The 72,089-nt window shown below is 28.5% G+C and overlaps 5 protein-coding genes across 10 annotated transcripts in view; 3 read left to right on the forward strand and 2 right to left on the reverse strand.

Annotated features, from left to right (window-relative positions):
* Nucleotides 1-6,347: 6,347 nt before the first annotated feature.
* Nucleotides 6,348-21,290, forward strand: LOC111027376 (G-protein coupled receptor Mth2-like). 2 transcript variants are annotated; one of them, XM_022305744.1, is made up of 6 exons: nucleotides 6,348-7,136; nucleotides 10,543-11,032; nucleotides 13,858-13,936; nucleotides 16,692-16,870; nucleotides 18,491-18,656; nucleotides 19,911-21,290. In XM_022305744.1, exons 1-6 carry the CDS (start codon nucleotides 6,837-6,839, stop codon nucleotides 20,290-20,292), a joined length of 1,596 nt encoding a protein of 531 aa, XP_022161436.1. In that variant the 5' UTR covers nucleotides 6,348-6,836; the 3' UTR covers nucleotides 20,293-21,290. The 2 variants fall into 2 exon arrangements, with proteins under 2 accessions (XP_022161436.1, XP_022161437.1); XM_022305745.1 differs by having other exon boundaries at nucleotides 6,356-7,136; nucleotides 19,929-21,290.
* Nucleotides 21,291-22,894: 1,604 nt separating this feature from the next.
* LOC111027379 (transmembrane protein 47) lies at nucleotides 22,895-30,090 on the reverse strand. 2 transcript variants are annotated; one of them, XM_022305749.1, is made up of 5 exons: nucleotides 29,752-30,090; nucleotides 28,438-28,512; nucleotides 24,645-24,834; nucleotides 24,432-24,581; nucleotides 22,895-24,347 (listed from the first exon to the last, which is right to left on the reverse strand). In XM_022305749.1, the coding sequence occupies exons 2-5, from the start codon at nucleotides 28,486-28,488 to the stop codon at nucleotides 24,136-24,138; spliced, it is 603 nt and encodes a 200-aa protein (XP_022161441.1). In that variant the 5' UTR covers nucleotides 28,489-28,512; nucleotides 29,752-30,090; the 3' UTR covers nucleotides 22,895-24,135. The 2 variants fall into 2 exon arrangements, with proteins under 2 accessions (XP_022161441.1, XP_022161442.1); XM_022305750.1 differs by lacking the exons at nucleotides 28,438-28,512; nucleotides 29,752-30,090 and adding an exon at nucleotides 25,589-26,132.
* On the forward strand, nucleotides 26,368-38,246 carry LOC111027377 (serine-enriched protein). 3 transcript variants are annotated; one of them, XM_022305747.1, is made up of 9 exons: nucleotides 26,368-26,682; nucleotides 26,751-26,942; nucleotides 32,363-32,567; nucleotides 36,046-36,190; nucleotides 36,397-36,514; nucleotides 36,750-36,907; nucleotides 36,990-37,121; nucleotides 37,193-37,378; nucleotides 37,472-38,246. In XM_022305747.1, the coding sequence occupies exons 3-9, from the start codon at nucleotides 32,377-32,379 to the stop codon at nucleotides 37,676-37,678; spliced, it is 1,137 nt and encodes a 378-aa protein (XP_022161439.1). In that variant the 5' UTR covers nucleotides 26,368-26,682; nucleotides 26,751-26,942; nucleotides 32,363-32,376; the 3' UTR covers nucleotides 37,679-38,246. The 3 variants fall into 3 exon arrangements, with proteins under 3 accessions (XP_022161439.1, XP_022161438.1, XP_022161440.1); XM_022305746.1 differs by having other exon boundaries at nucleotides 26,368-26,942; XM_022305748.1 differs by having other exon boundaries at nucleotides 26,368-26,942; nucleotides 37,476-37,623.
* An 11,623-nt stretch (nucleotides 38,247-49,869) lies between these two features.
* On the forward strand, nucleotides 49,870-65,093 carry LOC111027321 (putative inorganic phosphate cotransporter). Of its 2 annotated transcripts, none has more exons than XM_022305675.1 (7): nucleotides 49,870-50,080; nucleotides 60,836-60,972; nucleotides 61,057-61,287; nucleotides 61,860-62,168; nucleotides 62,225-62,374; nucleotides 62,437-62,811; nucleotides 62,872-63,030. In XM_022305675.1, exons 1-7 carry the CDS (start codon nucleotides 50,047-50,049, stop codon nucleotides 63,028-63,030), a joined length of 1,395 nt encoding a protein of 464 aa, XP_022161367.1. In that variant the 5' UTR covers nucleotides 49,870-50,046. The 2 variants fall into 2 exon arrangements, with proteins under 2 accessions (XP_022161367.1, XP_022161366.1); XM_022305674.1 differs by having other exon boundaries at nucleotides 49,871-50,080; nucleotides 60,833-60,972; nucleotides 62,872-65,093.
* A 309-nt stretch (nucleotides 65,094-65,402) lies between these two features.
* The window catches only part of LOC111027320 (BUB3-interacting and GLEBS motif-containing protein ZNF207), a 7,669-nt gene continuing 982 nt past the window's right edge, over nucleotides 65,403-72,089 (reverse strand). Inside the window, exons 3-11 of the mRNA XM_022305673.1 lie at nucleotides 70,488-70,614; nucleotides 70,113-70,248; nucleotides 69,863-70,010; nucleotides 68,121-68,220; nucleotides 67,966-68,057; nucleotides 66,752-66,839; nucleotides 66,355-66,687; nucleotides 65,592-65,820; nucleotides 65,403-65,513 (exon numbers count right to left, since the gene is read on the reverse strand). Of these exons, the coding sequence (XP_022161365.1) occupies nucleotides 65,407-65,513; nucleotides 65,592-65,820; nucleotides 66,355-66,687; nucleotides 66,752-66,839; nucleotides 67,966-68,057; nucleotides 68,121-68,220; nucleotides 69,863-70,010; nucleotides 70,113-70,248; nucleotides 70,488-70,614 (1,360 nt within the window). The 3' untranslated portion in view covers nucleotides 65,403-65,406. The remainder of the gene's footprint in view (nucleotides 65,514-65,591; nucleotides 65,821-66,354; nucleotides 66,688-66,751; nucleotides 66,840-67,965; nucleotides 68,058-68,120; nucleotides 68,221-69,862; nucleotides 70,011-70,112; nucleotides 70,249-70,487; nucleotides 70,615-72,089) is intronic.

Consider the following 72,089-nt stretch of genomic DNA (forward strand, 5'->3'; position numbering starts at 1 on the left):
GGAACTAGAACAAACATTAATATAGGCACAAATTCTGTACATAATTATAAATATGTATAATATAATGTAAGTACTGTTTACTATCTCAAATTTTAAAATTTATTATAATTATAAGATTGTATTGACATAAGAATTAATGTAATATGTACAAAGTGATAAAATTCAATTATATAGGTATTAGATCCTATAATATAGTATATTTAAATTTCAAATAGAGAAATTATATCGTTGACCGTTGTTACGGCTTTAAAATACAGGAATTAATTATCATGATGTGAACTTGGAATAATGAAATAGGCGATTTATTATCCACACATATATAGATACAATAATTTATCCTGATTTAAAAACTCACTAAGTGTTATAAAAAGAATCGGTGCCTTAAAAATATTTTACTTTTCATACAATTGCTTCGAGACATTCCTAAAATGTAGGTATAGTTTATAGTTTTACCTGCAGATCAGAGGTTCCCAGACTTGTTATGGTACGACCCATTTTGGAAATTACTTAAATTTTGGAGGCCCACAATAATATCCATGACCTTTTTTTTTTGCTGTTACGAATAAAAAATAGAAAATAAAAAAAAAACAATCATTTTGAATTGAAGAACAGTATATTTTATTTTGAAATTTGTATCAAGAAATTTATTATAGCAAAAATTGGTATCTTTTATTCTTTTCAATATAATCGAGACCCAATTTTGGGAACCCCTGCTGTAGATTATTTGGTGCGTATATAATATAGCAGATTGACTGTCACGGACCTGCAGTGTCAGGGCCTTTTACTTAAATTATATGGGTCATATTATTACACCTGCCGAATTGCTGTCACTGGATGGTTCCTTCATAAAATGTACATGTTCTATATTATGAATTGAGCACAAATGATCATTATTGTATCACCAATATACAGAATGGATTATAAATATATAAAAAAAAATATTATCAGTTCATTTTTCGGTGTGTAACATCATAATATTATGATGTGTGACGCGAAATAAAAACCTTATTTTAACCGTGACTCATAGTAACTCACTATTGAGTCATTTTTCTTGTAAAATAACAATACATCGATTCTCAACATGGTGTTCGGATAACGGATTACATCTAAATACAGATAATTGTAGCAAATATCCTTCCATCATCACAAACGCACACCAACACTATTCGATTATATTCTACAGTTGACTCTAAAATCAATGTTATATAAAACTTCAATCACAGCTAGAGAAACCAGTTAGCTTCAAACCCCTAATTGCTTGTGTAGTCTTTTAGAAGGTTAGGTTTTGCGAAGAGTAACATGATGCTTGAAAAAAATGAATTATGATTGTTTTAAAAAAAATCAATACTATAGAAATAGGTAGGTAATGATTATAATTTAAAATAATAATAAAAAATAATATTAGTTGGTTAAAAAGAAATGTGTGGTTTACATTGCACGGTATTCCACATTGCCCGTAACATATACATATATAGGAGTTACTGCAGACCACCGTATAATAGGTCTAGTCGTGTTAATTCCCATACATATACCATCTGCAGACCTATACTTTAGTCTTTAACACAACCACACTGTACACAATGTTTATACTTTAAGCTGAGTGAATAGTAAAGGGATTGTGTATTATATATTCGAGTGAAAAAACGAAGATACGTCATTAAACGCTATCGGCCGTGAGCGTAAAAATTAGTATTAATAATACTATATTACTATAATATTATAATAAAACAATGGACAAATGGAAATGTTTAATGGTAAACACTATGTTTATGGAGTAGGAATACCGAGCGACATGAAACGTGATGGACATTCAACGAAAAAAACCCTAAGTATTAATGCGAATTTAAATCCTGAATATTGAATAAGGTATGATAAATAGGGTGGATAAAGGTACTTAGTTTAATATGTACACAGCGTTATGGTAAATAGTATAATGAAGTAGTGAGTCGTAGGACCCGGCGTGGTTAGGACTTAGAAATACCCGAATATATACAAATAAGTAATGTAACAAGGTAACAGTAACAACTAACAGAGAAAAACTAATTGAGAAATTAAAAAAACTAACTCATTAGAAATTATAATACATTAATAGATACTACTGATGTTTTTTTATATAATAATATTATTTTCGTAGAATATATCAAATAAAAACATATTAAAAACTCGTAAGGAGTGTGCGACGCATATCTTCCCCGATGAATTATATCGAGTGATGTAATGATATAAATTATGAATTACATCCGTAATGGATAACAGAATAAAAAAAAAATCTGTTTTTTGTACAAATAATGAACCATGCCCAACAGCTAAGTACGTTTATTTTGCCAATATATCTCGAACACTGCATGTCAAAACGCTTTTAAATTTATATCGTATAAGTATTCCTCGCGTCTCGAAATAAACATAAGTAAAATTAAAATTAAATTAAGAAACAAAAACAATACGTATCCAGTATGCACGTGTTGCGCATTAACCAAGGCGAAATTAATAATAAACAATAATCAATAACTTCAACAACGATGTTCGTAAACGACAAGACGCATAATCTGTTAAAGTGAATGTATAAATACCATAATGAGCGTAACAAATAAAATTGAGATACATAATAGATCGTGAGACGTATAATTAATAATTATAGAAAATTATAGGTATGTCGGCCACTCAAGCTTACCATATAAATCACCAGGAAATTCACTCATCTTTTAATTAGATTTTTTTGAAATTATTGTTGTGTATTTTACCCACGTTCTACACCACTGCAGTCTGGAGTTTAATATAATTATAATATTATTTTACATTTATGATTTACTGGCTGATCCTGCGCGGCGTTGCCTGTGGCGAAAAAATGTCTTTGGACTTACCCCTTCTTAAACTCCGTTAAATGTAAACTGCCCAGATTCTCAACACAGTTATTTGGGTTGTTTTATACTTTCATTGATTATACAAATTATAAAATTAATTAAAATTAATTATAGTTATACATTTATAATTACTATTTTATTTTCTGCAACCGATAGGCAATGGCAACCTTAAATTATGAACAAAGAATTTTTTGTTTTTTTGTGAACCAATAATAATTCAATGCAAAATTTTAAAAATTGACTTTGAGTTGCATATATCATCAGGTATAAAATTACCCGTGTACCAAATTTCAAAACCATGAGGGCTATAAACTTGGTTGTAACTTATGGATCACACACACGACACACAGACACACACACACACACACACACACAAACCTTGCCTTTTATTTATTTTATTTTATTAATAGTACAGCCAGTATACGATGCTAGACCAATAAATAATATAAATTAATTGATATAGATAACTGAGTACATAAGAAGGAATTAAATAAAAAAAATATTAAAAAAAAATACAGAAGTCGTCAACATTGACCATACCGATCGTTTGATCTCTATTTTAAAATTATACTGAGGATTGGGTGTCGTGGTGGGGGAACCTGAGGAACCACGATTCCCACGAATACGTCGTTTAATAGAATGCGATCATTTCACACCATTTTAACCCACACAATATACATTTTAATGCATACAACTTATAGTGGGCCATAGCCCATAGGCCAACCAAGATACTCTTCGAAAAATACGATTTTGCCACAACGTTATGAGTTATGACTATTATGATACTGTGCCAGACGCTCAGCTGAAAATGTAACAGGTAGGTGAGTCTTGGGTATAGATTCTCTAAAAATGTATTACATTATAGTAGCAAGTAACAACTAGCTACCAATATTCGATTTGATAACACGGAAATATATTGCTAGTTTCCACAGAGAATCGATGTTTATTCCGTAGCTATAGACGAATGGGTTGGAAACACATTGATAATTCACTATTAACTAGTAAAGCTTCATTCTTTAAACTTGAGCAAAATGGCAATGATGCGGAGATTGTATCAATGTTACAAAATATAACCTATTGTTTTGTTTTAAAAAATTGTTGATGCAACATTTAAAAATTAATTTAGACTTTGGCAAGAAAATCACATTGTAAAGCATTCATTCTCAATACAAAGGAAAACAGTTATGATGAAGATCATATCAATATAATAATGTTTTGTCTTCAACACTTTTGATGAAATATTAAAAAAATTCATTTAAATTTTGGCAAAGAAAACCGAAGTAGATGATAGTTGATAGAAATAGTTGATAGAGGATTTTGATAAACAAAACAATGAATGCTCTATCTGTACCAATGCAACAAACTTATGTTTCCGTAACGTATTTGATCAGTGGTGCAGTGAATGTGAATGAGTGTAAGCAGTGGTACATACTAACTTGCCCCCTCCCCCTCCTATTAACACACTTATATACACAAGTTAATTTAGTTATGATTTTTACTTTTTTTTTTTTTAAACAAAAATAATAAAAACATTTTTTCATACATCAAATTGTTTCTGTTTTTTTAGTGAAATCGTCAGTCACATCACATCAACATGATACTTAATCCAAACGGTTTAGATACTAGATAGTATTTTTTAATAATAAGTTCATAATAAAAACGTAGATCTGTACAGACGCACGCCACACTTGCGTTCAATGATCTACCTTCTACCTCTTAGTCTGTATAGTGAAATAAACTAAACAGTGTAGTGTATGGATTTTGAAAAATGTTTGAAAATTGTGCAGTTATAAGTGCCCCCTCCTAATGCGCTCTACTATATATCACTTCACTAGGCTCACAGTTTCGATTTGCATTACACGACGTTGAGTATCAATGAGGCAATACGAAAATAAATGATGTGCGACGGTGTTGGGTAATGAGTGGTGACGAGGCGGCCCAAATAGGCCCTAACCGGCATAACTGTTTATGTTCTCCTGGTGAATAAACGATACGGGAACGGGTGGCAATATTGTGATAAACAGTCTCACCCGTTCCTTGTTTTTTAACTGAAAAAAGGCCTTAACTGTAGCATTGTGTAACTGTGTAAGCAACCATAAAAAATGTCAAGCATTCTAAAAATAACTGATATATTTTAATAAGTTGATTATTTGACTTAATTTTAATAAAAAAAAAATGTTTTCTTTTATCTTTTTTCAAATGTTAGCAGTGCTGACGGTGCTTACGCATGTACGCTTCGCCCCTATATTTGATAACTATTGCTAATATAAAATAATTTATACCAGGGGCATAATTTGAGGCGTTGGAGTATATGCTCATGACGTATCTATACCTAAAATTGATCAAGATTGCATTTTGGCTGACTGTAATTTTTCTGTGCTGGGCAAAACTAATATAATATATTCTTTTTAATTTGTCTAAAGTATCGGAAACCATGGCCATGTGATTTTATTTAAATATATAATATAAATATTTAAATTTAAATTTAAACAGTATGTAACTAACTAGTTATAAAAAAGAACTAAGTAAAAAAGTACTAAATTAGTATTATTAGGTAACTAATAGTATACCTAATATAATACAACATTAATAATATATTAGATTATTAGATGGAAAATTCAAAATATAATGATTCTAATTAAAAGATTTTTTGTAAAAACTTTCGTACAATATAATAACTTGGCATCCCTAGTTTTTAGCATACGTTTCAAAAAGTTGAATTGCCGCCCCTGCAGTATACTGGTTCTTTATCTAACTTAACTCAAGAGACTTTAGAGTACCTACTACCTACTACCTATAGAGACTTAACCTTAGATTTTTAACTCTGCGTCTGAAGTATTTATAATACTGTATGAGCAATATAAAATATTTATTAAAAGTATTATGATTTTATATTACTGGAATCACTATAGTATGATGTTGATAAATAACATAATATACAAGTTTAATTAAATTGTAGTGTTTGCAACTGATCTATTGGTTTCACTATAATCATATTATGCTGTTCATAAATCAAATTTACATTAATAAACCAGAAAAACTTCTTATCGAATTATTAAATAAGACAGACATTCGGATATTACTGTAGTCATGTGTGCCAATAATAAATGTAGTTGTTTTTTTTAAATACACGTTTAACTAAAAATATGATCGAGCGAAGGTGGTACTAATTTTGGTGGTTGTGATCTCTCGACTTCCAAAAAAACATGTGTTTAATTCTACGTACCTATATCATTAAAATCCCCTCCCCTCATACGAAACTCTACTGTATCTACATTACTGCATTATGAACAATAATACCTCGTACAATGATTATTGTAGAAAAACATAATCTCACCGGATGATGAGTGGGGGCGGTTAGGAGATAACGCGCGACAATGTCACGACGCGGCGACGGTCGCGGTGTACCCGTCCAACAGCCGCACGGGGAACAAATAAAATATTGGCTACGGATAGACTACGGTAATCAGTGCGGAAGGAGGCCACTGCGGTGGACGAATATAATAATTTGGATAGCATCGCGACATTGTATACAAACATTACGCAATCGTCGCATTATGCGTCGAGCCCGGAGCGGACATTATTATGATTTGGTACTTTGCCGCAATAATATTGAATTATTGTACGATAATCATACGATTTACAACCAATAGACAAGCGCTTCGCTTTGTGCGGCTATCGTAGCGGCGGCACGTATCGCGCAAAAACGCGCGCCCAACGGTTTCCGTCCTCGGCGCGGCCCGCAGTACGCGCGGCGAACGAGCTAACAAGCGAATACTCGACGGACGCACCAAACACTAAACAGTCGCATCGCACGCGTCACGACCGCTCGACACGTGTGCGCGCGGCCAAGCGTCGTTGTTCCGTCGCGTTGTTTGTCTTCAGTTCTCGTTTCCGCGACCGGTTCGTGCAACTATTATTATTATTATTATTATTACTATCAGTCGTCCCGTCAGGCCGTCGAAACGCCACGAGATGGGCCGTCCGCTCGCGTGGCTGGTCGTGGTGCTTCTGCAGGCCGCGGCCTTTGCCGACGAGCGGTGTCCGATGAACGCTTCCACACCGGCGCCCGAAAACGCCTACCTGGTGAACGACGTGCTGTGGGCCGGGGAACCGGAACAAGCGTATCCGCCGGCCGCGTACCGTCCGGTCCCGGGCGGCGGTTTCGTCCTGTGCACGTGCGAAACGGGACCGTGCATGCGCAAGTGCTGCGAGCCGAACTTGGTGTTCGTGGGACTCAAATGCTTGCCACTCAACGAATCGATCAAGTTCGAGGTAGGTGCGCAGTAACCGGTTAAGCCGTGGTCGAGATGTTAATTATTGTTGTGCTAGACGACCTAATGCAATTTCGTATTTTTAAGCATACTTATAAGAATCTATCCGGAATTTTGTTTGTTTGTTGTTGTTGTTGTTGTCGCTTTTGGTATACGAGTTATTTAAATATCTTAAATAGTTTCCGTAAGATGTCTGTTGTTGTCGCAGCGATGTCGTCTCCTTCCGAGTCACGAAACCAATACCGTTTAGGATTCCATATTATGTTTGTCGATCCCGGTGCCAACGTAGATGGCTCTATGCCTCTGTATAATAGCGTACATCATCGGAAAGTGAAAATAAATAATTGAACCCCCAAAAAAAAACATATTTTGTCGATCATCGAATTGGAACCATCCGTATCTGTGCCGAACGAAGACCGAATGGTCCAACTATCCTACACGAGCGTTGGTCGTCCACTGAAGTCTGCAAAATTGCGGACTACTGACCGCTTGCTAGACCGACGGACTGTTATAGTTATAACATAATATTGAGAACTTTCTATTTTTACTCGACTTGGAAATATTACATTTTCCCGACCGAAATTGATTACTTCCGGGTAAGTCCGAATGGTCGAATAGTCCCCGGTGTAGGAAACTTCCAACAGAAAGTCAAAGTGCCGTGTAATATATTAAATTATATTTATAATATTATTATTTATGTACAAGCGTCAAGCAGGCGTACCCGCTACTCAGTCCGGTTTTGTTGTTGGAGAACAACTGCTGCAGTGCAGGGCCGTCGACTAAAAGATATTATTTTTTTGCGGTACAATAATATTAAATATTAATGTATTAGACTGCACTCCGCTGCCGCTCGAATGTCAACGAAACCAGTTTTGCTTGGCGTTCTACGTTTTGCGCATTCAGATTATTGGCGTGTTTTCCCACATTCATTTTTCATTGTGTACCTATATATGTGATGCGCGATATTATGATTATACTATTACTATATTAATATCATCATCAATAATCGGTCTAGACCCGCCAACGAAAATATTGCGAAAATCCATTCGTTTTGTAAATACGGGAATCTCCAACAAAATAGAGATAGATACGAACGTGTAAACACTGTACAGTAAGACTAATATAAAATAATACGTATCATAATCCGGCCATGCGAAATTGTTGCACTTGTACGATAAAAATTGAATTAAACCATTTTATTGGCAACCATTATGTTGTGGAGATATAAGTTATCGCATTTTCGTGCAAACCATTAGCAATAATAGGAATACTAGCAATATTGTCATTATAACTATGCGTAATAATCTGTTTCGACATTTTTGTCGAAGATTTTACGTAGGTGTGATTCCGTATTAAAGCCCAACAATTTATACTAAGAAGACTTAACATTATATAATTTGTGAAATTTAAAAGGTATGTTTACATATCATATTTATGGTGTAGGTGTAAATTCACTTCAAAATATTTTTAACCATTGACCCATAGAGGTATACAGCATACAATTTATACATGTGTACTGTATGGAAGGTTCATAACGACGTTGTCCCACATTAGTTTTCCATACTTATCTTTGTAATATTTTACACGTCAATAGCATCGTCTTAGCTCAGAAATGTACTCAAATACCTACTATAATTGTCATAGATAAAAAATATACTACACTGCAACATTTTTGTATCAAATCTCATTTTAAAAACTGAACAATAAATAAATATTAAAACTAAAAACTAAAAATTCAATAATTGCGTATCATTCTGTCCTTGGTTTGTTTTTATTTTCTAAAAAACATAATATTATACAAATACCGAAATACCTAGTTAGATACAAATATTCTATTACATGCATGTAATACATGTATTCAATTAATTCAAATGAATTATGATAATCACTATAGTCAGAAACAAAGCTCTTTATCAAAACATAAACTCTGGCCATTAGTTTTCAAATAACTTTTTCACCAAGAATATCTTGATTGTATATGCATCATAATAGTGAACACATTTTGGAGATTCATCTCTCCAAGTTAGGTATGCATAATTCTTCAATGCATGAAATTAATTTAAATTTAATTTTGGATCACAGATTCAAATACTGGATAGTTTTGTTTATGATACATTTGTACCTATGACCTACACTTAAACATAATTATATAATTATACACAATAGTCATAACTCGTAATTCATAAGTATATAGTCTGAAGTAACAATATATATGCAAATTTAGTTTTTTTATAGTTACGACTAGCTATGTATGGGCGATAAGCGAAATGTGTTGCATGAGTTTTTTAAATCATTTATGAGAAATAGCAAGATAGTTTAACGTAGTAAAAATAGAGAATGAACGTGCTGAACTGATGAATAATATTTAATAATATAGCAAATTTGAATAAAAATAAAGATCAGCTAATCTATAATATGTAAAATTAGTTTTGCTAAATCATTTGCGTACCTAATTAGTAATTACATATCTTAATGTTCATTCATAATATTAATTTTGTTTCAAGATTAATTGAGTTTAAGTCATAAAGTAATACTATTCAAAACGTAAACACTGATTAACATATTCATCAAACTAAATGTTTAATTTATTTAAAATTATAGGTACCTATAAACTATTGCTCACTAAAAACAGTTTTATAATAATCAAAACAACATAAGAAACAAAATCAATTTTATAATTGCCTTCAAAAGATCCACAAAATTGATTTGAATTTAGTATATAAAAACTAACAAAGTTTTCAGTTGAAATGCAATAAACATATTATTTAAGATTATGTATTTTATTATTTACTATAGGCATATTATACATATTTTTATGTATATGTCAAATATATACAGGGTATTGTTGGTAGGTATTGACTATATGATAAACCTAGGTACTTCAAATATTATAAAATAATGTATGTAATGCATAACAATAGTTTATAAAAATCAAGGTATGCCGAACTATTTTTTTAAAAAATGTTTTGGCTTAATATAGGACAACTACCACGTCTTCCCATTGTTCTCTACTTCTCTGAATATACCATCATTCATCATATCTTCCGAGTTCTCTTCTCGAACTACTCTTATCTAACTCGAGTCCTGATTACACGGCCACGCTTGCTTAGTCGTATCAAGGGTTTCTTTTTACATCGACCATCTGGATTATACAAATAAGTTATTACTATTCATTTTTGCTTCAGACATGTAGTGCACATCCAATCGTTATGCTCATCACTAATGCCACATTTCCGGTTGAATCTATAACCTATTTAGGTCAATAGGTCATCATCGGTTCAGCACATTTACTTGCTCGCTGATGCCTTAATATATTGTTAATAAATGGTTTTTTTTTTTAATTTATACTTACGAGTTAGAAATTATATCATTTCCAGAATTAAGAATTAATTTAGTTTATTTTATAGGTTCCAACATATGTTAATGAAAACGGCACGGTTGATGCACATGAGACGGGCTTGTTTCATTTAGTCTACGGAAAACCGACGTGTGCTAACAAATACCACATGAATCCATTAGTGGAAGAAAAAGATAACTTCCGTATAACTAAAGCGGGCTGGTTACTGAATGAATCGGGATCTGTTATTGCTCCACCGGGTAAATTTTGTTTGGATACATTTACCAGTTTCAACTATCAAATCTTACCAGTTGTTTGTTCTCCGGAACAAATGACAAACGAAGGACTAGGCAGAAATATGTTATATATAATCGGAATGTTTCTATCATTACCATTTTTGTTTTCAACGTTCCTCGTTTATGCGCTCATCAAAGACTTACGAAATTTGCACGGAAAGTCTCTAATGTGTCATGTAGCAACATTATTAGTGGCCTACACCAGTCTAATAACCGTTCAGTTCACTACCGATAATGTTATTCAAGAATGGTGCATTTTTTTAGGTAAGTAAATCTTCTTATTTTTTTATAATTTATGATCTATGACACACTTTGTTTACGTAATAAGCCAACATATTTTTATATTTATGTCAACATTTTGAATTTTACCATATAAATATAACCAGTAAATATGTACCTACATTAATTAATTTATTCATTAAAATTATTTCAAGCAACATATACTGATTATACTGCTATCTGCAAACACAATAAACTATCATTATTATCTAATAACATAACCCTAATAAACCCAGTAAATACATACCTAACTACAATAATATTATACAATATAATAGTAACACGCAAATACGCAATAATAACTGTTACATGGTGATAAAATAATACTCCGACTAACATGTACCTACGCTGAACTGGACGGCAATGTATCATGTATGGCTGAAAAATCCACTTAAAAAAATGTATTAATTAGGTAAAATGCACTATTACTTTGTATTTGTTTTTAATATTTTAATTTAAAAAAAATGCATGTACAAAGTTATGCCATGAGCAATGAGATGCCTATATACCTATATATCATAAATTCATAAGCATCATAAATACTATTTACTTAAATATTTTGTAGGTATCTATTTGATACAAAAAGATAATTAAAAATAAATGTAAAAATAACAACTATTAAAATTTGAATTCTTAAAAAATTAATTAAATTACAATAAGTACCTTAGAAATAATGTACTCAAAACTAACTTAATAACTTCTATACCAAAGTTCTATATTATCAGTTATAGTTATGTACTTATGTATACACACAGTTATATATTTTATGATGTAAAGTATACAGTTTATATAGATACGTATTAAATCTAAAGTCTTAAATATTGGTCATCGATCGATAAAACCTTAATCTAACTCATTATTTTAACATTATCTCGATGAAAAATATATTTTTGAAAACAATTAAGTTCGAAAATGAATTTTTTTAACTCCAATCAGACAGAAAATAGTAGCTTTCCAGGAACTTAAATATTAAGGTGTGAAAATGTTAAGGCTATTATAATTTTTAGTGTGAAAACAATAGTTTACAGCTCCATGTACACCAAGGTCTTATACACGGTACACATCATAACTAACCGTTTAACAACAATTAGATGATTTTCAGTTTATTTTTAAAATTCACATAAATTGTTTATTTTATTTTAACGAATATAATATATTATATAATAAATGGGTCTTTTAACCTGTAAAAAATAACAATAATCAATTTTAGTTTCAATTATGTGATATTTGTACTACGTAAGAGTTATTATAAAATTACTAAAGCATATAGAGCTAAACATTTCTGGTTCTTGAGTTAAAATAGGCCAAATTTACGTTCATTATATCAATAAATACAAACAAAAAAATATTCTCGTAAATGTGTAGTAAAAGTTTCCATAAGCATTTATTTATGAATTTCTTAGTATTTTATTTTAGGACTAAGTAAATTTCATCCAAACAATGAAGTATACATTAAAAAAATCTAATAAAAATCCTAAAGGTTTTTATTAACAATAAATTATCGCCGAAATTGTGTTTTAAAATTACATTTAAGATTTACGAGATGTAGGTAGTAGTCGTATACTTGTGTTGACACCAATGGGCAATGACTGATGATTTTTGCAAATTGTTGCTTTGTACAAAGCTGTATAAAGTTGTTGGTTGTTAGTTGTTATCTTATCGGAGCCGGTATCTGCCTATCACAATCAAATAATCCAGCTCTATAAAACCATAACTCGGTACAGTTTTCCGTCTAAAACCTAATTTAAATGTGAAAAATGCAAAATTCAATATTAAAATTGTATAATCTATAGAATTATATATTGCAATATGTTCAACATAGAAAAAAAAATGTTTTTAATTTAGTTATTAATTTGGTTTAAATGTATACATTATTTTGTCTGTTTCTCTTGTTTTATCCTTGCAGTCTACGCCGATATATGATAAGTGTATAAAATGTACCCACATTTAATGATTAGACAGATAAAGTTAACCTTTGGCACTCGGAAGGTCGCAAATCCATACATATTTTTCCTCTTAAATTTTGGTACACTTCCTACACTCGTGTAGTAGTGACCATTACCGAATCAAATGATAAAATGATACATCGAATAAACAAGTTTAAAATAAAAACATTCAGAATTAGATAATTTCCAGAAATAATGAAATTAACAATAACCATTATTTAAGTTGTACTTACAATGTTTAATTTAATCACATACAATATTGTAATAATGCATATATTTTGATGATTCACCAATCATATACTCAACCTCATTTACTTCAATAATAGTTATTGAAAATCTGAATTTTGGAACTTTTAAATAAACTTATACCACTTTTTTTACAAACCTTGATATTATTTGTAATACAATTATGAGGAGTGTCCTGTGGAGTTTTATTTTTCAAACAAAAACCCCCTTTACTACCTATTGTACGTTATTTGGCAGATAATTTTTCTGAAAATTTCGAAGTATCAAAATCAAAATTAGAACCAATAGTATTGATTTATTTAACTTTGTGCAGTAAGTCCATATAATTTGTCTTTAAAGATATTGAAGCTATGATGATGATTTGAATATTTTAGTAACTTATATAAATCTATCAACATATTATATAATTTATAGAAGTTTGTATTACCACAGGACTCCTTAATAGTAGTCGGTACCTACAACAAATCCCAAGAATGTCAAATTATACCTATATTTAAAAATTCCAGAAATCAGAATTTGACTAAATTCATAACTTTAGGGAAAAATGTGGATGAGCTTCTTGGTGATATCACTATGTACATAATATTAATGACATTTCGTGGTTTTTCTTTGTTTCAGCATATATTGTTCAATTTTCTTTTTTGGGAAGTTTTTTCTGGCTTAATGTTATGTGTTTCGACTTGTGGTGGACTTTCAGGTAAATAAAATATTGTTTAATGAGTGGTAGGTTCTGCCATACTAGTCTAAAATATTTCACACAATAGCTGGGGAAATAATCTTTGCTCGTCTTTGTTTATATATTTATACGTTATTTAGATTTTATGGGTACCTACACAATATGTTAGATACCTACCTAAATAAATCGGGTAAATTATATATTTAAGAGTTAGTCAGCTATACGCTTCTACTATATATATATATACTATTGTTATTGTTTATGTAGCTATTATTTTGTCGTAGGTACTTCTCTTGATTGTGGTAAAATGATCATACTTTATTATTATCCTTTTCTTGATTTAGGCGTAGCCGTGTATGGTTGTCTACGAAGTTGTATAGGACTACTGTAACTGAAACAATTGAAATAATCGACAACCAAACTTCGATAATATTTTAGTTGTCACTGTTAAAAAATGTCTTAGTATTAGGGGACCTATCTTTTTTTTAAATAAAAATGTATCTTAAAACAATATTCAACTATACAAGGCATGATGATTATTAAGATATATAGCGGACATTATAGATATACTATTGTATTTCTATTAAAAAAAGTAATATTTTACACAGATTGTTAAACATTCAATATAATGACTGTAAATTAATTTGTTTTTAATTTATGATAATATATGCGATAATACATTTTATATAGTTGGCAGTTCGCCGTATTCAGTAATAGCGACTTGCACAGACTACATCGATCTATTCTTTAATATATTTTTAAAATATTGAACATACGGTAGGTTGTGTTTTTAACTATCAATGAATACAATCTAGATAACAAATTATTAAAAATAAAACACAAATGGAAGTTTTTGTAGGAAGGAGGGTTCTAGGCCAGTTAAATATCTTTATTTACTTATTAATTCATGTAATTGAGTTTATAATATAAAACCTAGAACTTTCAGTTTTAATTCTAAATTCAATATTTGTATTATTTGTTAAAAATGTTTACTTTCTTGATCGTCGATAATTAATGATATAACTATAGCCTATAGAAGTACACATTATTTATTATTTTATTCATGTAAGGTTGGCAAGTGACCAAAAGTATAGAACCTTGACAGTGGAAACAACGATGCCGTATACTACTTGGATATAGTTTTTAGCTTTACGTATATATTAGTGTTTATATTATAATAATTACCTTTGATAATAATTTTTATTAAAGTATAGATATATAATTCACTATTAATGTATTATTCGTGATGAAAACAATTTTCTCTGGTTTAGTGAAAATGTGACAAAATGCTCTTTTTATTTTCCAAATGGTTCCTATACCTTGTTTTCATAAATATTAGTGTATATTTAGTGAATCGTTTTTAAGTAGTATGTATATAAAAATTGTACAAATTACAATAATACAATAGTATATAGTGTACTGCATTGTACGGTGTACAATATTAAAATATTTTATTTTTAGTTATGAAATAAATTAATGATATAACAGAATTAACTATTAACAGTTAATACATTTTTGATTTGATATGCATTATTAAGTTATTCGCAATCACTTTAGTTTTCTAAAGTTGTATTTATTATATATGATATGAAGTATAAAAAGTTATTTTACATTATCCATTGCTTATAGATTTCATAGAAATATATAATTTTTCATTAAAATGTATTCAATATTATACGTGTTATTGGCTATTTAATTGGATATGCTCTATCTAAACTCAAAACTCAAAAGTTGAAATTGTAAACATGTTCAATAAAAAAGAGTACAGTGTATTATATTATGACATTACAAGGTAATAACGTGTAGGTATATTAGAGCTACCGCCATTATACGAGTATTATATACTATAATAGCAGGGGACATACCCCGTCCCCCAACGTCCTTGAATATTTATACACTACATTACTACATTATTATACACCTAAAAATTGTAAAAAAAATTAATTAACACAACATGTATAGTTGTATTGTAAACAATTCGTATTAGGAAGATGTCAGTGCACTGTTTGTTTTCCCTCTCTGACCCGCATGCCGCATATCAAATTTACGTTCAGCAGAACCAACCCTATGTATCTAAGTTGTTACTTTAAGTATATTTTAGCAAATGCACATATTAATATATTATTAACTTTAAGTTGAGTACATTGTCTGTGTTGCTACGTTGGCTGTTTTATGATATATTAATTTCTACATAATTTATGAGTGTGTAATTTATTATAATTAAAAATTCTTCTAAATCGTATAACAATTTTAATTTCTCGAAAAAGCCAACGTAATGACACAGCTAATATTCTTTGAACTTAAAGTTCAACTATAGGTGAATTTACTGTAATATTAAAGTAAAGTAATAACACAGAGTTGGTTCTACTAAACATAAATTTGCTAAATTGCGTGTGGGTCAAAAAAATGTGCACCGGTGTCCTCTTAAAATATTTATTTTCTCATGGTAACATATACCAATTATAAGTTAAATGTGTTAGTTTGAATATAGAGGTAAAGCGAAAATTTAAAATATTTATGAATAAGAAGTAAAATAAAAACATTTAATATATTATATTTGATATTGAATAAGCACTACATTTCCAGGTAAATAGTGTAATTTTATTACTGTGAAAAACTTTTTTTTCTAAAATCTTATCAATATTATAATATATTATAATACTTTGTATGTACTAAACATAATATTAATGACGTATAGACATTTAAATTGACTACAATTAAAAAAAAAAATTAAAATGTTGAAATAATTTTATTGATTTACGTATTCGATTTTTAGCGGATTTAGACCATTAAGAGGAAACATACAAGAACATGAAGCGAAAAAGTTTATAATCTATTCCATCTATGCGTGGGGATGTACCTCGTTTATTTCATTATGTACATTTGGCATGGAGGAATACTTACCACTGGATGCAATTCGTCCAGAATTCGGAATTAAAAGTTGTTGGTTTGCATGTAAGTACTTGTTACGAGTTATTTATATTTATATCAACCCGAGTTCTGGACAAAAGAAGATATTATAACTAAAACATAATATTATTTAAGAACGTCTGTCACTATTACTACTTGTATATTAATATTTTATGTTGCTTTCTAGTTAAGCAATTTTACACGTGTACAAAATAAATGTAATTTTGTATATTGATTTTTAAAATAGTTTAAAAAAATATTTTTTGATTAATGTTTTTGATTCATACATGAATGGAATAAATTTCATTTACCTTCTTTCCCTATAGATAATAACGACACTACGTTTATGTTATAAAATAATTATATACGTATTAGTGTACATTCGAATACTTGCAAAGTTGATTATTACTTATATAATAGACGTAGGTAAAGAAATCAATAATGACATTTTTAGCGCTAGTTTATAAAAAGAGAATAAGAGAAATTTAAATAAATTAAATACGGGAATACCCACACAATATTGCTTGTTAAGGCGTTCGATACAGCCAATTTCAATGAAATTTAAGAAAAGTACCTAATAATTCAATGTAACTTAACATATTCTCTCATATCACTTATCAGTACCATAAATTGGTTGCGTTATTATAAAATTATAATAAAAAGTGGTTCTATGTGGGGAAGAAACCGATAAAACTGTTCAGTTATCCATAAAACAATTTATATCAAATGTTCACCACAATTATTATAAAGAAGAGAACCGACTCTTTTTAATATACCTATACGAAAAAAAATTATTATTGTGTTTAAATCTATCAATTTTATGTTTATCCAATTTGAATAATATTTTTTTTTGTATTAGGGATATCGTCAAAATAAAGATAAAATTGTTATGACAAAATATCTACTTTTGATGCTAAAATTTTGGTTTTTTACGTAGGATTATTATCCAAATAATTCTTTCTGACGCAAAATGATTTTAACAAATAATTTATTTACGCGTGGTGTTCAATCAAGCGATTACCAAAGTATATCTACCTATATTAAATATTATATCTGTAGAATCGACTATCAAAACGAGTGGGCTTTAGATAAGTGTATGGTATATCAGTCCGCAGTCTAAAATAATAAATTATTATGGGAAATTAATATATTTTAAATAGTCTAATTATTTCAATATCTATATTGGGTTAATACCATATTAGTAAATATTAGCCCTAAAAATCTATAAAGTACATCAAATATGACTGATACTAAAAAGAAAAACAGTCCAAAGTTTGTAATTTATATTATGATGAGTGAGATAAGTATAATACTCAAAAAGGATCAATGAAGTTTTTACCATATTTTGTAATAATATGTTTTATAACCAACCCTAAATTCTATCAACACTTTTTCCTTGGATTTATACTATGTAAGCCTAAATAGAAAATATTTGAATTTACCTACACATATAGAAAAAAAAAATACACAGTACAAAAATAAACGTGACATAAAAAAATTCATACGCTCTTCAAACACATATTAAAATAAAATAAAAATGAGTTAGGTATTCCCTTTATTGCATTACTACGATATATTTAAAATATACCTCTATAGAGTTAACATTTTAATTTAAAAAACTTTTAGACATGTTGTTATTTAACTATTTATAAATTTATATTTTAGCATATTCAGCCACGCTGCTATATTTTTATGGCCCCATCGGTATTCTATTATTTAGTAATCTATTGATGTTTATACACACGGCAATAATGATTGTGAAACATATGCGGGATGCTAGAGTACTCAGTGGATCTGAAAGCCAAAAGAATGTGGACCATGAAAAACAAAGGTAAGAAGATACCTACTGAAAACTGTACCGACAAAATTGTATTGTTAATAGATTAGGTATCCATAAATTGTATGGTCGTATTAATAGTAATAGAAATTAAAAGGGTCTGTGCAAGATCCAGACATCTCCATTTTTCAAAACTTTTCAAGAAACACAAACAACTTACGGAGCTATCCAGAGCTATCTGGTTTTTCAGCAGAAAAAAAACCTTAGAAAGCTCTCAGTTACATTATATTTCCTATACGAGTGGTCGGATTTGTCTTATTTTTGTATAGTTAAACTTGTAATTTTTTGCTTATCAATTTCAATTAAAACTCGATTTTTACGAAAAATGGACGGTGGTAAACTCCCGATTTTTAAAACTAGTCAACTCCCTCGGGTCAATATTATGATTACCTGAAGGAAATGTGTTAACTCTGACGGGTCGTCTTTATGTTCACCTGAAGTAAATGTGTAACTCTCCTGAGTTGCTTTAAATGTTATTACTACACTATGAATTGGCTACAATGCAGCAATTATGATTATCATTTTACATTTTTATTACCAATTGTATTACCTAACGGTATTTGTAATTTAAATATTTAAATATTTTATTACTGTAATATTTTATTATTTTTTTCTGGGTATGCAAACTTTTAGGCAGGCCAATTTTGACATTTCACCGGGCCATTAAAAAAAATATATTTATATATATAAATGTAGGTAACCTATATGCAAACCTATGTAAAAAATATTCTTTCCTTCTTTTTTATAATTCTCATTGAAACTCATAACAACTAATTCAACTTTTAAATAGCTAGCAATTCAAAGAATTAAAAGCTTATTAAGCAATTAAAGCAAACAGCTAAAGCCATTTCACTATTATTTGAAAAAAAGGCAAATAAGGTATAATCAATAAACCTGATAAACCAAAAATGTACAAGAACTTGAAAAAAAAATTTTTTTATTTATATTACCTATGTATGAAATCATAATATATAGGTAATTTAATACTTAATTTAATGGCGAATTGGAGTATTAATGGCGGGCCAATTGTTAACATGTCTTAAGTGAGTGGTGTCGTTGCACACCCTCCCCCCCCCCAAATGACGCCCCTGGAAAAGACCCGAGAGAGTTTACTATCGGGAGAGTTTACAATTTACCCTAAAAATGGAGCTGCCTAACCTTCAATTATGACAATATTCACTTAATGAATTAGATACAAATATAATTTAAATTCCTTAAATTAATTGAACAAATTATGTTTGAAATCAGAAATATGTTGTATTTCAGATTTATGCTGTATTTGAAATTATTCATCGTCATGGGTGTAAATTGGTTAGCAGAAATTATATCATGGGCGTCAGGTTCAAATGGTTCTGAACTAGTGTGGTACGTCACAGACATCGGGAATTCTTTGCAAGGAGTGTTGATTTTTTTAATTTTTGTATGTAAAAAACGTGTTTTAAATTTATTAAACAAAAAACTTTGTCCAAGATTTCAACTTTTTAAGGCATCTACTACTGCATCTACTAGAACCACCAATAGCTCTATCTCTAGAACTAGTTCCAATACCAAAAATAAAGATGCAGTTGAAATGTCCTCTACATGTAGAAAAACTTCAACCAATAATCAATTACACGATGTTAAAGTTTAATGATTGTGTAATGAAAATTAAATAGTTATAACTATTTATAATTATTTTTTTATTTTTTATCAACAACTATATTAAACTTAAAACTGTTTTATCACTATTATCTTTATTTTAATTTTTGCCTTTGACCACGATTTATATTTTGATTATAATTGAGTTTTTTTTTTTAAATGCTATTCCATATTAGTTTCAAAAGAATAGTCACACATATAGGTACACTATTTATAAATAATTTCATGTTAACTAGTAACATGTATAATTTTTACATTTTATTAATAAACCTTAATGTATTTTTAATAGTATAATAGTAGGAGAATATTTATGATAATTACTAAACATAATGAATACCTACTTTTAAGGTTAATAATAATTTTACTAGTCATATATTAATCAGAATTACTACAAAAATTAAATTGCTATTATATTATTAATTATTACTTATTGACTATTGTGTATATATTTACTTCTCGATGTGCATTAATTACGTCACCTGCTACATGTTATAATAATTTATTGACATATTCCACACAACAATGACTTGGATGTTTTATTGTATATATTAATATTATATATTTTAATAGATTAAGTTTAAACCTAACAAACAGACGAGTACAGCGTACAAATGATTTTTTAAGAGAGGTCTCACCACAGTACCAAACACATACGTCATACACACACGTATGAGGTATCATCTTTACTAAGTACCTACCTCCTATATTATAAAATAATTTAGTTTATAAATTTGTATGCATATAATAATTATAAAACCATGTAAGCTAAGTAATTATACCCATATAGTAAATTATAACAAATTATTATTATTATTAAACATAAGAATCAATTAAAGTTTCATATTTAAAATTAAATATCGTTGTACCTATTATAGTTCTAGATTCGGAGCGGAGCGATAAAATATGTATTAATTTTACAACGGTATGTTCATTTTTTCTATCTGTCGACTGTCGTCAGCTTTCAATTGAATAAAAATGCTTCAATTTCAACTTTGAGCGTGGTTTTAGGTAAAGGATTGGACGTACATATTTTCGTCTAAATTACCTACCTTTTTTACCCAAACTCAAAAGAGAGTGATTTGGTTTTCATTCAAAATAATATTATTTATCATAAACAAAAAGAACATTTTGGCTACCATTGTATCATTGTAGTCATTACAAATATAAGTGTAAGACATTAAAAAAAAAAAGAAATTATTTGTCAAAGTTATGGCACATGGATTTGATAAACTAGTACCGACCTGATTTGTATTGTGTAATTTTTAATTTATTGATTTATTATTGTCTCTTCAATACTGAGTATTCTTTAGACATTTTCAAAACATTTGTGGTATTAATTTTAAAGATAAATTTTGGTATGGATTTCACCAAGAATAATATCCAACCACAGCATGATGGCGCGTATCCATGATTTTGTCAAAGGAAATTGACAGATCACCATGAATCTGGTGGTGAATTATTATAATTATTATTTTATTATAAGGGGTTTGCATTTAGCATAAATCTATAAACGTTAATACATAAGACTCATAGGAGCATCGATAAAAGATTAAATAAATGTATAGGACTATGAGAATTATTAGGCACAGGATAAAGTAAACTTGTAGGCCAAATTGTGCCTATGCTAGTGGCACTGTAACCTCCTAATTCCCCTCTACGGAATTTCTGGCCGTATATGTGGCAATGAGTATTGTTTCCAGTTCATATTATCTTAGTTCATGGTGTAAACACATAATTGGCTCACTCAAGGAAAAATCCTGCAACTGCAATAGCTTAAAATGAGTATAAATATTTTGAAAATGTCATTGTGTATAGTAAAATATAATAATATCTATAAACTAAAACATTTCAAGTCCCTCGAATATATTTTTTATAGCTAAAATCATTGATGTTTGTTTACATATTCAATTTTGTCAAAATGTGTAAAAAAAAATTGTCCTTTTACAATAATTTGATTTTTGGGTTCCGGTAATTACTATTTAAGTGAATAATATGACTGTCACTAAAGTCTTTTGTAGTCAATTCCCGGTAAAGCTTATGATATCCAGCTTATCCTGGTTAGGTTAGTCTATTAATGCCACAATTATCAGGGCAGACCGGCTGCCTGTCCTAGTGTCCTGATTGGTCTAATCAAATTTAACCAGGCTGGTTAAGGGTGGCTAGAACACGCTCTACTGCATCCAAGCTTTACTTTAATTGTTGGTGAAAATTCAAGGTGTTAAATGACCCCTATGTTTTTATGACAATACACTGACAAAATAATATTAGGAAAATTGAACTTTTACTATAATTAAAAGGTACGAACATAAATCTTTGAAATTAAAAATTGCAGTTAATGTTATATTTATTTTAATACTTACAACATTCATTTGGAAGAAAAATGCAATTGTGTACATTATAAGAAAGAATAATATAATATGTCCTAAAAATATTATTTGATACAGCTAATTTAGTAAATGAAAACAAAAATTAATGTTCCTACAATTATGTATAATAGAACCATAGCAAATAAATTGTAACAAAATGTGCAAATAACATAAAATACATTTTTTAAAGGAAGAGATATATTAGGATGGACGGCTGATCTGTAAATCTTAAGGGTAAAATAAATTAGGAGCACTATAAAAACAGCTCATTTAAAGATATGTAATTTTAACAAAGATCCTTAATATACATAGTTAAAAATAACTTTAAATAATAGCATATTATTATGTTGGAGATTATCATTTCTCATAAATATGAAATAATTGTTATACATACACTAATATAAAATCTATTGTGTGTTACTAATTTATATTTAATAAAAATTATAATAATAGACAAGAATACAATAATATATTAATAAAATGCTTTGTATAAAAAAATCAACGGGAAAATAAACACTGGTAAATATATAACGGGATAGTCTTTAACAAGGTAAGGGTGACAACGTACTATATACAATCAACAAAATATAGAAATTATATGCATATAGGAATGTTAATTAAACAGGAAGTTTTTTGTTCATTTTTTGTCTTTGGCAGGGTCAACTCTCTTTGGCTACTGCTTGTGTAAGACACAAGCCGGAACATAGTATGATATACAAAATATTATAATATTTACATTTGTTTTTGCTACTACTAAATTTAAATATTTTAACAATAGGTAATATTAGATATGAACATGTTATTACTTATTACACTTCATCAGATAATACATTATAAAAGAACTCGTGTTACACAAAAGTAGTATTCTTTTTACATGGTGTTATCGGTATGTTTACTAATAACTATAATACAATTTTTAAACTTTAATTAATAATAGAAATTATAGGTCAAACTCATTGCTAATTTGGAACAATGAGAAATGTTTTAATTTTTAAGTAAATTTAATTTATATGATACTCATAAGTGTAAGTCATAAACAATAATGTTGATAATTTGAATAAACTACCACAATCACATGTTAATAATTATTAAGTTAATATAAAAATCTATCTTAATTTTTCACTTGATACACAAAAATCTCAAGTTATTATGGTTAAAATATGAAAAAAATTCATCATTCAACTATCTATAAAAAAAAAATAACCTAATGCTAATTTGATTATGATTACTGAAAGAATCTTTTACAATTTTATATAGTATAATGTGCGCAAAGCAAATATTCCCCCACCAGAATAGTTATTTACTGTCAAAAACCAATGATGTAAGATGATTTTTGACATGTATGACGTGTTAGTTAGTAAATCATGGTAATGACTGTCTTACCATAAGAATGATAAGATCACCCTGCCCGTCGTCCCACCAACGGCGGAAGGTCACTAAAGTACTACGTCAGGCAGGGGCGCCGCACACTAGGCGGACGATGTCACTTTACGTTCTTTATAGTAGATTTCTTCCGATTCTTTGTTGCATAACAGCAACACAACAGCACCGAACAAAAATATTCCGGCACCCCATCCAACGCCATAGGCCCATCCAAACTCCCATACAGTGCGGTTCCCTAAATTTAATTCAGCCGCAAAACATACTGGATACACAATCAACGCTATCAATAAGGACAATACTGTAAACAAAACATACTAGAGTTAATAACAATGGATTATAAGACACAGTTATTAAGATTATTAAAGGTATACAATAAACATACATGCAAGTAACATAACGTAAACAGCTACTCTGTAGAATTTGTATTTGGTCCGTTGATCTTTGCTTCTCAACCCAAGCCCCGTTAAAAGAGTAGCCACTATGTCTGTGACCAAAGTAACTATACACAAAGCTGCAGCTACTCTTATGTATCCTAATTTATTACAAACAATTAGTTAAAATTGGATAGGTGAACAAAATGAAACCTGATACATACCAACTTCACGTGTTGGATAACAATCTGGACCGTTATCAGGCACATTAAATGGTAATGGTGTAGGAGCATTCACCGCAATGCAATGAGAAAACAAACCTTGACGCCAACCGGCTGACAATAACCAATCAGTGGATGTCAATGTCAGTAGCATCAGAACAATTACAATTAGACCACATATCAAAGCGATCACCTGTTAAAACAAAACATACTATTAATTACCTATATAAGTTCTAAAATCGAACAAACAAGATATAATATTATAAAATTTATTTTTTTTAATTATTTTTAACATCAAAACATATTTATTGGGTAAATACATAGGTATAGTATTATTTATTTAACACTTTGGTATTTTGTTTTATAAATTGTTATTGTTAATTACAATCAACAAGTAAGTAAGTACCTAGATCAAAAAAATATATTTAAAACAAAATAATTAATAAACAAATTCAATATATCAATAATAAATAGAAAAAAAATATTTACCTACCCAAATTCATCAATAAACTTAGTTTCATTTTACAATTGTTTAACACTTTTATATTATTTCACAGCAGACAGCAGTATTGCAGTAAGGGACGAAATTCATTTCAATAGAATAAATACCAAGTGAAAAATCAAATGACTTATCAAAATGCGCGAATCAAAAACTATATTTTTCTTGGGTAGGTTTTCAAATCGTTAACTGATCCTAAAAACAATAACCATCATGCGCTTTTGGTCCTACAGTCCTACAGTCTACAGATAATAACTATCATACTATTTTGGTCTTATAGAGAGGGGAAACTGCATGACCTGTTTGCCTCGTCCACCTCAAATCACCATCACTCTCTGGTCGGGTTATGTATTAAACCCAATTACCGACAATAACTGCAGGTAGGTCTGCAAGTAAGTGTAAACATAAATAGCCCTGCCGCGGCCGGCCCTTTATACTTCGTCCTAACCTGAGCACTGTAACCCTTGTCGGACTGCATCGACCTGCCGTGCCAGTCTTCCGTTTCTGCAGCCGTCGCCGTCGCCGGATGCAGCGACAGTTCTTGGCGCCTTTGCCACGAAGAATCCACGGCCGTCCGTGACAGGATCAGCTTGCCGCCGTACTGCGGGCCCGTCTTGTATACGCGTTTCTGGGCAAAATGCCCAGAGCAATTTTATCGATAGTAAGATGTATTACACACACACGCGAGCGTGTTTAATATAACGTGTGTATTCAGATAGAGAAGGTTATATTATTAAATTTACCGAAGTTCGGGTGTGAAGACTACAAAGACAAAGAGTAAAAACTATAAGAGGTAGGTATATCAAAAGATACGCGTGTCAACAATATTCCGCAAGCACGTGCACAAAAACAACGAGCAGAATGATATAACAATATGTATTTGTGGCTATTTCGAGAAAAAATTGATTTCGTAAGTCCGCGTTCGGTTCCCGTCTATATTATCTACGGAAGTTCGATTTCTCTATGGGACTCTACCTATATCCGGAACGTCAATAAAAACACTCGCAAGAATATACGTAGACGTGCACACACAGACACACACACACACATACACACGTACAATAACACGGTATAATATCGTCCCTCTCTGCGCGGATCTAGGCGATTGGCACGCGCACGCTCGAGAGTTTAGCCCACCCGCGACCCCCGCATTGAATTTAGCAGCGATTTGCGAGTAAAAGAAGCCATTTCGACGAACGCCGAAGCGGATGGGGGTTCGATCGATGAGACGGGCTACCGAACGCGCCGCCGCGAAGACTACACGTCCGCTAAGGGTGGTTACTGGTTATTACCTTAAATATACATATATAGGAGATAATAAATAATAATAATACACGTATTCGATGATCTTTATTATTATATATATATTTATAAAAACTCAACAGCCTTCGCGTTGCAACGTTACCGTGCCCTACATTGCCATCCGCAAAGCCCAAGATATAAGCATAATAATATTTTCACTCGCATCTCTTCCAGACTCTCGATAATATAAAATTCAACCACGCCCCCACACCTATCTAGAGCAACTCCACAAAGTTCAACGTAAATTTGTGATTTTTTTTTCTTTCCTCATACCATATCTATAATATATAATACTATATTCACAACAGCCGTTACGCAACTACCATCCACACCACACCACAGACGGATCGAACTAAATCGGACGCACACCGCATACACAGTATAATAGTATACCTCTATTTATAGTCTCCTGCAGCATCATTAACAGCACTATATACGACAGTTCATACATTATCGACGACTGCCGCAGGATATTATAGACGGAAATAAATTGGTCCAAAGTCAGTATTATCACTATTATAATTAATAGATTCAATGTATTATTATTATTATTATTATTAATAGTAGTAGTAGTAGTAGATATCTCTGTATAATATTCAGTGGTTAAAGTGGGGGTACAGAGGGTGACGGTTAACAGGACATTAACTAACGTGATACTCAATATAAATTAGTTTTTATTTGTGTTTATAATAAAATATATAAAATTAAAACAACTTTAAAATTAAAATACATTTTTTTTTTTTACATTTTAAGCTATGAAATGCAATTTATTTTTATTGAGCAGGCAAAATATGTATAGGTAGGATTACTTTTTTTGTTTTTACATCCTACTAACAACATTTTGAGAACAAATTGGTGGGTGAAAGAAAAAACGATTAGGTTTAGAACTTATGGGCTTAGTTCAGTTAGATAATATAGATTAATAATACCTTGGTAAGAACTCGAGAACGCTTCTAAATTGTAGGTGACTATAGACCCCTTCAACATTTTTCCCACTTTAACCAGCAATGTTATATTGTTATATTATAATTATGCATATGCACGTTACATAGTCATTTCATTTATGATGCTGTTCCAAAAACGATAATTTATTTATAATTTAAAACTAGATTTTGTGATAATTACAAAATAAATGTGTAAAAATGTGCCAACTTGTAAATTAGCCCAACTACCAGTTGAATAAAGTAATCATATTATGTATAGCAGCATATGGTACATTATCTATTAGTGTAAATTTATTAGATTATATTTTAATAGTATGCGTTGGTTGTAATCCCAAGTGAACAATTGATTGCTTTAAGTAAAAGCTTAACTCAATTATGTTTATACTTTTTGAAATTGTTAAGAAGAAAATAGTAAAACCATTTTTGTAGAACTTTTTAGTTGTGAGCAATCTTAAGTTATTTTTAAAAACAAAATAATTATCTATTTATGAATTATGAGCCTTATGAGTTATGGAACGCTTAATGCATTTTATGTCAAGTTCTTGGCGGAAATTTTAAATCATATTCCTATTTATTTAACCAAGTAAATTACCAATACAGATAGATTTCATAGGGGTGGGCATCCCTTCTAAAAATTCAAGTAAATTATTTTGAATGTTTAAATATTAATAATTGAATTCCTTTTTAATTTTATATATAATATAAAATAATCATGATAATAATGTATCACATAAAATAGAAAAATTACATGTTATGTAGTATTGTAGTTTCAACAGGTAAAACAGTCCCTCTGACTTAGGGACTTAACTTTTAGGGCTCTAATTACAAAATGTCATGAGATAACCAGGCACATCCTCAATTCTCTGTGCAGGCAGTAATTAGTCATATTACAAAAACTACAATATTATCCTCTTCTAATAATAAATACTAAGTACACTGACATTAGGTACTGTTAATAATCTTAGTTTGATAAAAAAAAAAACGGCAACAACAAAAAATGTATTTACCCAGCATAGAATTCATTAAATATCAATAATATAAAATAGATTACCTTTAAAGGTCTTGTGATAGTAATAGTTTCAACCGTAGACACTTGTGCCATCTTTTTGTTTGAGTTTAATAGATTCTGAAAATAAAATAAATATGTTAAAACAATATTTGAAGAAACTAAATTAAAGGAAATATCATTCAGTGATTTTCTGTTTTTGTCTATCACACACACACACAACCTTTAGACGTGTTCTTTGCTAAACGTACCAATTAATCTAATTAAGTGATACAAATTCTAAAAACAAATTTGAATTTGTCGTCAAGTCTACTGGAGATCAACTTTCCCAAATGTTTATACTATACACTAAATTCCTAAAAATGTTATACCTATTAAAAAAGAGTAGTTAAAGAATTGTCATATTACATCTTGTATTTCAATTTTTGAAGCAATTAAAATCCCCCCCAAAAAAATGTGGGAACATCGATCTTCAGTAGTCTTAACGAAAAATTCAAAACTGTTTTTAAAATTCGTAACTCTACATTAAATCAATTGGTACGCTTGGCAAAGAACACTCTAAAATCCTGTCAGGCATGTGTTAGACAAAGATAGAAAATTACAGGATGGAATTCTCTTAAGTTTAGTTATAAACTAAATTTAAAATGTTGTGTAGAAATTATTAGTACAAAATGCACATTTTATTTATAAATCATAAATATTTGAAAATTTATACTTAGGTATATTTTAAATAGCAGATAATTTCAGGATTTTTAATGATTTGTTATTCCTTTGCTTGTTAAATGTATAATACTAATATAATATACCATCTATAAGAACCCTGCTGCTGTAATTTGTAAACACTTGGTCAGTAATTACTATTAATTTATTATACACAATTAATACATTTTAAACTTTAAAAATATATCCAACCTTAGTTTAACTTTAAATCCTATATTTATACAAACCCATAAGTTTGAAATATTAATTTAAAGAGATTTCCCACTAAATAAATAAAAAAATAGAACTTGCTCGTGGTTATAAAAAACAAATACTTAAAATTATGAAAATTAGATAGATACTTATGAAATATGCACAGCGCTTACTTTACCTAGACATAGATTATTAGTTATTGCATTTGGTCATATTGTCATAAACACAAGGTAGAATAATATTAATTAATACAGAACGCTATTATCCATAGAGATTTAAATGTACATACTAATACTGTAACAAACTAACTCCTTAAGACCTACCTTAAAAATATTCTAACTATAGTAAAAATATGTATTATTTACATTACCTATGCACAAATAATGATCTAAATTTCAGTGTACTTTAGATATTGATGTATTATATTATTATAAGATTATTACTTACACCTCGTATAGACTAGTGTCCAATATAAATATGGTATCTATGAATCCACATAGTATTAAAATATTTGTACAGCAATATTTTACACCCCAAGTCTTGAAATCAATTGAGTGACACAAATAACTAGAAAAACGCAACACTAAAAAGCTTGATCCCGATTAAAGACTGGCCACTGGGCACTGACCATGGGTACAACTGGTACAAGAACTGATTAATATCTAAATAATGATTGTTTTTGTTTATCCGTGCTTGTGATTGTGTTCACTTTTCAGTGTTGATCATATTATTATTATGATTCATTTATCTACTATCGAGTAAAAAACACAATGGGTATAATGTGCCATAATATCACGGATGTCTATATTAACCACTATCAAGGTGGATATATATATATATATAACTCTATAGAAATCTGTGATAAAAATACTATCACTTGCTTATAAACAATCAGTCTGACCATATGATAATTTTGAAATACGTACGTATAAAATATAAATAATAAGTTTACTGCTATTATAGTTATTTTATTATATCGTAGCTTGTAGCTACTATGACTTGTAACATGGGCGGAAACCGGGATGATTGGTGACTTAGCCAAAAATATTCAGTTTTTTAATTGTGCAGGATAGAAGCCACCCCCACTCACATTGATGTTAAAAATGTTGACCCCCTCTGAAATTTTAGTGAGGTAGAGTATTGTCTAAGTACCTACATCTAATTAAGTATAAAATAATAATATGGATTTTGGTCATTTTAAATTATTATTAGGAAAATAAAAATAAATAAAATAAATCAAATATGAATTAGTTATCACTTATCATAATCGTCACAATACAATTCATAACAACTTAAACAACTAGAACTAGGTAGGTACCCCATAGTGGCATAGTCCATCTCTCTTTAGTCTCCATAATAATATTCATATCCTATACGGCTATACTACTATTTATATTTACAAATTGACAATACTTTTAAGTATAGCAGGTACAACACTTGATCTAAATATGAAATCCAATCACAGGCTTTGATGTCCCAAATGGCATCTGCAAGGGGAAAGTAGGGACAATTGCCTATCTTTTATTTTTTCTGTGTCGATTATCATACCAGGTAGGTAATATCAAATGTCACTAAATTAATTTTTTTTTAATTTTTTTACTTTGTGATTTTTATTAAACTCGATTATTATTGCAAGAAGACCTTGCTTTTATTTATTAATGTGGCATGTGGTAGAGCCAAATGCAATGTCAACCAAGTTAAAAAAAAATGCATTTGTTAATTTTAAATTACATAAATTAATGAAAGCTAATGCTGTAAGATAACATTTTAACCATATAGGTATCTACTTAAAATTCATAAATAATTTTTACAGCCCCAACCTGTTGGCTGGTATACCTGCGTATATAAATATATATAAGAAAGAAAACATGTCACAAAGAATACTTTATCACTTTAATCGGATAGATAGTGGAACAAAACATTAAAAATTAACATTTTCCTGATTTTGACTAATTTCAAAATAATTTGAACTTTAAAAGCTTATGAAAAAATCTTGTATTCAATTTCGAAGCGTTTTGTCCGAGCAAACATATTTTTGTAAATTATGGTATATGCATAGAAAATGCTAATTTAAACACTCGATGAACATTTCAAGGATCTGTGGTTATTCGTTTATTTTCGTTTATTAAATAGGTAATAAAGATTTTGTCGAAAAACCTTAAAAATTCCCGTTTGTCCTAAACAAAAAAATTAATAATGTATTGATGTTTGTAAAAATAATAACATCCTATGACATATTACATTATCGTTCAATAAAATCTCAATTTCATATGTTGTTTAATTTTTATATTATAGCAGACTTTTAATTATTACAACTTATTATTATTATTATTTTTTTATTATTTATTCTTCAAGAAGATAATGGGCCTCACTGAACATACTCTTATACGTTATTTTATAATTTAGAAAACCAATGTAAAAATTAACCCACTCAAAACCAAAATATAATGTTTGTCTTATAATAGTAGGTATAATACTCAAGGTACTTTCAAAAAAAAAAATAAGTGACTAACTATACTTATATTTATTAAAACTGTGTTACTACCTACTTACTAATAATTATCCTCCTATAAACATTGGCTGTCAATAAAACGAAAATGTTATAAAATATTAGCGATCTCTGCTACATACCTACATTACTTAAATATATTAAAAGTAAAACGAACTATTTATCATAGAGGGTAATGCCGTAATGGGTATACAATATACATGTATAGGTACAATTTTATGTCTGTATACAACATAGGTAGGTACTTGAGTACTTCCACACTTAAGAATGTAGGTCCAATTTAACTTTAATGCTGACCAGACCAACTTTTGAATACGAGTAATCCTCGTATAATATAGTGGGTAGGTACCACTTTCGTGGTTATATACTGATTTTAATGTGACGAAAACAGAAAAACTCTAATTACTGATAATCAGTAATCACTAAATGTACGATAAATTATAGATCAATATTCAATTAATTTGGGTGGGAAGTGTCCCAGTGGGTTAAAACAATAGCTAGGTGTTGCTATTGCAAGTTATAAATGATTGGTTTCTTCATTTCCTATAGATATGTGGTAAATTATGAGACTACAAGGAGACATGGAATCGACCGACGACGAGCTTGACCAGAGTGTGTTCGAAAACAAAAATGGCCTAGCTGACGACATGGCGTTTCTGGCCAGTATGCCCGAATTATGTGATGTAACTTTTTTGGTCGGCGATACGAGAGAACCAGTGTGTGCTGTAAAAGCAGTCTTAGCTGCAAGAAGTCGGTAAGATTTTTAGATTTTTAAATGTTTTTTGTCCAATAGTATTTAAAATAAATGTAGCTACTATGCTACTATACTATAATCTAAATGTATTTATCTATATTAATATATAATATTTAAATATTATATGATATTGATTTTGGAATTTCACTATATTAATAATCTTATAATATTATTCTATTTACATATGTAGAATAATAATGTACGTAGTAAATAATAATATTATAATAAATATTTTATGGAAGTATATTTGTTAGATTTTTCTTCATCAAAACCAATGATATAATATAATATTAATCAGGCAATACCCACGATCCACTTTCCACTTATTGGTGGCTGAATGCTGCATAAATAATATAAGAACAACAATATACAAGGGCACTATATACAGCACTTTATAAAAAGGAAAAATATGTATTTTAAGTCTAACAGAAATATAAACAAGAATAAATAGATACAACTATAGAAGCCTCTAAACCAAAGGCGTTTAAGGAAATCTATACCTTACCTCACCTCTATTGTTTATACTACTACATACTAGTTGCTACATACTAAATAATATAACATTATAGTATGTAGAACCTATGTACCATATACTGACAAGCTAATCAACAATAATTAACGATGTGTAACCTACTGTATACACTGTAGTGTGTAAATCATGAATTCGTGGAACGGGTTACAAGCTTTTAGACATATAGGTAGGTAATAAGCGAATAGATAAAATAATACCTACGTAAATTTCCAACATAGTGTAGTTGTTCAATGCATAATGAATCTCATAATAATAGTATAGGTCTATAGGAGGTAATAATTTCGTAGAATTTTATTATTTAGGTAATAATTTAGATAAGGTCAAAATATATTTTACTTATTATTTTACTAAATACATGTGGCCATCAGTTTAAAAATTTAAAATTATTCGATAAAAACAATTTAGTCATATAGATAAAAGATAAAATAACTTGAAAAACTATATGGCCCTACAAACAAAGATGGAACAGCTGGAACAGCTGTGTGCGGGGTTTTGTCGCTTCCTAAATCTGAGAAGGTTTTTAAGTGGTTAATATTTAGGTACCCGCCCACGTTTAAAATTTTAATATATCCCATAGACATAAACCATAGTAATAAAGTCCATAATTATTAAACGTGCTATTTCAAGGCCCGGATTTAAATGTCATACAAAATATACAAAAATGTTCTAAAAAAATAATAAATATGCATTTTAACCACAATAGTGTCCTTAAAAATGACACCAGCATTTTTTCAACACTTATCGAGTAAACCAGAGTATGAAATCAGCTAAATAAACGCGATTACAATGTAACACCTACTGACCAATATTGGTTGTTACTGATTTGTGTCCCACAACAGCTATTAATCGCATTGTAGACAAATAAAGACACAATTCATTAAAATCTAAGCCCTAATTATGATATAACGAGTAGAAAATATTAGTGTATAACATTGATATGATTACGTAAACATATCAATAGAATAGATATCAAAACAAGAACGCGGTACTATCAAAACAATACACAATGTTTAATACCTACTTAAATAACAGTTTTTTTTTAACTATTTTAAAACATGTCAACACAATAATATAATAATATTCTAAGAATTATTATCTTGCTTACATAACTCGGGGGTGTCTTTAGCAATGATGCATGGTCGGAATTTTAAGAACGTATCATTTTTTTCTTGGTTTTATTCATTTATATTTGAAAATAGGAACACGTGTACACCAAATACACATTGATTTTTAAACGAATTTAGTAAACTTCCTGTAAAAAATGTTAATAAAAATTGATTTTGTAATAATGTTGTTGTATCATACTATTTTTAGTTTTTGATAATTTAAATACCGAAAATATTACAATATTTTTATTTTAATTTTATACGTGACATGATTGAACAATATAAATATATAATCTTATCTTCTATTTGTTCAAATGAGCTTTCAGTTTCAGAAGAAATTAGCTGTACAGAAATCAATTAAATTTGTATTGTTAATAATTTTCATACAGTAAATAATCACGCTTCGGGATTTCTTGTTAAAAGTCAAAATGAATAAAGATTGTAATAAAAAAAAATTATTTATTTCATAGGTATGTGCTCTGGACTCTGTATCCTAGGCATCGATTAAATAATATGTTATTGATATGTAGATTTAATCAATGATTTGGGCTAACTTCAGTAGTACTTATAGCCTATAGGACCGAGTTAGGTGCAGTGGAGTAAATTTTTTGTGAGGTGGCAGGGCCGCAGGGGGGTTAAATCTTGAAATCGGTTAATTTGTATCTAATTATATTATCGTTAGTCGATATCATTAGTCCACCACCGTTGTAATTAAAAAAATATAGACATTTCAGAAAACATCACAATGAATATTATTGCTATATTGTTGTAAATTTGAAGTCTTATGTTCGCCTAGGCGGTCTTCCTTGCGCGAAACTGTTTCTACGAGCAATTAATGGAAGTGAGGTCTTTGAATTGCTGAATATTTCCCCCAGAAAACCCCCAACGAAGAATTCCGGAATAAAATGCTAAAGCTACAGTGTTACTCACAACCGCATGGCAATGATTGAGTAATTATTTTGTAAACGCTTACATCATTATGAAAATTTAATTAGAAATATATAGCCATATTATAGGTATGGTATACTTATCATTTAATGAATATAAGATATATAATATTTAAATATATTGTATAAGTTCAACAATCACAAAAAAATTAAAAGTCGAGTATCAAAGAATCATGAAGTTAACGCTATGTTAATGTTTAAAATAAATATTGAATACAATATTTAACTTAGGTCTTTTTATATTTATATTATAATTTCCATACATCAACAATAATATTTTGTTTTATTTATTATACCTACCACGATATGTATTATTATCTAACAAATTAAATTTAGTTTTGTTATTTTTAATCTTGTAATAAATATAATTGTAATAGGAAAACGTTTTAAAAGTTTTACTTTATAAATACATTATTGATAATGAAAAGATAAATAAATAAAAATTAAAATAAATTATGTATAAATATATGTTTTGAATCATCGATAAATAATAATATTAAACATTAAGCTTAATACTTGATAGTTAAATGTTTATTAAGTAATAGTTATTAATGACCAATTAATTATTACACTGTTTCCTAATATTATGGCTTATTGAAAAACCGGAAGTATTCATTTTGCCTTATAATATATTATAATTTATAAGCCTTTCATACACCTAACCTATAATACCAATACGTTAATATTACAAGAGTTCGAAAATAATTAAGTATACAATGATTGTCCATTACTACATTTTAATTAATATATATATATACAAATATAATTATTAATTAATAAATATGTTGTATGGACCTTGTAATATAATTAAAATGTAACACAATAAACCAGTTTTCTAAAAAAAATTTTTTTTGCATCATAACAATATATTTTATTAAATATTGTACTTTTAGAGTATTCCATAAAATGTTGTACCAGCCACCGAGCCCACAAAGAAAAAAAGAAGTTTTACCTAAAGAAACCACAAAACTAAGACGGCCTACATTTCTAAAACGAAGCAGTGAACCGCTTCTCAATGTAAAAAATGCCAATACACAAGTATGATTATAATTTGTAATTTGATTTAGCATTAAAATTAAGAAGGTCCCTAGTACCTACTAAAATGAAATAAGTATTAAATTATGCCAAGTTTTGTGACAACCCAATTGTGTTTAAACTTTAGTTGACGAAAATAGATTTAATTCCATAAAAACAATTCGACTATTGTATTTTTTTTTTATTTCAACATAATTTATATTATTTAGACTCAATCCAATCAACATCAAACAGTCGTAGTTGATGAATTCGAACCAGACGTATTTCGCCAACTAATTGAATATATACATACTGGCTGTGTAACTTTGCAACCTAGAACATTATTGGGTGAGCGAAATGAAATATGCATAATAATGATATTCTATATAGGTACTTTTTAACACATATTCAAGTGTTTATCTTTTTATTTATATTTTAAAGATTTACAATTTTATACTTCACATGAGTCTTTTATGCTAATGTACAGACTTTTTTTTACTGCTATAGCATTATAAGACACGAGTGTATTTTAAAAACGATTACTCAAATAAATTGAATTTTTGGTGATATCTTATACGCTTAGGAGTACTGAACGCGGCGGACTATTATGGCCTGGAAGATCTACGGAAGGCGTGCACGGGCTTCGTTCAGTGCTGTATAAATGTGGACACTGTCTGCGCACTCTTGTCATCAGCAGAGCGGTATATTCAATACAAATGTACTAAAAGCCTCGTTCAGAAGGTAATTTATTATATTTTCTCTTGCTGCGAAATACGTTTCACTTTATTTGGACGGCCCGATTTTCAACTCTAACGTCAAATAGGTTTTGGAGTTCGTAGACGAACATGGAAACGAAGTGTTAAACCTCGGATCATTCGCTTTATTACCACTACACGTGGTCCGGCTAATATTAAGCAGAGATGAACTGAAGGCAGACGAATTCACTAAATTTCAGGTACCTTTTGTAGTTATGTACTTTATATTCAAAATTATCACTAACCCCAATATAATAATTGTATTATCAAGGCTGCACTAATGTGGACAATGAAATATGGTGATACAAATTCAAATGTTGACTGGAAAGAAGTTTTTGTGGAAAACTTCATGTCATCCATTCAATATCACAAAATACCGGCTAATGTGCTGATGAATGAAGTGGAACCTTTAAAACTGGTTCCATACGAAGTGATCATGACATCATTAGCGTATCAGGTGCGCAACAAATTTCAATAAAATAGGGTTATTTAAGTACCTACTCAAGATCTATTGGTTCGTGAATAAGTGCTCATGATGTTATTGTTCTAGGCAGACCCCTCCTGTGTCGATCCCGACAAACTGAAGAGGGCCTTGAGAATGGGTAATTATCATGGACTGATGGGCATCAGTAGTACAATTGGCACCGTAACGGCTGAAAGAACCATGTCGGTGCAGAGTTCAGGCACACATCATGGTTCCAGCTCGACTATTAGCTCCATTGGATCTAGCGATCTAGTTGGTTCTGACAAAACTTGATCTGAGAGAACTCCAAGTTCATAGGCGTGCGCATTAGCCTTAACCTTGGTTTTATTTAAACAAAAACTTCCATTTAGTTATTAATTGGATATTGCGTCTAATTAATTATAAATTATAATTATTAAATTCTTATTGACATTAAACAATCAGATTTATTCTAATAAAAAGACTGTGATGGTTACTAAAATGAATTATACTTGAAAATAACAATATCATATTATTATATATACAATTATTATTATTAAATAAAAAACAAAATTAATATTAAGGACCAATTATAATCTGAAGTTACCTTTAACAATAATGTGAGCATAATATAATACTTAATATACATTTCAAATCCTATCAGCGCACGCCTATGCTCAATCATAAAAGCATTTTAACAAAAATGAATTAACTTGAGATCCGTATAAAGTTCTATTTAAATGGACGCCAATCTATAAATAAAAATTCAAAAAATCACCATAACCAATGAGATGTTTAACTATTTGAATTATTTAATATACATGATACATTATTGTACCTACTAGGTATCTATTAAGTATCTTTTAATTATTATAATATTTTTATTCAAATTCAATTTTTTCTTTTCCTAGATTTTTAAACACTATAATATATTGTTCATGCACAGTTTGACAATTTGCTATAAAAATAATTCATTTTATTACCTACAATTTAAAACTAATGCATGATAAGATAGGTAGAATATTTGGTTTCAATTTCAGATACCAGATAATCATTTTTGTTGATTCTTTTGATGCAATTTATAGCTTATGGCATTTATCAAATTAATGTATATCATTGAAGTACACACAAAGAATTTTAAAACTTGAGGTATAATATATAAATATATACTTATATACAGGATTATTCTTTTAACAGTACAATTACTCATTACCTCAACAAGTATAAACACTGCAAACATTTTTTTTTCATAATTTGATGTAATTATTAAACAAAAAATGTTTAGCAAACAATTATATCGTTACAATTTTCAAAAAGTTTTTTACTGTTTTGATTGACATAGATGGGTACCTAAACATTTTTTTCCCGAGTGAAATACTTACCATGTTTAAAAATGTATTTTCAAACAACTAACAAGTTATTAATGTTATAACTTATACTGTCTTATAAGTAGGTATTTACTATATAATGCTTATAGATAAGCAAAGTGGAGTAGCACTGTAGGATTACCCTAAAAAATGTTGGTCCAACTACTTATAATCATATATAATCATAATTCATCCACAAAGCTGTAAATACTGACAACTAATTAACTACTTTGAAATTTAATTTTTATGAACTCGTCGATGTTCTCAAAAAGATATTTTTGTTCAGAATAGGAAATTTAAAGTATTTGCTGTTATTTATAAAAATAAAATGTTAAAAAATTATTACAAAAGCAAAATAGTCTATTTTTCATAACATTTAGTAATGTTATGACTTAAAATTATGAAAAAAAAATTGTTTTAAGCGTTCATACTTTTAAAGATAATGAGTGTTTACTGTTACAAGAATTACAACCCCTTATTATAGGTACTCAAGTCTCAAATTCATATAACTTCTCAATAAAATATAGTGAATAAAAAAACTTAGTTACTTTTAATTTCATTGGCATGCGGTTATCATCATAATTACATGTTGCCCACATTTACAAAATTACAACTTTATTTTATATTACATGATTTGTGCCAAAATGTATTTATATATAAATATTTAAATCTAACAAATAATTTATGGATTATATTATATGTGTTGCCTAACCTATATTTAAATTATTTATGTGTCTTTTATTGATAGTAATATTTAATTTGTTTAATAGGTAATAATAATGCAATTTAAATATGAATGTTATTATGTACTTTGTATAGAAATTATAATCTCATTACTTAATTCCTAATCATTTTAAACTATATTTATATAATAAACCTAATATTATAAATTAGAATATAGTTTCTTTAATACAGTTAAGAAATATGCCTATACAATAAATATATATAAATTAGTATATCTATATTATATATATTTACCTACTATTTAATAAAATATTTTTATTTGATTTAAACAAGTTATTGAAACAACAAAAACTTATTTACTTAATGAACATTTACAGGTATTTAATAATAAAGAATTATACTATTATAGAAGATTCATATTTATAAAATAAATATTAAATTAAATGATTGTATTTTTGATTATTCTGAGTATAAAATACTATGCATACGTTATAAAATAATTTAATAAGTTTTATACTTAATAGTTTATGCAATATTGTACACATATTATATTAGGTATATATTGGCAAAATAAAAACGAACCCCGGATAATAGAGGTTTCACTGTATTAATAAAAATAATTGTAAACAAATTATGTTTATGATCTGTATATTATGTATACTTTATAGTTTATTATTAACAACTACCTAGGTACTTAATAGCCAAATTCAAGTATGAAATGCCTACCTTTAATAACTCGTAACTATATAACTGTATAGTGTATAGGTAATATAAGTAGCTTCCTACACATTTTATCAAGTGGCATTATGTTATTTTATTGTCTGTCAATAATAGGTTAGGTTATCTACCATCGTATCCTTAAATTCATTTGCTTCATCATTTTATTTCAATTTCTTTACTATTTGTGTTGTATAATAAATATAACCAATACATACTAAGGCTAACATAATATACACATTTCCCAATTAAAAATTGTTTTATTCCATTATTCCTTATTGGCGAATATTAATTTATACAAAGTTATATTTAAAATGTATTATTATAAATTAAAATAGGTAATTACAATAATCATCATTATTGTGTGGTTATTGATTCTATCTATGATAAAATTAAAATAATTTACTTTAATAATTATGCCAACTATTTTGTAAGCATTTATTCAAAAATTAAATAACATTTTTTTTGCTAGAGTGTGACATTAGATTACCAAATTAAGTGTAGGTCTACAAATCTAGAAAATTACATTAAAAGACACAATAGACAGTTAACAAAAAAAATATTTAGCTCTATACTCTGTTGACTGTTGAGCAAGAAAATGCACAGATTCTGTGCATCTCTCCGCATCACCCAACTGGCCTGCTACCGAAATCGGTTTGCCTATGACCCTGCTATAGCAGGATGTTGGGTGGGCATGCGCAGAAGAACTGATTTTGGTCAGGCCGCATGCGTTCTCTCGCTGAATGGAGTACAGTAAATTCAATTTATACCAATTATTTCAATACTAACTTTAGAAGCCAGAAGGCCATATATAGTAAACTAGTGGATCAAAATTGACCTCAACATTTAAAAAAAAGCTTTACCAAAACCCATTTATAATTAATGTACTTGTTGCTTTTTGAAAAATCAGGTTGACTTAGCTGTTGGCACAACTGCAAGCTTAAAAATTTGAAATCTAGATAAAGTATTGTCAGTTGAAAATACAGCAATACGTATTTTTCGCTTATCGAAATTCCATATTAAAATTATTATCGGTCCATATTCATTAAAAAACCACTAGTACAAAAATATAAGATACACCGTGTATAATATTGTGACTAGCAGCAGCGCTCGAATTGGTTCTGATAAGAGGGGGGAGGGAGGCTGCATGTTACTTGCATCCCAAAAAAAAAATATATTTTTCGGGTAGTAAATTTGACCGGTAAGTTGCGTCCCGTTTTGGGGGACGCAAGTCAGCCATATTATTATTATCGATATTATCTTCAGAAATCATTAAAATCGATAGTATCGTGTCACTAAAACCGATAGTTCATAAATTGTAAATTCAGTATGATTCGGTAATGATTTATTATGATAAAATGTTTAACATGCATTTTTTTATTATTTTTTATTATATTATATATGTTCTCAGGAGGATGGATATTGTTTTAAAGGGTAGAACACGATTGAGAATGGTCCTTATCGGCCGTACCTTTTTTAGTTTTTTAATAGCACGATTGAGAACGTTCTTACCTGCTAACTTTTATGCAACGTTGCCACATTAATTAAAAATAAAAATAATAAAAATACAATATACAATATATATGAGATATCAATCACTATATTTTGGTTACAAAATAAACTTACATGGAATTTTGTTTTAAATTTTCAATCCTTAGCTATTAGAGTTAAACATTTAATAAATTGTTAACAAAAAAATCGTATTTAAATATTAAATTTGATAAAAAAAAAACACACACACATATCATAGTAAAATCAATACATTCATCACTTATTTTAAGGCATTTTTTTAAGATTAAAAGTAAAAAAAATTATATTGATATACAACATATTTGTCAGCTTAAGATTAAAAATTTAAAAAATTATTTTTTTGAAAAAATACAAAAAAAAATCAGTTTACACATTTTATACTTACAAAACAACGTTTTAAGACACCAAAAAACGATGCCTTTGCATCAAAATCCCAGCCCTAAAAATTATTACTAAAAGTTAAGATAAATGGCAACGTCGCTAGAAATATCGTTCTCAATGGTTTGATTTTAAGGTACAAAATATTGTTTCTTTGATCGGCCGAGATCGTTCTCAATCGTGTTGTTAAAAAGGTAAAACGTTCTCAATCGTACAACGCCGGTTTTAAACTACGAAACAACAACTTTTTTTTATTTGGTAGTTGGGAGGGTGGATGATACGAACTAATGTCAAAATAATTTTTATTAAAATGTGAAGTGGAAGATTGTTATTAATGTGTATTGACTACCTACACGAAGTTTCGACACGGACGACGATCGTGTCATATCTTATAATTTTGCAATAACAAGTCTATTGAATAAATATCAGTAATTTTATTTAATCTCATTATTAGACAATAGACAGTACCGACTTTATTAGATACTTTATTTCGAAATAGTCATGAATGAGCCGTTGAGTTAATCGTATATTAACTTTTATAATTGCATATTATTATTATTTTAGTAATTAATTATGCGATACTAATATTTTCAATACATCCATATGAATTGATTTTTAATCAAAAAATCTAATGGTAGTGATACTAGTGTTATTGAAACTAAAGTTCGTAAGTTAGCAGAAACTTCTTAAAATATGAAAACAACCCATAAAGACCGTAAATACCAAGATAATTTTAACAAATCTGGATTCACCCTCGTAGTTGAAAGAGGTGAGCATCGTCCAAAATGTGTTAATTGTTTAGAAAGATTAGCTTCAGAAAGTATGAAGCCATCAAATTGTTTTTTTTTTTATTCTCGCGTATATTTTGGAATTTATAAGATAAACATAGATTTGCCTAAAATTAACGATTTCACTTTTAAGAAACAAAAACATTATATTGTACATTTGTACATGTACTTATATGCAATGTTGGTAAGAGGTCACCTCAAATAATTAATTGAATTGGGGGGGGGGGGGGGGCTAGATCTAAAAAGGTTTTGCACTTGGAACGTTGGTACGCAGCTTTTAAATTGTTGGATTGAGATCCTCTATAATTCTCAATTTGAGCGCTGCATAGGAGTTATATAATCTTAATACATGAAAATCACGCATAATATCTACAACCAGTTTAAGTGCAATGCACTCTAAACCTAATCAAATGATATTGATGTAGGATTAATATGCACAATTATGTACGTGTGTGATTTGGTCCAACTTAATATATAGGATAGTTGTTATCTTGATAAGCGTATGACCTTTAATTTTAGATCTGAGCGCAGCGATGAATGTTTTGATCTTACAATGATGTGTGTTTCTTTTTGTGCCTGTGTCGAAATAATGGTTTGATTTTCAACTTCAGTATCTTTTCTGTGGGAAAGTGAATCAAGTTGGTGCGTTTGGAAGGTCAAAATGTAGAAGTCCCACTAGTTTTTTAAAAACGCCGGAAGAAACAAACAAAAATATTGAGAGAAAAACGGGAATTTTTGCTGAAAATCGATTTTTATTTTTAATGTAACTCTGCAACACATGATCCGCTAGGCGCTAGATACATGAAACTTCCACTTCCAATTAGAATTTTCTAAAATGATGACTCACATTCAGCTATTTACACGCATATGAAATTTTCGGTTATTATACCTAAATTTTATTAAAATTAGTATCGATAAAAAAATGTTTGCTTGGTCGAAAAACTTGAAAATGTAATATAAGGTTCCTCCTAAGTTGTTGTTATTGGAAATTATAAAAAAAATTGACAGTAAGCCCTAATTTTTTATGAGTTAGTTTAAATTGTGACAAAATACGTAAGAATCACAAACATTTGTAAAAATATTATTTTTAGTTAGAAATTCATACAATTTTTTCTTTTTAAATCTAAGATATAAAAATTTAATACAAGATTACTCATAAGTTTTTCTATCTTTAAAAAAAAATTTCTCCGGAAAGTCAAATTCAATTTTTATGAGAGTTTAAAGTTCAAATTTGTACAACATTGGGTATTCACTCGATTTAAAATTAAATGATGATCTTATTTTGTTGTAAATAAAAAACGAATAACCATAAATGTTTGAATTGTACACAAAATATTTTTCTTAGCATTTGCTGTACTTCAAATTTTTTTGAAATATTTTGACTTTGATCTATTAACGGACATATTATGCAATAATTTCAGTTCTTTTTTTTTTAATTTTCAATAAAATTTTGTTCGTAGGGTCAGACAGCCTGAAAATTTAATACAATAGAAGTCGAAAAACATTAAAAATACATAGTCACGATTTTTTTTTATAAGCATTTAAAGTCCAAATTTTAACAACATTTATAAAATTCAAAATTTACAAATTATTTTATAGTTTGAAATTTGTAAAATGTTTAACTTTTATACCTAAGGACTTAAAATTTAAATTAAAGTTGTATGTAAATAGAGAATTCTGTAGAAAAAAATTTAAAAATATATTAGCACAGTTTTCTTTATAGTTATTTTAAATTCAAATTTGGAAGTAATTGCATACTTAAACTAAGAATAACGATTTTAGTTATTTTATTGTACCTAATTTAAAAATATTATTTGTGGGTATCTACTTGAAATTTTTAGAGTATATTATTATATTTTATACACATAATGTATTGTCGAATTAAATTTTTTTGGCAACAATGAATTTAACATACTGTATGTCTGTATATTACTAATGCCCAACAGTAAAATAAAAGACTTTCATCACAATAATATCATCAAACAACATATACTATGTTAGTAATATTAGAAGCTCGGTTTTCGCTCGGAATCTTTTTACATATAAAATGATTTTATATCATTGAATTCAAATTTAACACCATCCATTACAGTGACTATACATGTAACCTACTGTACGGCAAAGAGACACCCACTTTTGATTGAAAATTTAAGAAAGGATTTTGGAATTTACGATAGAAATTGTTGTTTATAAATGTTCTTGCTATTGGTTACAGGTTGCAGATTATAATACTCCAGTCTATAATATTAATAGGAGAAATTAGTATTTATTGGCATTGGTTACTCAGGCAGATGAGGTAAAAGCATGCATTAAATCGTCGCGTTTATGGTTTCGAATAAAGAAAATATGTCTTAAAACAAATATGAGAGTTGAATGTATATATTTGTAGCTTGTATATAGGTTTTACTCAAAAACTAGTTGGTCGATTTTGTGAAAATTTCTAATCGTTCTGGGAGATTTCATGTTTAATGGAATTAATGGAGATTAAGATGGGTAGATCTACGGGAATTTGTCAAGGGAAATTTTGAACAAAATAAAAACGCCGACTATTAAATGACGACTTGAACACAAGTTTTGAATCATATTGAGTTGGTATTTTAATTATTTATTTATTAATTATAAATTCCAAACTTTTGTATCTATCCGCGATGGGCTCAAATAGAGTGGAGAAGCTTATAGGAGGACTTAGCCCACACTGAACCATTATAAACCCTCCCTCAGATATGCTACATCATTTTAATATATAACCATATAAATAATCTTTATTATAATACATTAAACATTATATAATTAATCGAGAGCTAAAAAATGCGCTATAAATATACCTACTCCAAGACTCAAAGAATCTATTGGTATAACTTTTAACTCAATCCGCGATCCAACAAGTCAACAATTACATGATTAACAACAGAATAGGTACACTCAAAAATTATATGATACAAAAATATAAATATATACCTATATAATTCAACTGCAGTATAAAATCTTTTTTATTAAATGTATACATTAATTTACATTAAATGTGTGATTGTTTTGAATTGCATCGTAGATAAAACGATGTGTACCTATGTACATTGGAATACGAATCACTCACCCTTTTTGTTTTTGCTATATAGAGTAGCTCACACATGGATTTCGTTTTGGATCGGGAAAATTGAATAATTGTTTTCGTTATGTAAAAGGTTGGCATTCATATTTGGTTACAGAAATAAAATTAAAAAAATTGAAACGGACAAGCCGACCCGCCTTTCGTTGCTATAGAATTCTTTTTATACAATAAAATAATATTTAATTAATTATTTGATATTTCAATCTCAAATAGCAATCAAAAGGCGATGTCTGTATGGTTGGAATTTATAGAGTATAGACTCAAAAACTACTCAACCAAGTTAGTTGAAACTTTCAGATATTGTTTTTAGAGAAATCAGAAAAGTTAGGAGAGTTTCCACGTTATATGATATTAGTACCTACTTATCCTAATACCTATAATATATTAATATTACACAATACGCTAGGTATTACATATACCTGCATGGCTGTATATTATTGCATGTTATATAAATAAATATAGGTAGGTACCTACTATACGCTAGAATATTTGTTAAATTTCTTCCTTATCCTTTGTTCATTTATCTTGTGTTAAATTTGATTTCATAATATATATACCTACATCAGCCTTCGAGATTATTTCCCGCGTCGAATAGTTTTGTGGTCAGAATTTCGTAATTTTATTTTAATTATCACTTTGTATTATCATTAGGTATTTAATTTTTGTAATTAGCAACGTAATGCTATGTAAGTACTGTTCAATTCGTCGTATCGTACTGCGTGAATGTCTTCGGTGGGTAAATTGTATTATAATTAATAAGTAATAACAGCAAGGACTGAGTTTTTCAGTACTTCTGAAGTGATATGTCAGCTTGGAGAGTAGCTAAGTTTATATTATATATTTATATAATATTATAATATAGGTATAGGTACAGGGTGATTCACCAAGCATGGTTCCTTTTATTCTGGTCCTGAAATTATGCATCTATTCAAGTTCTGGAGTATACTTAGAGACGAAATTTTTATCATAAAATAATATTGGCTATTACCCTTTTTTTTTGAAAATGTTTATGTACCTATTTAAATCTAAAATCGATAATTTGAACAATTCTTTTCTGAATTATTAAACATAATGAAATAAGAATAAAATTATTCATGGTGTATTGGTATTAATAAGTTCATAAGATATGATTAGAAAAACATATCAAGTGTTTAGGTAATAGTAATATATTAATATAAGACATATAAAAAAATTCCAAAAATCAGGACTTGAATGAATGTAGATGTAATTAAAATATAAAATGGCGTATGCTTAATGAATTACCATGTAAATAAAATATATAATTATAAGTAGTATGCGGAAATTATTGTAGAACCTTGTCAGACCACGAAATTTTTTTAATCTTTTATAATTGTCAATACTTTTCTTGTTCTGAAAACTGACAGCAGCAGCTATAACCAAATACTTTAAAATTATAATACCTATATATATATATATACCGGAAGTATTAATTTACTAGTGTCAAAATCAGTGTCCCAGAACCAGTGTTTTCCAAATATTTCATAACGGGTATAGAGCATTTATTATTGACACTTGAAAGTATGCTCGGTTAATTGATGAAAATAAACATTTTTAAAATTATTATTTCTCAAGATTTCTAGTTTCTTAATAATTTACCTCATAACGTAAATCATAAGACGGCGTAACTTATATCTATTACAATTTCTGTAGCACTGTCGTACTGATATATAGGGAGGGGAAATTATCAAATAATAAATTGTTCACCAAAAACTAGGGCGCCTTCCAGAATTGTCATTTCAAAGTATTTGCTATAACTTTATTATTTTATTGCCTTTGAGAATAATATAAATTTGTTTATTGTTACAACTGCTGTTATTGTTTTAGTTCGATTTTTTATAGTAGTAAATCATATTTAATAGATACAGTAGTGAAATTATTAAGAACCCTGCGGTAGCGCCGTAGCAAGCCAACAGGCAGTAAGGTGGTTGAATATGGTTCCAAGACATTCAATCGAGTTTTCGAGGTTCCACTGTAATTGAGGAATGAGAATAGGTAATAATTTTATTTATCTGGCTACGATGATTCGGAAATCGGAAATGAGGATAAAAGTACTTTGTAATTTGCCATGGTTGCTGGTTTAGTATATATTATATAGATATACCATGGACACACGACGGGCAACTTGTCCCCCTTCCGCTATGGAACAATAATATGAACTTATAATTTAATAAATACTAGGTATCGACGGTATCATGATATTAGGTACCTAGGTGGCTAGGTCCTAATTACCTAGACAGCATGAAATAAATTACTTTTCTTAATCACTATTAGAATATGAAATAGACATTGAAATTACATTAAACCTTTATTGTTTACATTTGAGCAATTTTTGATTTTACCCCCACCACTAAAATGTTACCAATGGGCTCCTTTATAGTGCATAATATACAATACTTGGTTGCGTAAAATGGACTATAAGGTATATCGTATTCGTATATGCCTATATATATCTTTATCTTAGTCCATGTTAGATAGATACATTTCGCATCATTTATGTCATTAATTTAAGTATTATATAATCATAATAAATTCATCACAATTTATATAGTAGTCTTATTTGTAACAGTTTGATGGTTAATTATTTTAATTGGTATTACTCTGATAGTCTGATGTTATAATTAATTGTATTTATACAGTATATTATCGGAAAGTCTAGCTACGTGTAAACTGTGACCTTCTCTGCGAAATATGTTACCTATTGATTGAGTTTAATGGGTTGATATTTTATGCTTAGGTACCTGCGTGGCTACGTACATACGTTTTCTTATTTTCTTTAAAGTTTAATTAAAAGAAAGGGAAGGACCTCCTATTGAAAAATGAAAATGAAACAAGATTTTGATTTTTAGTGAGCACACATGTTTTGGTTTGGCACTTACCTACCGGTTACCTATGCTATCTATATTAATTGAATCCAACATTTCATAATTTAATTAAAGCAATGGTTCTCAACTTTTTATGAGAGTGGTCCTAAAATCGGAAATTTAATTTTTCGCTACTCATAACCTTAAAAAAAATCAAAATAATTGCATACATAATTCACACTAAATTATGATTTAAAATAATGAAAAATTGAAATTACACACACTAGTTGTATTTCGATTTCCTATGATATTCATTCTTTAATATGCGAATACCATGCACTTGTGACAAACTATAAAAACCTCCATGACCCGAATTTGGGACTTAAGGTTTGGAACCACTGAATTAAAGAAATTAATTGCCATTCCCTATTTAATATATATATAAGTGTGAAGATAGGTAGCGTTGGACAACAGATGATAACAATTCAAGTCTTATATAGTTATATTCTCTATCTAGAATAATAATAGAACTAGATTTGTTGCAAACCTGGGGTATTATTTTACTTGATTTTTCGAAAACTATGACTCACATTTTTTACTTTTTACCATCTCAAGGACAAAAACGTGCAAGTAAACCAACAACATTATAACACACATACATTGTATAAAATAATATAGTGCGTTTTTTTACTAAGTAGGTATATAATGAAATTGCATGATCACGCCCGAATGCAATTAATAGTATACCAGCTGTTAATGCATTTTAATCGTTGTATATAGTAGGTAGGTACATTATTACGACGTTGATATTGTTTTATATCCATAGTTCATAAAAAGGAAAGATTAAAAACATAATTTGATTATTGACTATTATCATTGTTATGTTTAAAACCTATATTATATTATAGTATTATACACAAAAGTCAAAATATAATATAATCTTTTAATAACAAAAATTATTATCAGCTCAAATGGTTCTGTGAATATAATATGTTAATATTATTCAATGATTAATATTTATATGATCATATTTAATGACGCTGCAATGAAACTATGAAAGTCCAATAATATGGAAGTGGAAATCGAACGGACGACGTTCATATTACTTATGAGAGATCTATCGAAGAAATTCGTTAGTTTGTATTTGCTTACAGTTGTCAGTTCAACTGACTCAGTTGGTCGTGTACGAGTAATGTTAATATAAATATAATGTACTTTTTCGAAATCAAGTTATTAACTATTGTATTATTGAAGTGTTTAAGAAAATATAATCCATAATCATAATATAATGGAGAACGATAAAAAAGAAGAGCACAAAAAGGGTAAAATTATAAATTAAGAATTATTAAAAGTATTTTTTTACGTAATACGATTAAGTAGATAATACAACTTACAAGTCACAAACAGGCTTATTATATAAATAAATGTTTTATCATTATTACTTACATAAGCAGCAATTAGGTATTTTGTGAAATATTTGCAAAGTAAAATATCATGAAATAACAAAATATTTTATCAAAATTATGGAAATCAAATAATTAATCATAAGACATGTTGGGTACCTATCCATTTTATAAAATTATAATAGGTATTTAATGAAATTATACTGACTCATGTCAAAAACCAATTTAATTTAGCATATCATGTGAAAATAAAACAAAAAAGGGGAAAGTAGGTAACCGCTTTGCTGTATAGAAAGAGTCGATATACCTCGTCGAGTGTCGTTGAGTAGGTCGCTGCAAAGACGCCAAAAGACAGTTTTGTTTATGACAAATTTAGTAAGTTAATTAATAGTTTGAGAATTTTTTTGTTATTTCCTTTGGGTGAGTGGTTAAAGTTTGAAAATGCGGAGCAATGAATAATGAATGTACTGATTTTACAACGATGTGTGTTTCTTATCTTTATTTTTTTTGTGTCTGTCATCGCGGTTTTTTACAGTAAAAGTGCTTCGATTTTCTTCAACAGCAACTTTTCTGATAGGAAAGTGAATCTAGTTGACGCATTCGAGAGGTTAACATTTAAAATTTCCAATAGTTTTCAAAAGCAACGGGAAAAACAAACAAACAATTAAGGAAAAACGGGAATTTTTACGCCAAACCAGTTTTCAAAAAAATCAATTTTGTAAATACATGAAATTTTCATTAAATATTTGTGTTAGCATTTTCTATACACCACACAATTTTCAAAATATTTTGATTTGTGTTGAACTATTTATAGGCACATGCAATTTTCGATTATTATTTGTTTTTTTTAAACTTAAGTCGATAAAAAAAATTTTGGCTCGGTCAAAAAACTTGTAAATGTGATACAAGATTCCTTGTAAGTTGTGGTCTATGAAAATTTAAAAAAAAAATTGAGCGTAAATCTACAATAATTTTTCATGAGCGTTTAAACTTAGAATTTTGACAAAATTCGTAAAAATCATGAAAATTAGTAAATTATATTTAGTTAGAAATTCATAAAATTTTCTTTTTATACCTAAGATTTGAAAAATTGATACAAGATTCCTCACAAGGTTAATCTACCTTTATCAAAAAATTTCTACCGGATAGTCATATTAAATTTTTATGAACGTTTGAAGCTGACTAGCGATTTTCTTATTTTGTTGTACCTAATTCAAAAGAGAATTACTGCAGACACTTGAAATTCACACCAAATGTTTATTTTATTAATTCATATACTTGATATAATTTTCAAAATATTTTGACTTGTTTTAAGCTGTTGACGGACATTTTCAATTATCATTTTTTTTTCTATAAATGTCAATAAAATTGTATTGGTTGGGTCAAAAAGCATGAAAATGTAATATATGACTTATGATATATATTATATACTTACAATAGCAGTTGAAAAATATTAAACATACATATGGGGTTTTTTTTTAAAAGCATTTAAAGTTAAAATGTTGATAATATTTATTAAATTGAAAATTGAAAATTATTTTCTAGTTAAAAATGTATAACATTTTAAATTTTTATAGCCAAGGATTGAAAATGTACGAGGTACACTTAAGCAGTTTTTTTCCATAAATAGAAAATATAGTTATTTTTTACAGACATTTAAGTTAAAATTTGGACAAAATTGCATAATAACACAAAGAATAACGTTTATCATTTTATTGTAATTCGGTTCCAAAACAACCCAATTTTACGTAGGTATATTTAATATTTTTCCAGCATCACTGATAATTGAAGAATAATATTAATTCAACTTACCAGCTATCATATTAATAATAGGTAATGATAATATAAAATATCCTAAACTGACATACCATCTCCGCTCAGAATCGTTTTTCGTATAGGAATACACTATACAATTATTTGTATCATTGAATTCAAATTTAATACCATCCGTTACAGCGACCTCTTAGACACCTAAAGTACAGCAGAGTGACATATACTTACCCACATTTTTTTCTATTTCAAGCTATTATGAAAAGCATTAAATACCTGATAAGAATTATTTAATTTTGCCCTCTCCCCTAAAGTACCAACCAATCGAAGAATTTTTACTGCCTTAAAGATGATAACAGACAGGAAATAAACCTATATCATTGAAAAAACAATACAATCATCACTCCGTTCAAAATCTAATATACATCATTGTAAGATCAAATACTTACCAATACAATATTATATTCACTGCTCCGCTCAGAAGCTAAAATATTACGTATCTATGTAGAAACGATAGGAACTATAAAGTGAACACTTGTAAGAAGGTCTTTCTTTTATTTCCTTATTACATAAAAGACTATAAATATTAATCTATTACAGAGATATTTTAACTCGTAATAATTTTAAACCGAAAATTCAGTAAACTAGGGCCTAGGACAGAGGTGACAAACTTATGGCACGAGTGCCAGAAGTGGCACGTTGGCCAAATTTCTAAAATAGCACGTTAAGACTAATTAAAATATTTTGTCTGCATTTCATAAAACAACAGATAACAAATAAACTCATATATGTATAGTAATTATTGTTATTTTTTTTTACTCTCAGTAAAAAGACCTTTTTTGGAGGGAGGGGGCCAGAAATTATATTTTAAAAATTTGGTTTTTAAATTTCGACACTCGACCCGTAAAAGATTCACCACCCCTGGGCCTGGGAGTTTAAATTATAAATATATGCACAATGTCTGTCGCCTAAGTTCCTAACTATGTAGGTACCTTATATATAGTATTATATATGCAGTAGCCAGTAAGTATACCTCTATTTTATTATCACTATTAAAAGGAATAACATGGGTAGGTGACCTCACTTATTTTATTATTATTAAATTCTGAGCAGAGCGATGAATGTATTTATTGGTTGTTTTTATTTTTACTTTTTACTTATTAGTTATTAGTAATTATTAAATTATGATTTATAGGTAGGTAGAAGCTAACAGCTACGTATAGTTTAAATAGTTTAATAGTATGCTTTGTAGTTGTACATAGTTACATGCAGGTAAACTGTGATATACTAATTTACTATGCCATATATACCTATAAAAATATAAAAATTTATCATAAGATAATATTACATTTATTAATCACTTATTAGTCTAATTCAGGGTTCAGCAACCTTTTTGATGTCAAGGCCCCAAAAAAACATAAATTTTTCATGGGCATATGAAGGAAGATAATGATGTACACATACATACCTACCTTGTATTTTATTTTAAACGAAAATTTAATATACTGTTTAATCATACTATAAACTCATATCACTGATACCAAATTTAGTTTATTTAAGTTCATAACTGTTATAGATATATTAATTTAACAAGGTCGTGTCACAGATTAAACAAAAATTTTATTCAAAACTGCTCGTATCTAAAAAACAGTGTTTTAATCTATCCTTTGTAGTTCTTATATCCTAATATTATTTTAGTTTGGGGTTTTTAAACGTAGTGTCTATACTCTATAGTTTTATAATTTTACTCGCAAGCAACTTTAAGTTTGTAAGACATACGATTTATATTTGATACGGTGCTCACAAAATTTAATAAAGAAAAAGAAAAAAAAAAGAGAAAATTATTCATTATTTTTTAAGTGTTAATATTTATTTTTAAACAAATATATCTTACCAATTAATATTTGTTTGAATAAAAAAAATAAATGACAAAATTTTTTGTAAATCGTCTAATAAACAACTTTTGTTTCAAACTTTTTAAATATTTGTAAACATTTTTGAAATATTCAAAACAGCACACATTTTTGACTTTCATGAGCTTATAAAAAAATGCTTTAGTCCGATCCATTGTGACTTTTAGTATGTTAAGGACATATTTAATTAAAACTTTAAAAAAATAATAATCGTTGTTGTGTTTTTTTCCGTTATTTTCAAAAATTCAGTCTCTATTGTCTGGCCCAATGTAGATAGTAACCTACTGCCTTAACAAATTGTATAAATAAAAAGTATATAAAAAAAATATGAAGAATAAACACTACCTTCGGCGTGACGGCGTTACTGCATTAGTGCTTACTACCAATGTATATATTCTAGAAAACCAATAGGTTGATTTACTAAAATAGTCGTAAAGATATATCTCATGGCCTACAGAAAGACACTAATCATGCAATAACCAACGAAACACATACGAATTATTAGTTACGTACCTACTTACTTTTATGTATCTATACTACTCTCGGAGCAGTCGATGCGGTTTACCTGCCAGTAATTTGTTTGCCAGAGACAGCAATTTTTCTCTTTTTGTGTTATTTAATGTGATGCAACTAGAGGGCTAAACGAGACAAGTATATGACAACACTAAACAGTAAACACTGTCCTATAAACCACGAACTCCTATAATTAGTATTGTTTAATGTGATAATATAATAATATATGTAGTATACTATATTATATTATGTACCTACCTATTATACAATATTAAGTTTTAGGAAAAGAGATTACAGGAACGACTTTTATTTTATTACGTGAGTAAAGTTGGCAACACGACTTTTCTGATCGACTACAGACTAATAAGTACGTCGCTCAAGTCAGTGTTCCGTAACTCCCAACTTTTGGGATGCAATGTTTTTTGCAACTTATTACTTAGGTAGGTTGTACGTACCTACATTATATTTCGCAAAAACAAATTACAATTCTGCATAGGGTCCGTAAAACCAAAATACTAATGGAGAAAGGCGCGATAAGTTCACGCAATCACCTCATAAGTCCACAGACATCAAAATGTTGAGATCAGTTCTAACTTTCTAAGTCTGTGTGCTAAGGAAGTAAGGAACCATATATTTTTACGCAACTATCATAAATCATTGTGGAGCATAAAAATACTTATTGTACACTCAAGTTCACCCAGCCACCCCTTCCATAGACTTCAAACTAGGAAATATTTTTTGACAGAAACCAATTGACACCAAATGTTGCACACTTATTATTTGATATTTGAGAACCGAGTGTTATAAACTTCGTTTTTCGACTTCTGCATAGGTTGCTCACACATGAATTTTGGCTCACGAAAATCGAATACAAAGGTCAACAAATGATATTAAGTACCTAATAATTATTTATTTTATCAATTTTAATTTTAAAATAAAAACGCACTTGCAGTCTCAGTTGAGCGGCGAACTTAACAATTCAATAGGTACCTAATCACAACAATTTCGAAACAAAACTTACGAGATTTCCATCCTATCTGTGATCCGCAATTTCCTTATTATCACATCATATTATATAATCATTCATTATTGCAATCATATTAGGTATTTTATGTCTATGATCGCAACTATATAGACTTTATTTATATATTTAACAATTTTTAGAGCCATTTGTTAGCTAAATATTTTAATATTTTAAAATAATTGTACCTACCTGGATTATTATTAAAACAAATAACAGTAATAATATTTCGAATAAAGTTTCGATTTTCCATGTCTACCTATACGAGTTGTCATTGGTTACAGAGAATGGAGATAATTGCACTTAGAGAGCTTTAATAATTAAGGCTCTCCGATTGCACTCATTGAGCCTTATATAGAACTGTATTGCACCTTGTCTATAGTGGTATAACGTATAAACTATAAGGTCGAAAACCCCTGAGGTAGATGATACTTACTTGAGCTATTTGGATTTTACTGTTTATTTCATTACAAATACATTTAAAATTATTATTATGAATCTTAACTTACAATTTTTGTCTATTGCCGATGGTTAGCTGTGTAACAAAAAAATCCTATTAACTCTATTTTAAACGGGCATGTTACAAATCTACAAAAGAAACAATTTATCACACTATAAACTATGTAAGTACTAAGTACCTATAGTTGTAAAAATGTATGCAATATTATAGGTAAGTACTACATGATATACCTATACCGAATGTTCTTCACCAGTGGTCCGGCAAAGTAAATTTTATTCTACATTATATTGATATTTGTATTTCACTTCATAAAAAGACAGTGTACAATTTATTACTAGATAATTATTACATTTATACTCGTGATAAAAACAATCTTTAAGTACAGTTTGTGACAAAGGTAGGAAGTTAATATTAGTTACAATATAATTTATTAGCTTGCCTCACCATAGCAAGATATTTTAAGTATACGTATAATAAAAATACCTATGCAAATATCAAAGTAGATTAAAATACAATTTTTAATAATTAATGTAGGTACCTATAATATAATATGCCTATTTGATATTCAATATAATGACCAGTCTTACAGTATTTTTCACTGCGTTTTGGTTTTTTTAATCTAAATCAAGAATTGAAACATTTGGAAACAAGATAATCCATAAATTGTTGACCAAAATAAATGTATTCTTACAAATACTTTATGCATCATATGTCCTACTTGATACGTCCCTAATCCACACTACACCAATTTTCCATATCCTTTATTCCCAACCTATTCACAGAATTTAAAATTTTTTTTATAAATTGATTTAGTGGGAAAAACTTTGAATTCATAGTTTTGTAACGTAGATCTTCCAAGCTGCGTTTATAAACACATATCTTAACAATTTTATTTTGGTGCAATTGCAGAAGCTTATCTAATAGATTTTAAGGGGAAGACGGGCAAGTCCTTCTCAAACTAGAATGCCTTATTGAAAAATAACCATTAGGATTATGATATATCACAATGTTAATAAGAAAAATATCTTTAAGTCTAGAGAATTGATAAAGGTTCTTAAACACATAAGTCATAACTAGGTACCTATATAGGTATTATCTTGGTGTACATTCGGTGCAGTGGGTAACAAGAGAGCCAAAGACTCAGGTGCCCTCTCAGCCCTTCTTTCTTGAGCATCATAAAATATTAAAATCTATGTACAAAATAACGGTCTGACTTCAGACCATGGATAATTCCGAGTCAGAACTGACCGAACTTTTCATTTTTCAATGGGCCGGACAAGGGCAACGTACGTTGATTTTACGCGCACCGTGTACATCCCATCTTATGTTTTCATCAAAAGTAAAACAGGTAATAAGTATCGATCGTGTACAAGGAATTTTTGAAATTGATTTACAAATATTGTTGATACTTAGTTGTTCCTTTTTTTACAATAGTGGACAGTAATTTTATCAAGAGGCAAATTATTTTGATTTATAGTTAAGGACAGTGAATTTTATTAATATTTAATAATAGTTTACTTGAACTTAAATAGGAAGGTTATCAAAAACTTTTTTTAGTTAATTTTTTGATTCCCCATAATAGGGCTAGAAAAAAGGAAATACGTAGGTAACAAATGTATAGGAAAGTAGTTATTTTCCCGAAAATTACTAGAATGTATAGGTATAATGTTTCTATATACTTTAAAAAATCGAATTAAGTATAGGTACTTCTTTGAGGCTTTCTGTTTCAATATACCATTTACCATAATTAACTATCTGAGTTATTTTATTTAAATAACTTTTAACCCATTTTAGACTAGCTACCTACTATACAGTCTAAGTAACTAGGTACGTATAGACTATAACTAGTTTATGCATCGATTGAGGAGCAGCCCACAATCCAAAAAATATAAAGAACCTCTCACATATACTGCAGTTAGGTATTAAATATTAATACCTAATAGGCAAAGATTATATCTTAACTCCTAAGTGTAAAATGGTTAAAATAATGAAGTAGGTATGTAAAGGTATTAGTTATATTGGTAGGTATGTAGACGTATATGAAGAGGCATCACGCATCAGTGGCGTCATTAGCAAATGGTTCTGGATGGGATAGGTACCTATACATTTTATAATCGTACCTAATACCCAGTGGACTTCATAGATCATAATATTATATAGGTATTAATATATTACTATAAATTAAATAATGGTTTTTAAAGACTAAAGTAAACAATTAAATTAAATGTATTATTTATAAATATAATATAAAGCCCATCTTTCTTTTGCTAAAATATCTAGTAGGTAGATATATATGTCTTTGGGATACAATTTTATGTCCCTATGCACTGACAATATTGTTTTCGAATTGTTAAATTTCATAATCATGAATAGGTAATAATTTGGCAGGGATTTTGATGTATTTTGAACTGTTTTCTAAATCTAGCCACCGGATGCTCGTTTTGAAGCTTCGCGTTTCATGCTATTTTTTATAATTCTATAAAATGTATGTTATCATTTAGGTATACCGCATTGTTTATTAAAATTAATTTAAAAAATGCTGTGCATTATTCGGAATTTGTAGGCCTATAAGTATTAAGATCCCAGGCCTCAATATTGTGTACCTACCTTAATAATTATAAACAATACTAACAGTCTTCATTTATTCTGTGAGAAGGTATAAGTTTTATCTTATAACTATGATAATAGAAGAACCATTGTCCACAATCCAATGGTTTTGTCAAATCATTGTCCTGGGATATGGTTGATTTTTTAACATATAGGTGGTACTATCTATTTGATTATTAAAATTTGAAAGCACAAAATAGGTTTTACCTAAAATGAAAAGTAAAATATATGATCATCGGATCTTAAACTTTGAAAAAAAGATCACGGGGGGGATATATCCGAATATCTTACCCCCCCCTTATTACGCCACTGATGGACATGGCTAAATTGTCTTAATGGTTAATCATTTAGGCATTTATTCTACAATTGGTCCATTCAAATGATTTACTATAGGATTATACTAAGATGGATCAAACTGTTGAAATTTGAAAGTATGAAAGAAGATGCTAATATTAAAAAAAATCACTTATTTTGTTATAAAAATAGATTTTCAGAAAATTATTTACTGCATTTGCTTAAAACTTAAAAATTAACAATGATCACTATCCAGATACTACCTTAACAATTTTATTTTGAAGTTGGAATACAATTTTAAAAACATTACCAGATCTTTAGGATACTGACAAATAATTTCGATAATGAAAACCCAATAAAATAAGAATTCACAATCGCCTCCTAATTATCATATATAGTTAGGTGGTATATTAAATCAATTAAAAAATTAAAAATTAATAATGAATAATAATAAATTATTTATATTTGTTACCTATTTACTATATGTTTATTTTTTATTAAATTAATTACTTACATTTCATTATTCTAAAATAAGGTGATTTCACATATATTTATAACGCCTCGTAATATCATAGTACTTATTATAAATGTTATAATATTCTAGGACAAAATTTTATAAAAACCATTCAATTTACTATTTTAATGATTTGAAAGCTTTATATTAATCCATACCAACAACTAAAATTTGTATAAAACGATCTTAGTATCCTCTTACTTCTAAAACATTCTATAATTTAGGTAATACTTTTAAACTATTATTCCAACTGCTTCAGTTTTTTTTACATTGCACTTTCTTAAATATTTATTTAGTTAAAACTAGTTTGTACGTAGGTAGGGATTTTCAATTTTAAAAGTTATCAAAACTTGATTACAATATTTGTCAAATTAGAAATTCTAATGTTTATGACTTCTGACAAATATATATTCAATAGAATAGATCTTAACGAAGTCATTGAAAAATAAGAGTGAATTGGTTCAAACGGAACTTAGTTATTAAGCGTCAGGGCCTTAAAAATATAATTTTTCAAATAGTTCTATTAATTAATTTGTTAGATGTTAGGTACCTAGGTATGCATTAGGATATTGCAGTGCTGTATTCAATTATCAAAAAGTTTTAAATTAATTTATGACCGCATTTGTTACTTTATTATTTAAGACCAAATGGCCAATATAATAATTGTTGGTACACAAGTATCTAATAAGGAATATTTTTTTTCTAAAAAGAAGAAAATGTGAGCTGCTTAAATATCTACCCTTGGCCTGAAAAACATTAGCAATCCACTCCTGTATATTGATATTTAGAAATGGTAAGACACATTATATTTTAAGTACAATATCACTTACCTTTTTTCCAAAAACGTTGAATTTCATTTTTTCCCTCATTAAATGATATAGGTACCTAGTTACTTGAATAATATTGATTAGGTATTAGATTCATTTTCTGTAATCCACAATAAATATCTTTTGACCATCTTATATTTCATTTGAAAAATTTAATTAAGGTAAAAAACTATAGGGTAGTTTAATATTACACTAATAACGCAAATAACTATTATTATAACTTATAAGTAACAGTATCTTGTATCTGATACCATTTTTCACCTAGAATGTATGTATGGAAATAATCAGTAGGTATAAATACATTTTAGCCTTTAAATGTGTAAATACATTAGCCTTGCATTACTGAAATAGGCAGTGTTGTAAAAAAAATTGATTTATAAGTATGAGTTACAATTCAACAATGGACTGTTTAACGTAAGCTCAATAATATTTTGTCGTTTTAATTTGGACAAATATGGGAATTCATAAACACAAATTACAAAAATAACGCATTATTATTCTATTATATAATTAGTATAGGATTAACATAGACCATATCTGCTTACAAGAGGAAAAAAAATCAGCATTATGTGGACACTAATGAGAAAATATTAGTAACGCATGTCATACAGATACCTAATAACTAATAAGTAATAAGTGTTGGGCAAATCTCAGTTTTCAAAAAATACATACCTAGCGCAATCATTTGTCATACAAAATGTATAGTTTAAAGTGCTGCACCATTAAGTATTTAACATTGAAAAAATTTATAGAAGAAATTACATGGGGTGAACGACACAAACAAGCATTAATACTTTTTTTTGGTCTGGTCATTTCATATGGGTTGAGAGTTAATCTGTCGGTTGCCATTGTAGCCATGACTGACAAATCAAGCGCCAATACACATTTTATAGTGAGTATGACATATTATAATATGCAAGCAAACAAGCTCTTTAGGTAATTACACAAAATGTAATTTATATAAAAAACTGCTCAGGAGTTGCCCTGGAACGAATCATCAAAAAGCCAAGTATTAAGCTCATTTTTTTGGGGATATCTAATAACTCAAGTATACGCTGGACAAATGGCACAGAAGTATGGAGGGAAATATTTCTTGGCTGGTGCATTAGGAATCAGTGGTGTCTTGACAATATTCACCCCGGCATCAGCGATACACGGTGGTGTATTAGTTATGTGTGCAAACAGAATGGTTCAAGGAATGGCACAAGTAAGTCAAAACAATGGAGGGAAAATATTTTTTCATAAATATATTTATTTATAGTACGTTTAAGCTACACTGTTCTAAAATGTATTGGTATAATAGTTTTTTTTTTTAAATGAATAAAATATATTTTCTATCCGTATATTAATTTATATAATGAATAAAAAGGTTGAAATTAATATTTACTATATTGGTCATTGGATGAAGAGATCAAAGGGAGTGTTCAGTGACATTACTTCAAGTAGGTAAAAAAGTTTAAAAATATATTTATGCTGGTAGTTAACATTTCAAAAAATGTATTTTATTTATTTCTAAATTACCAAGTAGAAAATTTTTGAATAAGCAACCGTTAAATAAATATATTATCTTGTAATAAAAAAAATATGTGTCAAATTTGTTTAATCAACTTTTTTTTATAACATTTAAGAGTATTAGTATTGATATAACCAATAGTCATTGTTTAAACTGAACGTGTTTACTTATATAAATTAAAATTATATTTTAACCTACTATGTAGCTCGCAAGTATAGAAATGAAATACCTTCTACATTAAATAACAGAAAAATATTTTGTTTTAGGGTTTCATATTTCCAACAGTTAATGTTTTGCTATCAAAATGGGCACCTGCATCTGAAAAAGGACGTTTGATTTCATTTGTGTTTAGTGGCACACAATTTGGATCATTGGTTATGCTTCCCACCGCAGGTCTATTAGCTAGTAGTTTAGGAGGTTGGCCATCTATATTTTATGTAAGCGGTGCTTTGACATTAGTCTGGGCACTGGTTTGGTCTTTAATGGGAGCTAACAGCCCATCAGAACATCAAACTATCAGTGAGGCAGAAAAAAAATTCATTATTACCTCATTAAGTAATACAACATCAAATACGGTAAATTGAGAAAATTCTAATAGATGTGTATCTATTATAATATGTTACTTTTGTAGCCTTTACCAACTCCTTGGGGAAAGATATTTAAGTCAATTCCTATGTGGACACTTATAATTGCACACCTAACCCAGAACTTGGGTTTCTGGATTTTAGTAACAAACATGCCAACCTATATTAATTATATACTAAAATTTGACATTAAATCAGTAAGATAATTTAAAGAATTAAAAGGTTCAAATTCATATACTAATTATATATTATTACTTAGAATGGGTTTTTATCTGCTATGCCATACTTGATCATGTGGATCCTGATTATAGCATTTTCCTGGATCAGTGACTACATCAGGACACATGGTTTGATGACAAATACAAATCAAAGGAAAATTTGGAATAGCTTAGCTCACTGGGGCGGAGCTTTAGCATTGGTCTCACTTTATATATTTGACACATCAACTACAGGAGCAATAGTTTTGTTGACTGCAGCCCTTGGTTTAAACAGTGGCGTTTTCACAGGTTTTTTGACTAATCATTTAGATTTGGCACCAAATTTTGCAGGCACACTATTAGGAATTACCAATAGTATAGCAAATATTACATCAATATTGGGACCATTGTTGGTAGGCTTTGTTGTAACGGACAGTGTAAGATATATATATATTTTTTTAAATTGCTACAAAATGTAAAAGTATTTTTTGTTTTAGAGTAACAAAGACCAATGGGGCATAGTGTTTTTATGCTCAGCTGGGGTCTTCTTCATTGGAAACTTATTTTATGTTATATTTGGAACTGCTGATACTCAATCATGGAACGATTCATCGATAAACAACGAAATAAAAACAGGTGATAATGAAGACCCATGAGTTACTACTACAAAATATTTGATGGGAATTAAATGCAAATTTGTTTTAAGTTATTTAAATATAAATAATGTACTCTAAATATTTTAGTATCATTAATGATAGTATTTATTTATAAAATTTTAAAAATTATGTATAAAATTAAATAATTAACACAAATTATACTTCAAATTGTAAAAAAACGTCTCCTTTATCAATCACCCAACCTAAAACACATCATAAGATTTGAATTTATTTTCAACAATCACAGAAGTGTTAATCAGCGCCCAAAGTAGTGTGCAAAGCCATTATGATATGTTGAGTCATTTATTACCGCAACCATTTTGGCTTATCCCAAAAATCGCATTTGACATGCAAAACTACACTAAAAACAATCTGTACGCAGATTTGAAACAAATATTATGTAACTTGTAATAATATAATGTGTCGCCTGTTGTGGTTAACAGGGGACTTGGTAATACAAGTCCAACAGGTCAGCTGTGAGGGATAGCCTCGCCTGGGGCTGTGTTTCAGGGGACCCAATTTAGGGTCCAACAGCTTCACTGTGACGACAACAACCAACCTCAATCAGCGAACGTAGTATATTTGGACGGCAGGACTTGATAGACAGATACAAGTACCTGGTAGTGACGACTATTCAGATTTACAAGATCCGTAGACTACCTTAAATAGGTATTAAGAGGATGACAAAAATCATTCATAAATATAATAAAACTGTTCCAAATAACTAACTGTTATTACACAATTTAAAAAATGTATAAGGTTATAGAAATATTGATACTAATTAGTAATTATTTTTGAATAATGAAAATGCAATACTCAGGAAATATATAAATAATTAAATATTTAAATTGCCAGTTATGGAATACACTTTAGATTGAAATAAAAAATAACTAGGTAATATGAGAGGGATACAAAGATTTGTTTTTAATTTAATCACATACAGAGATCAATTAAGATTAAGGATTATTATATAGTTCATCACAACTATATTTTGAGTTATCTTAAGAATTCCAATTTTATATACAGACTGGTATTTTAATTTGATTAGAACAATATCCATAAACAGATAATTTTAAATAAAATCTCAATTCTGAATATCAGTATAATACTTTGATCACTCTTATATGGTATAATTACGTCTTCAAATAATTGGCAATAAGAAAATTGAATGAAGGATTAATAAACTTTCGTGAATGAGGTACTCACCATTTTTAGAGGATTCACTTTATTGAAATAATTGAACTAATTTTCAGATATGTGCTTACATTTATTTGAAAAAAAAGAATATGCATGGTAGTAATCAAATTTTTTTTAAGAAAATTTGATTACAGTGCATTTCCAAAAATTTAGTATTATAAAACAAATATTTCTTACCTTGAATTACATCATACACACGTACTTAATATATAATAAATTATAATAATGTAATGATAATAAATTTGTTAATGATTTAGAATAATAAAAGTGTGTTTTCTTGTTTTCATTTTTACAATTATATTTTTAATTCTAATATGTTAGTAATTAAAACCCTAAACATTAGGCCTTAAATTAATTTAAAAATGCAAAAAGACATACCAAATATTATAGAATTCTGAGCCGCGTCATCTGAGAAATCAGTAGGCACGTTATATATCTAAACCTAAAAACACGCTTTTTTGAGATGAACAATGAATATTTACTATATCTTATACGTGAGTGATTAGTACTTACTCATTCTCACAACATAACACTATATAAATAATTAAAACACATTCAACAACATTTTTTTTTTTTTTTTTGTATTATAAACAAATTTGCTGTGCATTTTATGCTGAGCGTAAAAAGTTTGTACGAAATCCACGTCACACTAATAAATACTACCACACACGTTCTACAAAAAAATGTACGTGTGACATTTAGTTACAAACTATTTTTGGGAATATACAAATAAATCAAGAAAAAAAAATCCAAAGAATGAAAAACGAGGGGTTAAGGACATTTAAAATATAAAAGGACTTACTGATTTTTCACTGAAACTGCGTTTCAGTTATTATTCAAAATTTTTCCTTTTTCTGTAAACAAAACTGTATGAATAGAAATTGGTTATATTTTAATTAATTTAATTAATGGGGATAATAACTAACTTCTGTAAATAAATTAAGTTCATAGAATAAAAGTTTTAAAATATTTTTCATATAAAATAAAAAAAGAAAATCACTAACTTTTAATCTTAAATAATCCTAAGCTTAATTAGGAAAGAAAGTTTAATTTTTTCTCTTTTTATCAATAAAATTAACAATTTGTTTTTAATTGGAAATTAAAAAAAAAATTAACAACTTACAAAAGTGACGGGGGTGTGTTGTTGTACACGAGTAATACGCCCCCCAACAAACCTGATCATCTGAAGCGAGGGTGCATCATCGGTGCTAACATTTGAGCGCCTGGGAAGCCCATTGGTCCGCCGGGGGCATAAGGATTGACCATCGGTGGGTTAACCATTAAACCTAACAAATATAATCATTGTTTCATCAATACATAAGCTTTAAATATTAGAGTTACAACTATATTTTTCTAATAAATACCTGGATGAATAGGCATTTGCGGCCTTAGCATGCTCATAGCATGAGGTGGTAAACCACCTAAAGAAGGCCGTAAAAGAGTAGGCATTTGCTGAGCCATAAAAACAGTAGGAGGCTGGGGCATCATATTAGGCATTGATATAACTGGTGTAGCAAAACGCTGTTGCTGCTGCTGCTGCTGCTGCTGTTGTTGTTGCATAACTGCTGCCATAGCAGCTACTTGTCGTTCCATCTAAAATAATTAAAATAAATTAATATTCAATATATTTGAAGTTAACACATAAATTAATCAACAATTATCCTAAATGTTATAAATAATATTAATAATAGTAATAATAATAATAATAATATAAATAATATATAAGTATGAAGCAAAATATATATTCACGAGCAGATGCAAATATTAACCAAAAATACCTGAAAATTTACTCACTTTTTATTCACCCAACCTGATAAACCTTTGTATCTTAAAACTTATGTACTTTTTGTTACAATCTAACCACGACTGAAGAAAATTTGCATAACAATATAATAAGTGATAAACTAAAGAAATAAAACAATCCTAAATTCACCTAAATAAAACCTGTCCTAATATTCACATTTTTTGTACTTACAAAGGCAGTCCACTCAATTAAATCTACTTTATGATTTTAAGCAGTTTCAGTTGTCAACAGGACATTTAACGGACCTTGAATGGTTAAGAGGTGGATAACCTCTATTAAGAATTAGAAGCTGGAACCATATGCTTAAATATTCTCTACCTTACCTCATTTTGAATTGCTTGTTGGTGTTGTTGATGTTGGTGATGGTGATGATGCTGCTGCTGCTGTTGTTGCTGCTGCTGCTGCTGATGCTGCTGTTGCTGTTGTTGTTGCTGCTGCTGCTGTTGTTGTTGCTGCTGATGAAGTTGCTGTTGCTGTTGCAATTGCTGCTGCTGTTGATGTTGTTGTTGTTGAAATTGTTGAGTTTGAGGAGACACTTGACCATGAGGCGACATGAGTGGTGCACCAAGCTGATGTTGCTCAGTAATGTTTGATGGTAATGGATTTTGAACATCCATATGAATAGCATACTTAGGAAAACGAGCTTTATGTTCTTCCTAAAATTACAATTTAGATATTTAATATTATAAATATATAATCAATTTATGACATTAAACTTACTAAAGAAATATCTTCCGATGGATGAATTATTTTACTAGATGTTCCAGTAGAACTAATAAGTGATTTAGATTTTGAATCATTATCATTCCTAGGGTTTAAACAGTAAAATAATAATTATGTTAAATAGTCAAAATGTATATTATACTCCCATTTTATGAGAGAGGGAACTCATTTCACAGATCTGACTGATGTCAGTGATAGCTCCAAGGCAAAATTTCTTCCACTTCCTACCATCTGACGGTAATGTCAAATAGGCAATTGGTGGCATCCAACAAAATAACAAGTTCCTTCTCTCATTGAGTATATGGAGTATATAAACCAAGGGAGTTACAAAGTGATTTACTATGTTATGATAGGGTTATGAAATATCTATTACCCTAACAAAAAATAATGAATAGGGATGTTTAATATGTTCTGTGTTCGGAACATTCATGAAAAAAATTAAATTTGTTCACGTTCAGTCATTAAAAAAGGAACTCGTTCACATTTATATTTTTTTTCAAACGCATTTACACTTTCAAAAAATGAACACATTCATTGGGTTATTCATTTAATTTTTTTTATGCAACGTTAAACTGCAGTCAATATAAAAACTCATAAACATACGACTCAACCCAAAAATAAAAATACAGTTTAGACTTTAAAGTATACAATTAATAAAGTAATAAAGTAGACAGCACATCACCGTTTGTGATTCCCTCTATTACCAGTAATTAAATTTATATTCCACAGGGCAGATGATTAACGATTAAGTCCATGCTTATACCCAATACACCGACCACTATAGGTTTACACTTATATCTATTCATTTTTAGTATGATTAGCTGATTAGGTTTATTACAAAGTCATGGAATTATAATATTATTTTTGTTGTATGTCAAGACGAGGCCACTGGAATTTCACGTATTTAATTTTTATAAATTTTAATCAAATAAATATCATAGGAATTATAATGGAAAAATATTATTATTATATATTTTATACACATATTTATTAAATGATAAATAAATTGAATGTCTTCAAAATTGATCAAATTCATTTAAAATAAAAACGTAGTTCACATGCTATTTGAAAAAAAATGAGTGACGTTCACGTATTGTTCAGTATATATGAACATCATGGCGTGAACGTGCTTACATGAACAACGTTTTTCCAAACACTGAATATATTACACCAAACATGTATATTGTATAGTATATTAATATATATTTTACCCCGAGTAAGCAGGAAATGCTGACTTATTTAGGCCACCGACAGGACCACCAGATAGCATTGTGCTATTTGAACGAACATCAGAATTACTAGCCTAAAATATACATAAGTACGATTACATTAAAGGTAAATATATAAAAAAAAAAATGTAACTTACAATTGCTGCAGCACTGGGAAATAATGGTTTATTTGCCATTCCCACTGGTTGACCAGGTGGCATAGGGCCAACAGAAACAGAAGGACCCATCATTGGCATTCTGATTAATATAATAAAGTAGTTTATAAAATATAAATACATGTATTGTGGGCAGTGGTGTAGTCATAAAACTGTTTGAGTTATACCCATAAATTATACTTTATCTTCTCAATTAACAATTTGTAAACAATGTACTTTTTTTTCTTTTTATTAGCCTTTATATGTACTATTTTTATTATTGTTAAAACCAATTGTATTGATTGAGATATTTTTAAAAAGTATTTATGCATAGGTTTTATATTTAATCCAAATACAATTTAAATTGGTAATATTGGCTGGATCAGAACACTTAACTAATAAATTGAATACTACTAGTATTCCAAACATCAGGAAAAATACCAGAAGAGTGATAAATTAAACAGGCAAAATAAAAACAAAGAAATAACAAATTTACATTTACTTAAAAATAAGTTTGGTATAACTTCAGGACCAGATAGGATTAGATTTGGAATTAAGTGACTCAAATATTGCAATTGAACCAATTGAACAAGAATTCAAGAAAAAAGAACATTATAATATCATAGGTGAACTATGATGTTTATAATATATATTGACATTATAGGTACTAATTGTCTAATTTCCACTAACATTAGAGAATTATTTATTAAAAGCATTAATGTTATCGCTAGAGTATTAAAGTGATCATTGTTTAAATGCATACTATTAGGAAATTATTTTTGCATTTGTTGTTAATAAATTGCATAGTGGCGTAACAAATATATATATTTTTGGGGCAATTGTTCTAAACAATTTTTGATGAGTGAGAATTATTTTATTGAGGTTTAAATTTTTTTATACATAACTCTCATTAATTAATAGGTATTACATTGTTATTAATTCAGTATGATAAACTAGAATTATATTTTATTTATTTATTATATTTAGTATATTTTACTTACTACTATTATTAATATTACTGATCAGGAGTTGGCTAATAGGTAACAAGACACATTCTGAATAATTGTATGTAATAGGGCTAAAAAAGAACTAGGGAGATTATTATACTGTACATGTAGGGTATTTAGTTTTGGAAGTTATAGGTTAAATTATAAAAATACAAATTTAGATGTTAGGTATTATTAAGTATCGAGTGAAATCCCAGGTACAAACTACAAATCACGTAGAACTTTAAACAATTTTAGATAATAAATAAATAAATGTAAATAATAACATAAATAGAAATTTGAACTTACTTTCAATCAGTCAATTTTTAAGATAAAAAAAAACTATATGTCAGTTGTTTAAACAAAAAAACATTTTAAATTTTAATTAACGAACAGCCGGAACTTGTTAATCAAAAATTTTAATTTTGCTGCTCATGTACTAAAAACAAGATTGAAAATTTTGAGCTTTCCAAAAATGAAGAGCGCTATTAAGTCTTTTACATTGAGAATGCTGTTTTTACTTTTATTTTTATTACTAAGTATAACGAAACTTTGGACGTTAAGTTTTATAATTTACAAATTACACTATAGAATTCATTTAAAAATTATTAATTATGTTTTGAAGGGTAAAACAATTATATACCCACCAACAACTGTATTAGGTTTATTTTATTTCCCAGACATGTTTTAGAATTTCAGCATTATCTGTATACCACCATATATTTTTGACTACACCACTAATATTTATTATTTAATTACCCTGGTCCCATATAAGGAGGGCCCATAGCTTGCATATGATTCATCATAGGATTATAAGGTGGCATCATGGAAGGACCAGCTGGATTTGAATACTCGGGTTTCTTCTTTACAGGTGGCCCAGCGTCATCATCACTATCCGAACGAGTACCTATAGTAATAATAATAATAATAAATTTGAATAATATATTTTTGTTTATTCAATTTATAAGAAAATAGGTAGTTATTGTGTTTTCATATTATATTATATTACCTTTGCTACCAGACTTTTGTCGCTCATGTTCCTTCATATCTTCCTCTGGAATTCCTTCCATTCCATAAATTTCTATTTCAATATTAGAGCGATGTGAAAGCGCATTGGGCACTTTGTCTATTGTTTCTTTGTGTACCTGTAACAAAATTTTAATTTATAAAATAATTTCTTGTTATATTATGAATATGTTAGAAAGTTAGAAAATAAAAATAAATAAATATTTAATGATTTTTTTAATAAAAATTGAAGGATTGAGAATTTTAGAAATATATATATTTAAATCACAATATAAAATTAAATTATTTTAGGAAATAAGTTATAAAGTAAATTTCATATACCCTAGGTGTAATAGTAATTCATTAATAATTTACTAACCTGCATACAATGAATCGATAAACCAGGACCAGTGTACAGTTTTTTATGACATATATGGCATTTAAAATGTTTTGCTTTTTGATGTTGAATTAAAATTTTTTCATCATCAAATTCACGATTACAATACCTTAATACTTAGTTAAGGATTAAATATACTCAATTGTTAGGAATTCAGGGTTATATTAGCGATATTTGAATGAAAAATATATAAAAAACAATATGTTATTTAACTAGGTGTCTTAACAAAAACATGAAAATTATTCAATCAAATTATGCTCTATTGTTATTGTTTCTTTTAAGGTATATTTTTCAGTGTAAAAATATTAATGACAAATTAAATTTTTTTAATTATTTATAAGAAAACAGTGATATTTATATACTAATATAATATATTTTTATTCATTTTGAACATAATTTATAATTGTTTATATAACTTAAAACCATTATCTACAAAATATATTCAATCTTTTAGAAAAAGAAATATAATTTTAAAATTAGAATTAATTGAATAAATTCACATTGACTAACAGCTCTCAAAACTATTTTACAGTAATGAACTAATTTAGGTCAGTATCACAATAGCAGAACATATCAAACCGACCTGTGGATTCCGCAGATATCAAAATACGTTGTTTTAAATACATGTACATATTATACTAGTGCATAAATTTGGTGTGAACAAAAATATTTAGCAGCATGTTTTAACATAGCAGTAATTCCACACCGGCTCTAAGAACAAAAATGTTTTAATACTTTATGTCTGTATTTTAACTTTAACATTTTCTATAATTTTTCTTAAAAAATATAAAACTAAATTGTAAACATTATTTCTAGGCGATATAATATTAACAGTTTGATGAATGAATTTCTTGGTACTATACAGCACCAATAGGATGATTATAAAAATATGAATAATAAATCTATAATTTTTGTAAAGTAATGACTTATATTTACATCGCATTATGTAATATTAGGAAAAATACAAAATATTTATAACAGATAGGTAGCAGCAAGTATTTCATCATAATATTAAGTTCAAAATCTGTGAACATCAATATACAATCAGCAAAATTGTATAAATATCACAACTCAAGATATGTAATTATACAACAATACTACTCAATGGGTTAACTAATATTTTTAATAATTGGTCACAAAATTGAATAATAGGTAGCTAACCTAACCTACTCATAAATAAATCAATAGTTGCTTAAGGATAAATAATAATATAAAATGGGGAAATACAACTCTCAAGAAGGTAAGTCGAAACTTACATTAACAACTATAAAATAGATAGGTACCTATTCCAAAAATATAACATAAAATTTGTCAAAATAACAATTATTTAATTGTAAATTTTGATTAGATCTTGAAGCCTTGTACTTAATTTTATTTAGTGAAGTGGTGCACTACACATGCATTTCATTATTGGCTAAGGTGGTGTTGCATTGGCAAAAACATTTTTGGCAATAACCTGAGGTATCAAATCTACTTTTATATATTCATTAGAGCTTTGTAGTACGAGTCATTTCAAACACTACACAATGTATACAGAGAGAAACCATAGAAATGTGTGAATTACAAAGAGGGTTAAATCAATAA

Source organism: Myzus persicae, unplaced genomic scaffold (genome assembly GCF_001856785.1).
Source record: "Myzus persicae strain clone G006 unplaced genomic scaffold, MPER_G0061.0, whole genome shotgun sequence".
NCBI lineage: Eukaryota > Metazoa > Arthropoda > Insecta > Hemiptera > Aphididae > Myzus > Myzus persicae.

Coding starts and splice junctions, on each gene's coding strand:
- LOC111027376 (XM_022305744.1), top strand. CDS start 6,837: ATGGGCCGTCCGCTCGCGTGGCTGGTCGTGGTGCTTCTGCAGGCCGCG. Junction 7,137..10,542: donor ACGAATCGATCAAGTTCGAG/GTAGGTGCGCAG, acceptor TTTATTTTATAG/GTTCCAACATATGTTAATGA. Junction 13,937..16,691: donor GACTTGTGGTGGACTTTCAG/GTAAATAAAATA, acceptor TTCGATTTTTAG/CGGATTTAGACCATTAAGAG.
- LOC111027379 (XM_022305749.1), bottom strand. CDS start 28,488: ATGGCACAAGTGTCTACGGTTGAAACTATTACTATCACAAGACCTTTA. Junction 24,582..24,644: donor TTATCCAACACGTGAAGTTG/GTATGTATCAGG, acceptor GTAATAAATTAG/GATACATAAGAGTAGCTGCA. Junction 24,348..24,431: donor TTACGTTATGTTACTTGCAT/GTATGTTTATTG, acceptor TTTTGTTTACAG/TATTGTCCTTATTGATAGCG.
- LOC111027377 (XM_022305746.1), top strand. CDS start 32,377: ATGAGACTACAAGGAGACATGGAATCGACCGACGACGAGCTTGACCAG. Junction 36,191..36,396: donor TAAAAAATGCCAATACACAA/GTATGATTATAA, acceptor TATATTATTTAG/ACTCAATCCAATCAACATCA. Junction 36,908..36,989: donor CTAAAAGCCTCGTTCAGAAG/GTAATTTATTAT, acceptor AACGTCAAATAG/GTTTTGGAGTTCGTAGACGA.
- LOC111027321 (XM_022305674.1), top strand. CDS start 50,047: ATGGAGAACGATAAAAAAGAAGAGCACAAAAAGG. Junction 60,973..61,056: donor GCGCCAATACACATTTTATA/GTGAGTATGACA, acceptor AAAACTGCTCAG/GAGTTGCCCTGGAACGAATC. Junction 62,375..62,436: donor TAAAATTTGACATTAAATCA/GTAAGATAATTT, acceptor ATTATTACTTAG/AATGGGTTTTTATCTGCTAT.